The sequence below is a fragment of the Lagopus muta genome, chromosome 6 (genome assembly GCF_023343835.1).
Source record: "Lagopus muta isolate bLagMut1 chromosome 6, bLagMut1 primary, whole genome shotgun sequence".
Lineage (NCBI taxonomy): Eukaryota > Metazoa > Chordata > Aves > Galliformes > Phasianidae > Lagopus > Lagopus muta.
In genome coordinates this window covers 14,043,968-14,112,259 of record NC_064438.1, presented here as the reverse complement: position 1 = coordinate 14,112,259, position 68,292 = coordinate 14,043,968, and the positions used below count along the sequence as shown (strand labels likewise).

The window sequence follows — 68,292 nt, the reverse complement described above, 5'->3', positions numbered from 1 at the left end:
TCACCGCTGCCCGCTCTCTTTGTATCGCGCTGCGCTCCCCATCTCCATCCCCGCGCAGAGCCGGGGCCGGGCTGCCCCCCGCCGCCCCCTCCGTCCGCATCGCGAGGCAAGGAGCCGGCCGCCTGACAAACCTCGCATGTCCCTGCTCTCCTTCATCCTCCGCACCCTTATTTTCAGCTTCATCTGCCCCTCATGCACGTCTGTCCAGAACTGGTCCTCGGAGGGAGCGAGCATCACGTCCACAGGCATCCAGGCAGCCGAGCTGCTGCTCGCGGGGGCACCTCTCTCCCTAACAAAACAACAGCTGGCGGGCCGAAAAAACCCTACGCCACCTCGCCGAATCAGCAGCCCTCAGAGCCTCCCCCTGCGCCAGCTTTCAGAAGAAGCTAAAAAGAGGAGAGATGGGCTGGGGGTGGTGATGGTGGTGGGGGGGGGGGGGGGCAGCTTTGCCCCTTCCCCTGCCTGCGCTGCGCTGGCTGCCTGCGCGTGCAGCTCCCGCTCCAGCCTGAATGAGCTCAGCACATGAGCAGCAGCCCCGCTGATCCATCCACCACGGCGGCTCATAGCTAACGGGTCAGGCATGCAACCGCATTCCTTACTCAGCACACAGACACGCAGGACAACTCAGGGGCTGCGCGCCTGACATATGCTTTGCTCGCTGCTTAAAGGCGCAACAGCTCTTTTCCCTCCCGCCCTCCTCGCAGGATGCGGCCACGCTCCCCCCCTGCAGCTGCTGCGGGAGGACACGAGCAGCCCGCTGGGTTTAGTCCTGCTGGGTTAATTCGGGGACAGGGGGTTGGAGAGAGGAAGCACCGGGAAGGAAATGGGTTTGCGCTAACGGCTGTGCCCCTGCCCTCATCCCTGCACCCTGTCAGTGGGTACCTCATGGCTATGCCCCTTCCATATGCCCCAGGAACAATGTACATCTACGGGATGGGTAGCTCGGAACCCAAACATGGGGAAGGGGATTACCACCACTTCCATTCCACGGGGAAAATGAGGCAGAAAGGTACAATTATCTTCTGGTGTATAACAGGCAACTGCTGCATGGCAGAGTCCGGGACCCTGTTGCCAGCTCTTCTTCCTCCCTCATCCTCAGCCCCTGCCCTTAAGTCCATTGGCCACAAGGAATGCCCATCCCAGAGTGGTCTCAAACAACAGGAGGGGAAAGGCATCTGTGATGGACTACTGCTCATGGCTCACCCCAGAGCTATCTGCATCAGTCTGGAGGAGCAAAGTCATGAGTTGGAGAAGATGCTTCCAAAAGTACAGCGAGAGGTGGCATTAATGAGTAGTCCTCCCCAATCCCACTGGGCTCTTTCTCTGCATGAGGACTTCTGAGGCAGGTTGGGACTGGTACATATTCTGCTTTTCTTTCGTCCTGGGGGAGAGAATTACTTACATCCCCTCTTTCCCACCTGTGAGACTCCTTAATATGTCTCCACGCTGCTTGTTGCAAGTTTATTGGTCTGAGCCCAGGCCTCCAGAAAATCATTCAGGATTATAGTAAGCGGAGGAGGCGGAGGGGGGGGGAAGGGAGGAGGGGGAAGGGGCATGCATTGTGTCTTTGAAAATCTGGAGCTTTATAGGCTGAAAAACCCCAGGCTGAGCCATATGCGAGTGACTTCAGTGTTTTTCCTTTGAATGACATCACATGAGATGAGGTCATCGGCATTAACTAAGTGCTCTCCCCTCCCCCCTTCCCATCCGAGCGGAGCCTGCCTCCTAATGAGCCTTGTTGTTGTAACAAATATGGCTTGATGATTATCAGATGTGGGGCAGAGGTTGGAGAAAATTCAAAGCATGCTCCAGCGAGGCTAGAAGAGCGAGAAGCCACATTCTCCCAAAAGCAACAGTCGGTGAGCAGCTCCTGCAGCAACTCCCCGTGATGCCCAAGGTGCCAACCCTCACAGAGGTGGCCCTGCATTTGGTATCCCCACCTTTGCAGCGGAGGGTGCAGACTAGAATAGAATGCGATCATTAAGGTTGGGAAAGACCACTAAGATCATTTAAGTCCAACCATCAACCCATCCACATCCTGCCTCAGACCACATGGCACTGAGACACATCTCCATGTTTCTTGAACACCTCCAGGAATTGGTTACTCCACCAATTCCCAGGGAAAAGGGACACACGCTGGTGGGCAGCATGAACAACTGCTGGCAATGGAGATGCCTCCACCAGTGCTGTAGCACTGTCAGCTGCACCACCGATTCCATTGGCATCTCCCTGCTGGTGAGCAGTTCTGTTTGCCTGACACCCAGTGCATTTCATAGAATCACAGAATCATGGAATCATTAAGGCTGGAAAAGACCACTATGATCACCTCTAATCCAACCATCACTTGTCACCACCATGCCCATTGAACCACATCCCTCAATGCCACATCTGTACATTTCTTGAACTCTTCCAGGGACATTTGGAACTTCTCTGGGGTGAAAATCATCACCAGGCCATGCAGAGGGGCAACAGTAGGCAGGTGGTGAAGTTGGAAGTGCCATCATCAACCTGCCCCCCCAAACAGAACACAAGCATGCACTCGCCTTCCCTTGCCCTCTTCTGGTTGCCAGTTGGTTTGGACTCACTCAGGCTTGCAAGGGCCCTAGGCACAAGTTATTTCAAGATGCATTTAGACCCAGTTTTCTACTCAGGGATGTTGACCCACGTACCTCCTGCTCTCATATAAATGCAGCCTTCTTTCTCCACCAGGCAGCAGACCTGCGGGCACCTTTCCCCAGGCACAGCCCTACTCCCAGCTCCCTCCTGCCTGTGGTCCCCTGGGCTGCAGCCAGCATTTCCTCTCCCCACCCAGCACCAGGACCTGGTAAGAACCGCAATCGCAGACCTTTGCATGTGGGAGGCCAAGGCCTCAGGAAAAGGGGAGGCAGGTTTCTCAGAAGGAAGGAAATCATAACCGGGCACGGGTTCCTGCCCATTGCAATCTCCTCCTGGGGAAGTTTCTTTCCTCCCTGCAGCTTTCCAGAAATGAGAAATGAAATTACATGATGATTTCTGAAGTCTCAGCAACCGGTGGGCTGCTCCTCTGTAGCCCCGTCTCCTCCCCTGCCCCGTTTTGCTCGCCTTTTCTGGGTCCAAATGTTGAAAACGCAGCCTGGAGGGGGAAGGGAAGATCCATGGGGTAATTATAGAATCGGAAAAACAAGTTGTCTGACGACAGCGCTGCTAAACAGGGAGGTTTAGAGCATAGGTCTGGAATACAATCAGCTCACACATACATGACCTGGCTTAACCCCTCCCAGGGATGTGGTTGATGGTCCCAAGGGAGCCCAAACCCTTGCAGACATCTCCTGGCTCTGCTAGTGGTGTGAGAAGGGGCCACCTCAACCCTCTGGATTGGGTGACTGGGCCTGAAGAAGCATCCCAAATGCAGTCAGCACTGCAGCATCCTACCCTGCGGTCCCACATAACCAGTGCTCTGCATCCAGCTCCCTGAACATCTGGCATTTAAAGGCAGGCAAAAGAAGAGAGTCACTGCTGGTACCCCCCTATGCACCACACTGAGCTCCTGAGGAAAGCAGGGTGTGATTACTTCTGGGACACTTGGTGCACTTGTCAATGTACCCCCTTTTGTTTCTTCACGGGAGTAGATTTTAGATGAGCTTTAGAGGAAAACACGTGTGGATCTATCTGCTGGATTCACTCTGCAAGCCCACAGATGCTCTCAGACATCACAATCAAAGGGTTCCTGAGCCAGCCCTCACACTTGGCCTCCACGAGCATCCTCAGACCCACATGCCTGGCAGAGGCTCTGTGGGAACCAAACCCACCCGCAAGCACGGAATAAAGAGAGCTGCCTTTGCCACCTTCCATCTTCTGAGCTAAACTCAAAAATATGTGTGCTTGGGGTATTTTCTGCCTCTGGTTTCAGATGATATTTTTCAAGCTCATTTTAGGACTGTCCCAATGCAGCAAAAACACAAAACAAAACCCTAACACCACACCTCTGAAAAAGTGCTTTTTCTTTTCTTTTACATCACCTTTCCCCAGGCCCTTGTTTCAGCCAGGGCTGAGCCCAGTTGGTGCTGGGTAGCTCAGATCAGTTTTTGCAATGTAAATTCCCTTTTTTTTTTCTTTTTTTCACTGTATGCTTTGTCTGCTCTTAAGTCACCTGGCTTTGGTAGATTTATACAAAATTCCTTCGTTCTCAAACCTCCTCAATAATTGCTCTGAGCTTGTGAATGAGATCAGCCCCCTCCAGATCAAGACCACTGTTCAGTTACAACTCTGCAACCATCATTACACTTTAGTGATGATGATGAGAGCGAGCCTTTCCTTCTCTCTGCTTCTCAGCTCCTTGGGGAGGGCAACACTCACCCCTTAGGAAGTGGAGTGACCTCACCAAGAAGATGAAACTTCCAATACAAACCTCATCTCACAGAATCAGAATGAATCATAGAATGGTCTGGTTTGAAAAGGACCACGATGATCATCTGGTTTCAAACTCCCTGCTATGTGCAGGGTCACCAACCATCAGATCAGGCTGCCCAGAGCCACATCCAGCCTGGCCTTGAATGTTGATGGGGCATCCATGACCTCCTTGGGCAACCAGTGTGTCATCACCCTCTGTGTGAATAACTTCCACCTAATATCTAACCTGAACTTCTCCCGTCTCAGTTTAAAACCATTCCCCCTGCTCACCATACAGTGAAAACAGAACACACCCAAGCTTTGCACTCCACTGGAGAGGTTGCCCAAGAAAACCCAACACCTTCAATGGGGAAGACCAAGAGTTGAAACCAAATGCCATCACTGTCCCTGTCCATGGCACTGCCAGGATGGAGAAGACCTGGGCCAGGACCAGTAGCGCAGAGAAGGCTGGTTGGTGGAGGATGGAGAGGCCTGGGAGGGATTTCTCACTGATGATACTGTTACATTCTTTCCAAATCCTGGGAGTAAACAGACGCTCCAAATTTAGAAAGAACAGGACTGGAAAATTTAAACATTCCTTGAAGAATTGGTACAAACGGAGAGGGGGCAGGGGGCCGAAGATGATCTCACATGTGCTCTCGAGCCAGATGAAAAGCTCATGACCAGAGCTCAGCAAGCGAGGGGCCAGTTTCAGGTCGGTGCGATACTGCAAAGATAAAGCTGAGGACTCTCCACCAGCATCCTACTCGCTCCATACTGGTCCCAGTGAAAAACTGGAACATCCCTAAGGAAGTCGAACGCCATCGCCTTTGAGGAACCGGAGCTCTGCTTTGTGTAATCATCATCTGGAGGAGCATCCCAAGCCCTCACCCACCGCTTTGCTGAGCTGTGGAGGAGGTCGGGGAGATCGGGCTTTGTTTGCTTTCATTCAGAGGAGCGTTGATGCTCAGCACCCAGACGTTCAGCACCACAGTGCTGGCTGGGCTCCAGCATGAGGGCTGCCATTGCCGGAGCCATCAGCAACCGATGGAGCCAGACTGCTGCCGCTTCATAAACAGATAATGGCTGCTAATAAAAACAAAGCGGGGGTTTGCAAAGGGGAAAAAAAAAAAAAAAAAAAAAAAAGAAAAAAGAAAAAGCAAAGAAAAAAAGCAAGGGTTTGTGCTGAAATAAACAAAGGTTAAAGAACAGTCAGGCTCCTGCAGGAATAGCAAAGCTGGGCTGAAGGGAGGGAGGGGGCATTACGTAATGCAGGAAAAATGTTGGCTCCATTCAGTTTTCCACCACTTCATGTGATGTCAGGAAAACCATATAAATCAACAGGCTTTCTGCTCCCACGGATGGAGGGCAGCAAGCAGCACTATTTATACTTACACAATTAAAAAAAAAAAGGGGGGGGGAGGTGGAGAAAGAAGAGATGATGATGATTTCCAAGACTGGGAATAATTGACTCAGATTCCTCCTTCTGAGCCCTGCTGGAATTGCTGCTCTGGGGCTGTTAACCCTTGAGAAGTCCCTGCCCTCACTCCTGCCACCTCAGTTCCTGGGGCCTCCACCAGCTGCTCTGAGGTAGATTGATTCAAACAGGATTGATGAACAACAAGGACCAAGTGAGATGTTTTGGGACACTGAAACAAATGAAAACTGACGAGCCTAAAGCCACCCACTTGGGACTCCTGTGTCCTGTCCCTGCTGTGGACAACGCAAGTTGGGGATCCCAAATGGCTTTGGGGCTGCTTAGGGCGGGCACACTGGTTTGGGGATGCCTAGGACCCAGTTGCTTGCACCTTTTAGCAAGTCTCTGGGTTTCTCCAAATTTCAGTGTGTGCCCACTGCCACAGATGGGATGGGGAGAAAGGGTAGCAGCAGGATGGCTTTGAGCAGGATGAAGTGCCTGGGCTGGGCTAAAGTCTCTTTATGCTCCCCCATTTCCTCAGACCAAGGAGTAGGGATGCCACATGGATGTGGGCAAGATCAGGATGGAACCCGATGCTTTAGTAGGATGCATACCTGACTACAAGGCAGGAGGGGCCCTACCTTGAGCCTGGCAAGGGGTCAGGCTCTGGCCTCACATACATCCCCTTCAGACCTCCCAGGCACTGCAGACCTGGGTCAAAAATATCCCGGCTGCTGCCCACATTACAGCAAGGAGGAAACTGTGTGTGTCAGAAAGCATGCCCAGCCTCCCTCTGGATGCTTTCAGCAGTGTTTTTGAGTCATGATTTCCATATAAAACTCAGCAGCCATGACCCAGTGTGCTACATTTCAGTTCCTTTTTTTTCTTTTTTTTCTTCTTTTCCATGCATTAACAGCCTGCATTCCCCATTAGCAGGCTCCAGGCCGTGCTGCTTGCCATCCTGAGGCACAGGGAGCAGCAGAGGCTTTGCCAAAACCTCAGCAATTACCAGTCGGGAATGCAGTTCTTTGAGGACTTCAGCAGGGGGAAGGCAGGGCGGAAGGGTAGGTCTGGGAAGCCTGTAAACGGGTTTTAATTGGGGGTCTTAAACTCCATCTCACACACCTAGTGCAGGCAGACACAAACCTGCATGGGGGTCTTTGGCGCCACATCCAGGGAGAACAGAGACAGCTGTCAAAACCAGGGGTGCTCACTTGCTTGCATGGGCTGGGTGTCAGTGAGTGACATCATCCTTACAAGGGACCAGAGCATGGCATTTTCTTAGGTCTGCAACAAAGGATCCTTCCTGACTTATCCCAGAGACAAGGCAGACTTCCTCCAGGACATGACCAAATCCGCATTCTCCATTTTGGCATTATGCACCAAGCTGTGCCCTGGGTAAACCATGAAAACCTTGGACATTGGCCTCAATATAGCTCCATGCTAACCATCTTTAGCATGATTCCGTAGCCTTTGCTTGCCTTTGAAATCCTCAAACTGTCAGACCTGGGTGTTTTATTCCTATTATTCCTCTGCTCTCCCCACCATAACTCTGGTTTAATGGCATTTACCCCAAGTATACAATCATAGAATGATTTGGGCTGGAAGTAGCCAGCCAGGCAGTTCCCCAGCCACTGGAATTAGAGGCAGCTTCAACTTTCCCTTCAGTATAACACTCTCATCACAGAGCATATGGCCACAACACCATAAATCCACAATAACCACATAAGCATCAAGTGAAATGGTAACACAGAGCCACACCAAGAGGACCATAATCCTACAGTGCAACAGCACCACCATCACCCATCATCATCATCACTTCTGCTGCCCTTGAGAGGTTCCGCTCCTACCTGTGAGGATGGAGACACTGTGGAAACAGCTGTCCAGCTTGCCCAGGAGAATGGAGAGGAAGCTGTCAGCAGCCAAGCCGGTCACATCCCGTGTGCTCTGGTCATAGACCACCACGTCCTGGTGCTCCTCTGCCTCCACCTGTGAGGAATAGCAAAAAACTGGCATTGGAGAAACTCAGGACTCAATTCTGCACATGGTGTTCTGTGGGGGGAGCACAACCACTATGGTTTGGGTACTGCACATCTGTGTCTGCCCCACAGAGGTAAATGAGTACTCCAACATCAACACCAGCCTGTCACTCCCCCCCATGCACAGGAAGCCTTTCTGGTGTGATGTCCCTCTGCACTCCCAGTGAAATGAGAGAACTGGAGCTGCTGCATCCCATTCAGGTGATCAGCAAAACCCTCCCCGTGCATATCTCTTCAGTAAGGATCAGAACCTTATTATGAGACTCCTTGAACTGGGCTGCACTCATAAACATTCCTCTCCTTTTGCTCTATCATTCGCTTGCCCTATCTCATTACCTTTGAGTTGCTATAGATAGTAACACAACCACAAACATTATGTTCAAAATATATTCCCCCAATCCCTAGGGCAAGTTTTCTGCAACACCCTGAGGTGTGCAGACATCTTCCCAAAGCAGATTCAGACCTCAAGCTGTAACGAAGCAGCAGCTGGGCAGCTTTGACATCCTATGCAGTTTCTCCTCTGCCCTGAAATGGGAGTTGCATCCCAATAAAACTGCAGTGCACATGGATTTTACAGAGTGTATCACTCATTGCAGGGCTGAGAACAGCCATTGGAAATCAGTGGGGCACCGGGAAGCCAATTTGGCCACGTGGGTCAGCAGGATGAAGGGAGGAAAGAAAAGGAAGTGGCAGGAGGAGAGAGAAGAGGAAAGGATGGAGAATTTTAAAATAAGACATTGAAAACTGTGCAAGGTGAGTAGAATCAGTGGCCACTTCTGGATGTGCCACTGACATTCTTCATGGCTTTCTTTGCCCTCCGCCACAGTATGCTGTCCTGAAAACCCAGCCTGAAGCACCACAAATGCATCTCCCCAAAAGTGAGGCAAGGAGGGGATTGGGCAGAGGCTCGCACCCCATCCAGGATGGCCACGGGGGGGCATCACGGGAGATAACAGCTCTGGCTGAGCAGAATTATCCCACAATAGGATTTAGTGTTCCCTCTGCACGGGGAGGCTTTGTTTTGGCCATTACTGCAGGGTTGCTGAGCAACGGCAGATATGTGTGACACGGTTTACATCTTATTAAAGTTATAAGGTTTCACTCGATGTAAATGCCAAACAAGCACTGGCCTTGCATGGCCTGCTGCAGAAACAAATATCCAGCATGGTGGGCAAGGGCTGTGGAAATGGGAAGGGGAGAAAGCCTGACTTGAAGAAAAACATGCATTGCGAAATGAAGGATTCATGACGCATCACACATGGAAGTGCTGGCATTTCCAGTCCCATGGCTCAGATAGAACAGGTATTTCACACAACCCTAGAATCATCTAGGTTGGAAAAGGCCTTCTAAATTATCGAGTCCAACCCTCACCAAGTCCAACTATCATTCAGCCAAACCATCATTGAGTTCAACTGTCATCACTGAGTCCAACCACCAACCATTTCCTACCACAGGTGCTATGGTCCCACCAAGTCACTCAGGTCTCTGTCCCCAAGCCTTGAAGGAGCATCACCTTTGGAGAACCCACTGGGCATTCCTGGGGAGCCCATTCCTCCCCCAGAGGTATCTCTCACGTGTATCTCCTTACTTTGTTCTGGGCACTGAATAGGTTCATACCTCCAAATGGCACTTATCTGCCATGCAGGACAGTCTGAGCCCTCCAGGTGATCTGGGCTAAGATAAGAGTGAGGCATTCTTATTATCCCAATTACTCCAGACATTTCAGTCACATACTGTTTCAAAACAGAGTGAATCACTCCACTGAAATAACACCACTTCCATAAACATAAAAAGCAGCCGGGCACAGGGTTCAGAAATAAGCCCTGGCTTTCCCTAGAGCAAAGCAGCTGCTTCCAGAGCTGGGCTCCTCCAGTAAATAAATACACATCCCCACAGCCCTCGTAGACTGCTGTCATGCCTCGAACCACTGCTACAGCCATTCCCAGAAACAGCTACGTTCTGGAAAGAGAGAACAGGTCAAGATGTGGGAAGACTTAAGATCAAGGAGATCTTAAAGGAGTGAACTTCTCAGCATTTCCCTTCAGAACTCAAAATGAACCCCAGACAACAAATTTCCCACACCCTCTTCCCCTGAAATGGCTCTGAGGAGCTGAATGGTTCCAGTTGGCATTGGGTTTGAAAACAAAACCAATGCAGGTAGAGCGTTTTTGTGCCAAGGAAGACTATTGTTGTAAAAATTAGAATTCCTTAGAATAAAATAAAAATATAAAAGTAATTCACTGGGAAATGGATAAGTGCTGCAGTTTCTTAGCCCAGACCGTGGGCCACAGGTCTGCTCCAGTCATGCAGTTCCTGGGGAAAATATGTGTGTACAATGGGAACACAGCACACGTCACGGCTCAGGGAGGGTTGGCTCAGATGCAACCCCGCTTCCAGGGCAGGTGATAGGCATATTGCAATGAAAGAACAAAGGAATATTGATTTTCCCCTTTTCTTCTTTCCCACCAAGCAGTTTTCCCAAGATTTGTGTTTGCTGTTACCCTCCAGACCAGAGCATCCCAAAGAGCTGTGAGCAGCACCCTCTGCCATACTGGATGGAAAACTGTGCTTCTCAACCGAGAGATGGGCAAACAGTGACTGATGCCCATCAGGGCTGAGATTTTTGGGGTTGCACAAGCAAGGAAGGAGCGTGTTGAGCTGGGCTTTCAGCAGCACCCCATCCTTTTGGGTACATGGCGGTGCTCCCAGCTGCCTTTGTCTTGGCAGCCCTGGCCGAGAACAGGAAACAGGAGGAGGGCGGGAGGCCCGTCAGGAGGAATAATGGGACCGGACAATTGCACCACTGATGTCACCCTTCCTGCCATCTGCTCCCAATGCTAGCCATGCCCCTATCCCTCGCTGTCCCCACCCGGATAGGGTTAGGTACCACATCCCCATGAAAGGATGGACAGCTGCATAAAGATGCAGGAGTGGGGAGGAGGTAGTTTTGCTCCTTCCATAGGGACACTGGCAACCCCAGGATGGCTGTGAAGATTGGGGACAATCCTTAGCAGAACAGAACCAGGACATGAGCCACTCGTATTGGTGCAGGAGCATCCTTTGGGAGACACTGCTGCCTGCTGCGGCATCTCTGCAGCTGCTGAACTGCAGCCTTGCAGGCAGAATGGCATCAGCTGATGTTAACTCTTCGTGCACCCCCTCCCCATCCTCCTCTAGCTCCCCCTCTACAAAGTTGCAGTGCTTTTGCTGCTGCCACTCCATGTGACAGCAGCCACTGCAGAGGTGACCCTCACCAGGAGGAGGGCAGCTGCATCACGCTGGCTCCCAGCTCATGAAAACTGATTATTCCTGCTTTATTCCCCCGGGGATTTGCAAACGGCTCAAGCCGTTCAGGAATCATTCTCTGCAATCCCCTCCAAAGCACCCAGCCCACAGCATCACTGAAGCAACTTGGAGCAAGGCTGCCCGCCCCCCCCCCCCCAAAGCCCCCCTTCCGACTCCTTGATCCTGGCAGGGTGATGTCACCAGCAGCCAATACGGACGGCGGTGGCTTTGCGGGGTGGCGAGGGGGGGGGACACGCCGCAGATGGCTCCAGCTGGGCCCAGCATTTGATTAATCGCCTGAATTACCCTCGCTTTGCCATAAAATTACAAGCAGGGAGGAGCTGGGGAATGTGAAAAGCAGGAGTACAGTGGTAGAGTAGTGGGCTGGCATGGGACAGCATCATTCCAAAATGAGGGGTGGGGATCCCCATGCCAAAGCTGCACTGCAGTGGGGATGTGCCAATTCAGGGATGCTGGGTGGAGGAGGTGAAGGGACTCTGAGGCACTGGGGTGTAAAGGAGACAAGGCGCCCTCCACTGTCTCGCTGATGGCAGCATCTCAGGGTGGGCAGGACCCTGCCTGGGCCACCACGGGGTCACCCAGCGCTATTTCGGCTGGCAGCCATGGCTCAGAGCCACCTCTATTATTTAACGGCTAGAGATAGAGAGAGGAGCCTGGGAGAGATAATATGCCATGACACCGGATAAGAGCTCCTGGCGTCACAAGGGAGGAGGATTACATGTCCCTGAATGGAGTTAGAGATGACAGAGGGGAGGGGAAGAGTTTTTAGCAAGGGATTAAGCTTACAGCTCCAGGAAGGATTTGGGGCTTGTTTGCCAGTACAGGGCAATTCCTGAGGCTGATGTACCTGTTAGACTGGCCTGGAGAGGGCATGTCACTGGAGTGGGGGCTATAAACAAGTCCTCCAGGAGAGCCCCGTGGCCATTGGTCTTCCAGCTCTCAGAAGGAAGGTAGTGTCAAAAAAGAGAGGGCAGTCAACAGGGTGCAGGATAGGGTGCAGGTTGCACAACATTGCCCCTGCAGGAAATGGCTTTGCAAGCATACATATCCCCAGCGGGGCAAAGAGGCATTCCCTATCCCCATATCCCCATACCTTCATCTTGGAGGTGGGCTGGATGAGCTCTGTGATAGAGACCTTGTCCTGCTGGAGCCTCCTCTTGACCAGTTTAGAGCAGCAGATGTTGACAGAGCTGAGGACATGCCAGGAGTTGTACTCCACAAAGGAGCGGCTATCGATGACCAGGGTGCCCTCCGCTCCGTTCCGCAGGAGGCTGGCCAGCTTCTTTGGATCCATCACTTTGCGTGGGAGTCTGTCTCCAGCCATAACGGGCCCGTCCGCTCTAGGGTGAGCGGGGCGGAAGGGCAGGGTGGGCTGCCAGCACCTTTCTCCCCACGGGGACGAGCAGTGAGGCGAGGTGTGAGCGGAGCAGCACTGTGCTGGGCTCCTCACACTGCTAGCGCCCAGGCTGCCTACTCATGGTGCTGAACCTGGGGAGAGAGGAGAGTAGAGACACACCGGTCAGGTGGCAGGACAGCATAGATGAGAATGACAGAATCATAGAATCATTAAGATTGGAAGAGAGCTCTGTGGTCACCGAGACCAACCACTGACCCATCCCCACCACGCTCACTGAATTACATCCCTCAGTGCCACATCCCCATGGTTCTGGAACACCTCCAGGGGCGGTGAACCCACCATCACCACTGGCATCCTAGTCCAGTGCCTCAACACTGAGAATTTTTTCCTAACATCCAACCTGAGCCTTCCCTGGCTTAACTTAAGGGTCATTCTCTCTCATCTCAAGAGTGCTTACTCTGGGCCTAGAGCTTGGCCTTCAAAAGAGTGGGACAGGGAGATAGCCACACTTTCTAGGAAAGCTTTTTTTTGTGGCTTTTTGGTACTTGACTTGTGCAGGCTTTAAAAGTGGCTTCACGCACAATGGGAGTTAGGAGGCTCCATCTTAGCAGCCGAGGAGGGCTGAACTTGCTCCAAGAGCAGCTCATGGGTCAACAAGTACGATCCGTTCAGGGAGTCTTCTTAGGTTTTAATGGCACACGTCATTGCAGGTCTGTTTTAATGGCATTAAGTTTTAATGCTGCCACAGCCATTCAGAAAATAAACAGGGCTATTACCAGGCTCTTCTTGTTTCTTCCAGAAAGCATTTTAGACAGAACCCACAAGCCCTTGCATGGAGGCTTTAATGCATCTGAATTAAGAAGACTACGACTACCGCACCTGAAAAGGCCAGTGTAAAGATTTTCATTGACTTCTGCAGGGACAGGATTTAGTCTATGGACTACAGGAGTCACCCTACTCAGAGCAAGCAACAGTTCTCAGGAGCTCCCCACATCACAATCCCTTGTGATGCAAGAGCACCCAGGAAAAGTTGCTCAGGCAGGACACAGAACAGATTGCCCACAGAGGTGGTGGATGCCTCAGCTGAAGACACATTCAGGCAGGACAGGGCTCTGAGCACTTGATCTAGTGTAGGTGTCTCTGTTCATTGCAGGGGAAATGGACCAGATGGCCTTTAGTGGTTCCTTCCAACTCTGAACTAGGAACCTCTGCTACCTATCACCAAACCTTGAAGATGCAGCCAGCTTGCAGGAAAAGGATGTACAGCTGCAGAACGTGAGGATATTTCAGCATCTACAGCTCTCCAACCTCAGCATTAGCAGCCCTCCTATTTCCCCAGGCTGTCAGACCTGCTATTCAAAGCAGGGGGTAGATATCCCTGCACACATACATGCTGCTAACACGTTTGTTCAACTTAGAGAGAAAAAAGAAAAATCCCCTAAAAGCTGCAATAGTGGTGGCCCCTTCTGGCACAAAGCATTTTGCAGCCCCTTGGCATTATGGCATCGCTGTCCCTGGCCCCACAGCAGGCGGCTCACAGTTCCCCCTCCCCACAGCACTCCTCCAGGGGGGCTTAAAAATTGAAACAGTTCTAATTAGGGGGTGTGAGAGGGAGCGAGGCTGGCCCCTGCTGGGATATGACACACCTCATTACGTTGCTGCCGCCTTGCCAGAAGACCCCCTGCTGTACCTTGGCTATAGAGCCAGGGCACTCAGAAAGGATGCAAATTAGCCAGCTTTTCCCCCCCCACCCCCCCTCACCCTTTGTCTTTCTTTCACACCCCACTCCCCAAATTGCTTTCTGCTTCCCTTCCCCATCAGGACAGCAGGCTGCGAATTCTTGGCTCCTCCAATTACATCCAAGAAATAAAAGGGAGCAGAGGAAGGTGACAGACAAAAAAGGATGGGGATAATGCTGAGGCAGAGGGATAAGAAAAAAGGTTGAAGAGAAAGGATTGATCCAATGGACTGGACATGTTGTACTGTATCTCTAGGGATAACAGAGTATCCACTCCTCAGATAACGAACAAGGGTGAACTATGGGGGGTCTGGGAAGAACAGAAGATTCCTGATCTCCTTTGCTCAGAGAGAGGCTTCCCATGTAGGAAGTGTTGACAGATGACCAAGAGCTTGGGTGGATGAAATCAGAAGACACAAGGGGAGTTTTCCCTCTGCACTAACAGCCATCCTCCTGCAGAACAACCAAACACACATCTGTCTGCACCAGCACTGCCAGTCGGACCCGGTGGCAGATAGAGGTGACACAAGTGAGCCAGGTCCTGTGCCCAGTTCCACATGGGAGAGGTGGAAAGAGGCAGTGCAAGGTAGTCCCATTCCGTTCTTCTCCCCTGAAGCCTTGCCCAGGGAGGGAAATACAAACTGAGCATGGTCTTAAGCATGCATAACCTCACTGGTAGACTGAACGCTCAGGAGGAGCTGGGTCCCTCTGAACTTGCATAGTGCCTTTCTCTTGGACAACCGAAGTGCAAATGCCAAGGAAAAGCGAAGGAACACAGACATGGAGGAGCACTGCTGAAGTAAGAGACCTGCTCCTTCACCACACTGACTAGAGACCAGCCTCCAACACAAGAGGTAAAGGTTAACCTGAGGCCTAAGTTAGGGTTTCAGAAACCCTAGCTGCATCCCTCTCTTATCAGTTTATTAAAGCCATCTTAATCTTCTCGAGTGTTCCTGAAGAATATTACCATAATCCTTTAATCCCACCTCTCCCTGGAGTGCCTGTAATGAGGAGATGGACACACGGTTTAGCTGAAGAGGGATGGCAAAGCAGGAGGGGCCATGCTGCAGCTGAGGGATGGAAAGCTGAGCAGAGGACTTAATGCATAGGCATTAAGACACCTGCTTGCTGGGAGTCTTCCTGCCTGTGACCTTCTTCTGGTCAGCCAGAAGAAAACCCCAAACACACCCTGACCCAAGTCTGCCCCTGTGGCAGGAAGGACCATGGGAATGCACTCCTGTACTGGCTCAACAGTTGCCAAGGTGGGAGCCACTTCCTCAATTTCTCATCTTGCACAAGGCCCCAGCAGAAATACGTGGCTACAGGAAGGGCACAGCTCTAGTTTCTCTTGGAGATGTTAACAGGAAGGCCAGCATGTCCTTGCAGCAATCATAAACTTCACTAACTAGCATATCCACCTGTGGCTGTGTTCTGAAGATCCCTACCTTCCCTCCACCCACGACCCAGATCAGCAGTTGCTCCCCTTGCTGCCTTGGGCAGGCCAGCTTCTTATTCCTCTGAGCTTTCTTTTTCTCCAGCTCCTGTTCCAATTCTTTCTACCATTGTTTCCCATTTCCACTCAAAATAAATTCAAACAGAAGAGATTAATATGCAGAGGAAAAGGAGGAATACTACCAGTAAAAAAAAAAGCCTCCAAGTCTGCAAAGAGCACAGAACAAAGGACCTCAGGTGCACTGCTACTCATCAGCTGCAAAAGATTTCTGGAGATCTGTGCTGAACTTCCAAAATCTGCTTCTAGCAAAGGCAGTGAATTCACGAAATGAAGCTGAAGACCAGAAACAGGGTATGACTGGCTGCTGGCAAAGAGCATGGAGGTGCCATGAACTGCCTCATGAGGTAGGCTGCACACAGATGATGCTGAAAGAAGGGTCAAACCTGGCCACAGATGTGCTGGAAGAAGCACCCAGACGTGCCTGAGCACAGAGCTAAGGAAAAAATTATATCCCAGGGACTGGCAGCTCTGATCCCGTCAGAGAAGCTGTAGGTTTAAGGCCAGGTTGGATGGAGTTTTGGGCAACCTGGTCTAGTGGGAGATGTCCCAGCCCACAGCAGGGGGTTGTAACTAAATGATCTTCTGGATTACTTCCAATCCAAACCCTTCTCAAAAGCATTTCTATCACATAAGTGAGCTTGGGGATCCATGAGCATGCCCACAGGGCTGCCACCACAGAGAAATGCCTGCTCACCAACCCAGAGTAACCCCTGAGAGCAGCCGTTCCTGAAGAACTTCCACCAGTCCCAGGCTTACCACCCAGGACACTGGCAGAACCCTGCTGATTTCCAGTCTCCAGACACAGATCAAGATGTAAAAGGTGGCAGTTTTGCTAAGCTCTCCGCCCTTCCTCCTTCCACATACCTTCTTTTCTTTCAAGTGCTTTGGCACTTAGCAAACTCCCCTCGGCAGGCTCCTGCTGTTTGAGGGATTCCTAAAACACGGCCCTATTACTAATTATTATTATTTTGCGGCAGCAATCGGGGACGTGGGGCTCATTAACAAGTTAGCACCTCTGGTTTCCCTGGAAACTCGCAGCTGCCAGGCAACGGCTGCGTCTCTGGCCCGAGGCAATGCTACCGCAGTGCCTTCAGCTCACATCCTGCAGGATGCTCGAGTCGCTGCCTCCAGCCCAGCCACCGGCACGGGGCAAGATGGGCCATCATGAAGCTCCAGGATGTCTCTCCTTGCTCCATCCCATCTGCTTTGCAGCTCAGCCCATCCACTGATCCTCTCCTGCTTCTCCCAGCATTGTGAACGGCATTGCATCTCCTGGTGAGAGATGAAAGCCTTCATCTGCGGAGGGGAATTTGGAGCATGAATAATCCCCTGTGGTGGCTCTGGGACAAAGCCATAGGTGCCTGCAGTAGCCATACTGGAAGTGCTGCCAATCACTTAGCAGTTGCTCTATATCCCTTTAAAATAGAGCACAAAGGATTTCTCTGCTTAGATGGAAAGAAAAATACACATTTCTGTCTACCCCTCCTTAAAATGAGGTTAAAACCCATTACTAACCATACTCACTACTAAGCTATAAAGGCTACTTTTCTGCCTTTCCCTGATGAAGCTGAAGGATGAGAAGAGACATTTTGTGTTTCCCGAGAGGTGAAGATAAGGCAGCATCACTGTGCTGTCCCTCTGCAACCACCGCTCTGTTCTCACCCTCCAGGACTCACAGAGGCTTTCCCAAGACAGAGAAGCCTCACACAGCCCCATTGATGCTCACCTCACTTCCCCATTCACCACTTCCCACGAGTGGTAAGCGCCTTCTTTCCAAGGCAAGAGCCCTCTCCATGCAGACAGGGCTTTGGGAAGAGGCAGCCTCCATCACCAGAGGATGGTGGAGGGAGGCATCATCACTGGAGGATGATGCTGAGAAGAAGGAGCTTGCATTCCAGCTGTGCCCACCATGAGTGGTCCAGAACATGGCTTGTGCCAGCAATGCTTGGTGGGTTGTAGCTGCAAATGCAATCACCTCCCAGCCTGCCCACATCAGTGTATAATGGTCGTGATCTGGTTCCTTCCAAAATTATTTCTGGAGTACGGCAAGGCAGGGAAAGCCAACAGGGAAAAATAGCAGGCTATACTGCTGTAGTCTAGATGACAATGCCACTATCTCCTCTTCTTAGACTTGTACTTTTAAGATGATTTATATGGCTTTCCCCTGTAGTATAAACACAGGCTTTCCTTTAAAGCCTACAAAACACAAGACCAAAGGTTATCCATGACCAGTCAGCCATTTAATCTCTGCCTTTGCCCATGCTGCAGATGGAGCTCCCATGCATGCTGCTTTCTAATACCAAAGCTATTTCATTTCCATCCTTCTCCTGTCAAGCTGAGAGACAGCCAGGTTCAAGTCTTGGAGCTGAAAGCATCTTCTCCTTTGAGCAGCCTGGCACATACCACAATAAGGTGTAGAGGACATAGAATCATTGAAGTTGGAATGAGTGCTAAGATCATCCAGTTCAACCATCAGCCATGCCTGTGACCTCTCTAGACCATTTTCCTCAGTGTCACATCTATCTTTGCTTGAACACCTCTCAGGACAGTGACTCCACCACCTCCCTGAAAAGCCTAATCAATACCTCACTGCTCTTTCTGGGAAGAAGTTTTTCCAAATATCCAACCTGAATATTCTCTGGAGCAACTTGAAGCTATTAGCTCTTGTCCTACATGATGCGTAGAAGAAGCAGACCCAGTTCCAAGATGCTTCCCTGCTTCTCACTGTCTGATATCTCCACCTTTGCTGCATTTCCACTGGACAAGCCTAAAGACCATCCCATGGGCTCATCTTGGGATCTCCAACATTTCATCTGCCTTTTTGCTGTAAGCCCAGACAGGGGCAGACCAGAAAGGTATGCAGTTAGATACTTCAGCAGGGCTGGTCCTGATCTCTTGTCTTAAGACACCAAATACCATAAATACCTGCTGGGTGCAATTTTTGTCTCCTGGAAAAGGGTGTCCAGGACCTGCAGACTATTTTCCCATGATACCTACATGCTAAGGAAAAGAAAGCACTGGGCTGTGCTGTGGTACTTTGAGGTAGATAAAAGCACCCCCATTTCACTTCATAAGGACAGTGACAGATGAAATAAATCTGAGACAGCCATGGGTGAGGTAAAAGGTGGAAGCATAGAAGGTGAAGCAAGCACCCAGCAAACCTGCTGGCATCTGCCCTGTGCCACATGTCCCTGTACAGAAACGGCCACCAGGGCTTCCAGACTCACTGAAGACCAATAACAGGATTTTCTTTCTTCTGGCATCTTTTACACAGTTTCTGATCTCAACCAGTGTAAGCTGAGGTACAGATGTATGTTCTATCACAGTTTTCCAGCCTGTGTAGGCTAATGCCCAGTGATGCCACCCTAAGCTCATCAAAACTCAGGCTCTTCTTAGGAGACCCAGAATTCAACTCAAATGAAAGGGAGCTGATTTTCCATGGAAAGACATATTTGTCAAGGTTGTTTCTTGCACTTTTCAAGGCTTTTTGAACCTGGTTCAAGGCTTGTTAACCTTCCTTCATGCACACAATAGCTAAATTGCACACAGACTTGGGATGAATGTCAGCCAGGGCTCTACCTCTTTTCTCAGCTACAATAAGAAAGCACCAACAATGAGTTTCAAAGGATTTTCTTTATCTAGGAAAAGCACATAAGACAGGCAAAGCCCACACTAGCATATTTACCCTACTCTCTCCTTCTCTCCTCCCTAATATGATTCATTGCCAGGTGGATTCATCAGGTCAGTCTTGAGGTGACTTGAGGGGGGGAGGATCAAAGCATTTGCCAGCTCTTCCTCTATCCATACAATGAATCATAGACTCACTCAGGCTGGAAAAGACAACTAAGATCATCTAGTCCAACCACCAGCCCATCCCCACCATGCCCATTGATCTGTCCCTCAGTGCCACATCTATCCTTTTCTTGAACACTTCCAAGTATGGTGACTCCACCGCCTCCCTGGGCAGCCTGTTCCAAATGTGAGTGATATACCATGACATACACAGAGCTTCGACATCCTCTAGCCAGCTTCCACAACAAGAGGTCTAACTCATCACTGGTGTTGACCATTAAGCATCCACAAACGCACCAAGCCGTGCTCCTTTAGTGTTGCAGGCCAAGCAGCTAAATGGCATCAGATCAGGTCTCCTCACCTTTCTTCCAGCCCTGGGAGACTACACGAGAGCTCACACTTATCTCTGGATCTGTTACTGCTGAATGAACCCTGCTCAGGTGCCAGACAAAGAGGCAGCCAAGCTCAAAGCAGAGGAGATTGCGAGGATGACAAAGAATTACAGGCATCAGCATTCAGCAGGCAAGCAGAGAATTCACCGATCTATTTTTAATGGTAAAAAGCAATTGCTTTACATGAGGATGTGTCTAGGGAGGCTTTGCCCAGTCAGAGATTTGCGATTCCCCCCCACACACACACCCCCTCCCAGCAGTCAGCTCCATCCAGTATGCAAAGGCAGTTAGTCCCCCTGACACCCCACAGAACAATTCCAAGCATCACATCTTGTCCCACAGGATCATCTTCCCAGCACTCCTCCAGGGACAGCAGCAGGAGCTGTCAGCACCAAAGCCCTCTCCATTTTTACAACAGCCAGGGAAAATCATAATGGCAGGCAGGTATGGAAGAGTCACAGTGTAATATAGGTTGGAAGGAAAGGGACCTCAGCAACTCACCTGGCCAACCACTCCCCCAACACAGGGCCAGCTCCAACAACAGATCAGGTTGCCTTGTCCTGGTCGCCAAAAGACCCATTCCCAGTTGTCAGCAGGCTCAGAAATGGGGCTTCCCAGAACTCACCCCTCTGTCAACTGCAAGAGTGCATCCCAAGACCCTCAAGAGAAAAGCCTGAACACAAGGTCTCTGCCCCAAGAAACCTGAAGGTTTGATTGAAAATAAATAAATAAATAAGGTACAACAAAGGCAGACAAGTCATGCACACGCTTCGGGTTGGACTTTCCATGCACAACAAACAAGGAAATAGGCGTAAGAAGAATGGGAAGAAAAGATGGAATCAAGGAAAGGTCTCTAACCCCAGATCAAATCGCATTGCTTATTTCACCTTTGTACAGTGCAGACTGGAATCTCCTCCAATCCCAATTGCACCTATCTTCAGGAGCATCAGACACCACACTTCACTTTTGAAAACTGGACGTCCTGAGCAGCACTATAACACACAGAAGCTGTACGCAAAGCAAAGGACCACCTGCTGCACACCTGTCCAGGCTCCCTGGTCTAGTAGGCTCTCAGAGGATGAATCAAATAGCACACCTATGGAGCAGGGCCCCAGTACAGCTCTGCTTTACCCTACAATAGGGGCTTCTCCTCTTTCTGTTCAAAACAGAAAGGTTTGAGAACAAAAGGAGCCTCACTGATGGCACTGACCCAAGGGTTGGGGTAGGAAGCCTACGATCGGTTCTTGGAAGAGATAAGAGCTCGTTTGCTTTTCCATGACTTCATTGATAAAGAGGAGATGGAGTCACCGAGGTGCTCACGTGTGACCAGAGCTCAATTCATAGAACCATAAAATCATTAAGGTTATTAAAAAAAAAAAAAAAAATCTGAGATCATCAAATCCAGCCACTGAGCCATCACCACCATGCCCACTGAGCCACATCCCTAAGTGCCACATCTCCCTCAGCAGGGCACTGAGCATCATTCCCAAGGGACGTGACACAGCCGCATGCTACATTCTGCCCCACCGCCATCAGAAGGGAAGGCAAAGCCAGCAGCTCACAGCCAGGCACAGCACACATGCTACCATCACACCATGAGCTCTGCCCGACTTTAAGGACAGCCTGTGACACCATTTTTGCAGCCTTTGCACTCCCTCGCTGTGCTCTAACCTTGCTTGCAACGCATGCGCAGGTTTCTGCAAGCAAGCTTGAGAAAATTGCAAGCACTCATTTAGCTCCTTATCTGATGAGTGATCCCAGGCCACTCGCCTCCCTTCCCCACGCCTGTATGTAATCTCATCAGGTGCCTCCTTTCCCACCCTGCACTAGGCAGGACAGGTGTACCTGCAGAGGAGAAATTGAAAGCTTGAAAAACAGGTTTTAAAACCCAGAGGGCATCGAGATGCAGAGGAGCACTCGCAAGTGTTCCCCGTGGGATGACGGCATCGCAGGGCTGCGGAGCACCTCTGCAGAGCAGTGTGGAGAAGAGTGGGGTGAGAGCAGGAACCCCTCCGCTCTGAGGGTTCTACAGGCAGTTCTCCTAAACTCTGCCACAGAACCCAGAGCGGAGGGCAGAACCACCTACATGTCCCAGCTCAGCTTTCCTGCTGTCCTCCCAGGAGCCAGCACCTGCATGCTGCTTTCTTTATCACCATGCTCCCCAGCAGATTTGCTTTGCTGGGTTGTTTCAGGATGACGGCAGTGTCCTACAAACTCAGATCATAAATCAAGGCTGCCAAATATGGAACACCTCCTTTTCCTGCTCCCATCCCAGATACCGTGAATGCGCTCTGCACCTGAGTGCAGCCAAGGCTGCAGATCACAGCTCTAATCACACTGCATAGCAAGGACCAACCTCTGATCCCACGAGCAGGCACACCTAAGGGCAGCAGAGCCACACAGAAGGGGAAGGCACCTTTAACACATCTCATTTTGATTATGTAGATTAATGCAGCCAGAGCAGGGAAAGGGGTAGGGATAAAGTAGGTGCTGCAAGAAGCCATTTTCAGAACCCCACTGAGCCGCAGCCTCCTTCAGGATGGTTCTTTGGGAGGTGTTTGCAGGGCCAAACCACTGCAGGATGCATGCTCTGAGGAGCTGTACCCAGTGCTCTGGGGGGGTTCTGACAATAATAATTGTACTGTCTTGGATTTTAGGCAGCAACCTCTCCAAACACAGCACCTCGGTGGCTTCCTTGGCAAGGTGCCCAGCCCCAGCAAAACCACCCAGCACACAAACATGGTATCTACCATATCTCCATGCAGTCAGCACTCCTACAGGGCTCGGCCACCTTGCAATGCTAGTACCAGGTCCCCCCAGTCCCTTATCTGCATTAAGGAAAGGGCAACAACCCATGGGGGTTCAAAGCCTGTTGGGGCAAAGCACGGCTGCACGCATCAGAACTGGCAAGAATACATCTGCAGGGACCTTGGAGGTATCTTAGCAAGAAGCCCTAAATGCAGCCAGCTATAGGTATGAGAGTTTTCTTGGCACAGAGCTCATTTTGCTTTGGGAATCATCACAAGCAAACACAAAGGCAATCCGGGAACCGGCCCCGAACCCAACCAACCTCTTCTGCAGAGCCCTGCGCAGCGCCGCCGAGCCCAAACCCACGAGCACTGCACACCCGGACCTTCCAACACAAAGCTGCAACCGTGCCCGAGCCCTGCGCAGCACAGCTCGGGTGTAGACAATGCGGTGAGCATCGCGCAGGGCTCCTGGAGCTGCCCACAAGGTTACCTCGGCCCCGGGCTGCGGGCAAAGCGCTCAGCATCTCCCTGAGGTTGCCAATGGCTGCTAGAAGGAGTCCATGCCTTTATGCTCCAAATCACGGCGGGTCACTCGTGCCCGGGGCAGGGCTGGGCTCCCCGCCTAGGAACCACGGGTGGCACCGCAATACGGTGCCTAGAAAACCCAAACGTCCGCAAGGAACCCGCACCGCGGCGCGTCCTCCCCGTAACAACCCACACCTCACCGACCTGCGCGGAGCTTCCCGATGTGAGCCGAGGCACTGACATCAGCTTTTGCTGTTGCTCAGGAATTTAATTTTGGGGGAGGAGAAAGGGGTGTGCGTGTGCGGGGTGGGGGGGCAGAGCAGGAAGGAGAAGGAACTTATTTATCAATAAGGGAAATCATCGCCGCGCTCGGGAAAACCGACCGGCGTTCCGCACGCAGAGGCTCGTCCGAGAACGGGGGAGACGACGGCAGGTCGGCGCGTACAGGGGGGGACGGAGGGGACAAACTGAGCGGGGCGCACAACGCGCTCACCGCCCGCAGCGCCTCCGGAGCTCGCGGCAGCGCAGCGCCGTACGGACCGCGCAGCCCAACGCGGCTCCTCTCGCAGCCGGGTGCGCAACGACGGCATCGGAAAACCACAGCGCTGTCACCACGGCTCCCGTACCCCCCTTGGCCCCGCACCGCGCAACCCCGAGGTACCTCCCCGCACCGCGGCAGGGGATGCTCCGCTCCCACCTGCGCCCACCCACCCTCCCGCAAGTGTTTTTTTATTAACGCTTGCTTCGAAACGATCCCACCCGCACTTTAAACCCCAAAGCCCTACGGATAATAAAGCAAGGTGCGGGTATTTCCAACAGGACAGAGCCTCCCCAAGCCCTTCCGCGGCTCCATTCCGCACACGCGGCCGCACCGCGCCCCCTCTCCCTGCAAGGCAATCCCCTCCCGGCCCGTTCCGGCTCGGCTCACACTGACCCGGTGCGGCGGGCGCGGACGGCCGCGCCTCTCCGCAGGGCCCGCATGCCGCGCAGCGGCCGAGCTCCGCGCTGCTCCGCGCTGCTCCGCGAGCCGGGAATGCGCCGGCGATGAGGTCATACCTCGGGGGGGGGGGAAGAGGAAGGGGGGGGAAGGAGAAGAAGGAGGGGGGGGGGGGAGAGGGATTTAAAAAAAAAAAAAAAAAAAAAAAAAAAGACAGCGTTGACGTCACCCGCAGCCAATCAGCGCGGGAGGCGCAGAGCAGGGTGACGTCACCCCGCGGGCGCGGAGCGGCGCGGAGCCGCGGCTCGGGCAGAGGGCGCTGCTGCCCGCGGGGCTCGGCGAGTCACGTGACCCACCTGGCCCACCTGGCGCGCCCCGCTGCGCGGTTCTGTCCTTGCGGCGGCTCCGGCTTTAGCGGCCGATTAGGGCTTAGGAGCTTTAGGCTTTTGTTGGCGCTTATGAAATCGAGGGAGCCGACCTCTCCGCCGCCCGTGCGGATGCCGAATGTTCGGAATTAGCTCTCTTCTCTCCGGGTGCGCGGGGTCTCGGAGATCACCGAGGCTGGTTTGTTAGCCCTGAGCCTCGGTTCTCCTGCTGCAAGAATCAGTGCGAAGCGGATGGGTGCGGAAACCCCTGCACACCGGGGTCGCTCCGCCGTGCTAGAAGGGAAGGCATTTCGGCAGCTTCTCTCCAAACCCGGCTCTGGCACACCGCCGTCCCGGCCCGGGGTCAGATCCGACCCGCAAAGCATCTCCATGGCGGCAAACGGGAGGAGAGGAGGGGAGGTGGACAGAAAGGCTCAGTGTCCCGTACGGCCCCAGGGGCCCGGCAGCACCCGATGTTAGCGGGGGAGGCGATGGGGGAAGGCCGGGATGGTGCCGCGGTGGCAGAACAAAGCAGCGCCGCGCTGCCGGGCACCAGATGTGCGGCCGTTGTCATTGCCGGGACCGGGTCCCCCCCACTGTGTGCCGAGCAGCGATGCTGTGGCCGCTTGCTCCTTGCTGGAGGAAGGTGCTCTGCTTTGGATAAAAACCTCTTGAGGGACAATTTGCCCCATTTGCCTCATTTTGGTTTGGATGGTTGTTTTTGTTTTTTTTTTTTCTTTTTTTCCCCCTCTTTTTCTCATATTCCAGCACACCTGAAGATTGGTTGCATCCTAGCAATATGTTTTGAATGCAAAGTATGCTTGCACACATCATAATTTTTGCTCAAACGTTTTCCAAGACCCATAATTGCCATCTCAAGCCAAGCGCAAAACTCAAACTAAGCAGATTTCTGCCAAAGCAATGAGTCCAACAAGAGGCTTTTCCTCCGACCCACTGTTGTTCTAAACACCCAAAGAACTGCTTTCAGCATCAACCTGTGCTCAGCTGCTGGAGGCAGACTGTGCTGTGGGGAGTGTGAGGCTGGAGATATGCACAGTGCCATTTATTGGCTGCGTGCTGCAGCCATAGCTCTGCAGCTCTGCCTGAGGAATAAAGGGGAAAAAGCAGCAAAACGCATGCTGAATAAAATCCCTCTGCACGGAGCATGAGTCAAAGTCAGGGGATGGGAGGAGCAGGACCTTTGTACTGGGCACGGAGCAATCATGCTGCAGGATGCTGGAGGCTCTGTGAGGACAGCTCTGCACGGGGCTGAGGGCTCTCAGCACTGGACTCTTTCTTCCTACCCCGTGCAGAGTTTTGTTCAGCTGCTCATCAGTTGCTAGGGTTTTTTTTTGTTTTGTTTTCTATGCTGCTGAAATCGGTTTCAGTGATGAGAGCATCTGCTGCCATCTGTGCCTCCCACCCTTCCCGCATGGTGAGCTGGGCACTGTGGGGCCCGCTGTGCAGCATCCATCCTGCCTGGAGCAGCAGGCAGACCCACCAGCACCCCGCTGCTCCCCTGCATCTGCAGGACTCCAGCTGCACCCTAACCCTGAACTGAGACCTGATGGCACTGAGCAAAGGGGCAGCTCCAGCTCACAAAGCCCAGTGGAGCAGCACTGGAGGGAACACACAGGGATTTTGGGTGTTGGGGCTCCAGCACTGCCTCGTGCAAAATAGGGGCTGCTCGCTCACCCTGTGGGAAGCTGAGAATGCTGGAGCCGGGCTGAATGTCATTACCCAAACTGGGTGCCAGCTCTGCTCTCCCTTCTGCCCTATTTCTTGCAGTCAACTCATTGACGTAGAAGAGCCACGGGGTCACGGTTGCTGCTGGGAGGAAATCCAAACCAGTTCAACCCAGCTGGGATTTGCCTGCAAACTGGCTTGGCAGCCTCTATGCGGAGGTGGCAGCGCTGAGCCTCGGGCTTGCATAAGTGTGTGGCATATGCTTACACACGAGGGCACCCTTCTTCCTGTGAGGTCCCATAGAGAGACTTCAGGAGACTGCCCAGAGCCACCTCTTGGTCTCCTGATGTGCTGCTGGGGAGTGCAGTGAAATCATCACGTGACGATGTAACCATCCTTCCTTCCTGAATTCAAAAGGCTTCTCAGGCATCTGACGGTTCCTCTCTCCCACCCCTCTGTTCAGTTGTTGCTTTTGCTGCTGAATGCAACAGAGGCTGCATCTTCACAGCCAAGAAAAGGTGTGAGCTGGAGTGAGCCCAGCAGAGCTGCGAGCGGCAGAAGTGAAAAGGCAGAGCAGCAGCACCAAATCTTTCCTTCTGCCGTGCTGATGGCAGCCTTGGCAAGCTCTCCCTCTCCAGAATGTTCCCACACCACTGAAAAAAGAAATCACAGTGATATTTGGCTGCTGCTTTTCATTCCTGTGTTCCCTCCGAGCTGAAACAAAGAAGGGGTGATCAATCCCTCTGCAGGTTTTGGTGCACCTCGGCCCTGCTGCAGCGTTTACACGGAGATGCCTCACCAAACGTGGGTGTTCTTGGCAGCAAATAATAAGCACAGTGGTGCTAATAATAGCCCAGCCTGGCAGGTGATGCATGAAAAATGCTGCAGTGTCAGTGCAATATTCCCCTGGTTCATTACAGCAGCAACCGCCCTCCCTTGACTGGGGCAGCCTGTGGAGGAAGAGATGGTGGCGCTCATTTGTCACACTTGTTAGAGGCAGGAGGGATGGCTCTGGGTTGCATCCAGCTTTGTTTCAGCTCTGCCTTTATCTGAGCAACCTTGCTCCTGCATGCCAAGCCAGGGCTCTCCACATAGAAAACCACCTGTGAGGTGATCACCAGGGCAAAGCTCAAGGACTCTGCCCTTCTCCTTGTTGGACTTTAAGAGGTCAAGACAAAGGCCCATCACTTTGCCCATAGATGAAGCGCAGAGGAGCTCCGGGCAGCACTGGTGTCCCTGAGGGCACTGTCCTGCTGCTGACATGCTTCATCACCTCGTCCCACATTTCTCCTCTGGAGTGTATGCCTCCTCCTGGTGCAACAAGGCTGGAAAAGCCTCAATGAAGGGAAGAGAAACAGAGCAGGCATTGCTGTGTGCTGAGGAGCTCATTTTACACCTGAAGATGAGGCAGCTGCAGCATATGCAATTAGAAAAGAGGTCAGGGAGCTGTATTTTATCCCAGGCCTGACCATTTGTTCATGCTATGACCTGGGGCTGATGGCACAGAGCTGACGTTTCGTGCAGCCTGGAGAGCCAAAGGTTCAGTCTACAGCTCTTCATTCTTGTACCACCGGTGGGGGGAGCCTGCCTCCCGGCTGCCTTGGCTCTGCCCGACGCCGATTGAGCATTGCAGGGGTCAGCGCAGTCCTGGCTCTCCAACCTGGCACACGTCCTCCTGCATCCCTCATCCCTGCCTGACACTCCCTTAAGCAGCCGCCGGGGACACAGGCATTGTCTCTTGCCAGTGAGCTGCGATTCTCTGCTTCTTTGCCCTATCTCTTCAGCCATCCCCGGAGACTGGCATATCCCAAAGGCTCAGGGATATGTAGCTTCCCCTCAGCTCTCTCATCTTAAAAACTCAAGAAATACAAGGTGTTTTTTTAAGCAGCACATCGAATGTGGATGTTTCATCCTCTCCCTTCCCTAGCATGCAGCGTTGTCCATCCTTTCTGTCTTTGTGCAAAAAGAGGGGAGACCAACCAGAGAAACAGGGGTCACCATCCTTAGGGGTGTTCAAGAACAGTGGAGATGTGGCACTGAGGAACATGGCCAGTGGGCATGGTGGGGATGGGTTGTGAGTGGACCTTGGTGATCTTAGAGGTCTTTTCCATCCTTTAATGATTCGATGATGCTACGATAATTGACCCAGCAGCAGCAGATATCAGAGGTATCTTTATTGACCGTGTTACGGAAATACAGTAGCACTTGGTTCACAGAGCACATGGAGTTCTCCGGAGATGACTTTGTCCTCAACACTGCTGGGTGATCCCAAGGAGAAATTTGCCCCTTAATGCGCTGGGGTTGAGCTGGAGGCATTGGGGCTCTCTGACACCAATACCCTAACACTCAGCCCTCCGGGATGGTTATCTCAACACATGAATTAAATTCAGTAGAACTGCATCACGGAAGGAAAACAACAGAACGTTGTGGGGCAGTGGGCAGTTTGAAAGCATCTGATATGCTCTGAGCCTTGGCCATCCCACTCACCTTGGGCATGCCGCCTTCCTCCCAGCCCTGTCTTGTAGCGCAAAGGCCTCTATGGCCATGCATCTGGCCACACATTTAGCTCTCAGCTTTGCACACTCACATTATACAGCTCCATTTGCCATGAAGTAAGATCTTCTTGGTGTCTTTTCCTTCCTACACAATTGCAAAAGTGAAACCCTTTCCTACAGCAGTCCACATACTGTTTACGAGCAGGAAGAGTACGCTTGCCCGGGCTGATAAACTCATTTATTTTTTATTTTTGTATTTACTTTTTTTATTTTTTTTTTAATTATTCTTATTATTCTTTTTTTATTTTTTATTTTTTTATTTTTATTTTTATTTTTTTGCCATCACGATGGGGTTGTTTTACTCTCGTGTCCTTGCTACAGGAAACAACTGCAGACACTTCTGGCATAGAGGCATCTTGGCGGCAGTGCTGCTGTTGGCCTCCTGCTAGTAATCAGTGAGGGGGTACCGCAGGAAGATGAAGATGAGGATGATACAGAAGGTGGCAAGGGCTGAGCTGGTGATGTTAAAAAGCCGGGCTGTCTTGGCATCTTCCACTGCACCATTTAAGTCATTGAGGAGTTTCTTATCCCGGACCTGAGGCAGAAAAACAAAAATAACTGGGAGATGTGCTGTGATACTATGTAATAAAATGATGTAATAAAAGTAATAAGGCATCTCCAGAGAGATCTGGGTGCTGATGGACTCTCCCGTCATGCCATGACATCCTGGCAGCTCTGGGGTTTGCACCAGCTGGAGCAAGGTACCATAGGGCACTTCCCAGCTTGGAATAGGTTGCCCAAGAGGTGCAATGCCCCATCCTTAGAATCATTCAAGGTCAGGCTGGACAGGGCTCTGAGCTCCTGACTGAGTTGTAGGTTTCCCTGTTCACTGCAGGGGAGTTGGACCAGATGGCTTTTAAGGGTCCCTTCCAACTCAAACCATTCTATGAACCTTACAGCACGGGTGCTGTCCTTGTTATCCTACAGGCTAGGACAACCATAGACTTCCCGCGTCCACGTCACCTGCTCGTCCCCACCTCCTCCAGGCTGCCAGGAGTAGCGATGACATGAGCAGGCAGCAGGTGGCACTGCCAGGCAGCGGATGGCATCGCTAGATGATAGATGGCCTCGCCAAGCCCTGGATGGCATCGCCAGACAACAGGTGGCATCACCAGGCAGGGATGGCGATGCTCACCCCTGGAATGCACTCTATTCCTTTCCAGCACGGCCACATCCCCGTCGCCAGACCTCTCGCAGATGGCACTCAGCACCCGGAGCACAGAGGACGTGGCACCAGAGAATTTTGCCCAATTTCCCACATCGTGTTGGCAGCACCCTTGGGATGGTGCAGCGTGTGCGGTGCTGCTCGCTCAGTGCCAGAGGGCTCCGGAGCTGCGCTCCCGCTCACCCCCCCGTGCTTGCTATCATGAGCAAGGTGCTGCTGGCTGAACGCTAGGTGTCGGTGGCAGGCTGTGAAATCCTGCAGCAGCCTCAGAGTCCTCCTAGAAACATAAAAAACCTCTTATCGACCAGGAGCTTTCTGCAAACATCCTGTGCCGCATTCAGCCCACGTCTCAGCCACTTTTTTTTTTCTCTCTTCCTCCTGCAGTGCTCTCCTGGAAGCTTGATGCCACTTGCCCAGCACAGGGACAGGCTGCTGGACCCCTCCGTCCTTCTGGGCCATGCAGTTTCACACCAATGTGCTGCCCTTCCTGCAGGGCTCTGAGCACAGCCAGCAGCAGTGGGGCCAGCCGAGTGCACAAGGACCTGTACAGCAGTCAGGCATTGGCAGAAGCCTTTTCTCTATGTCTTGGCACTGAGTGGATGCCAGGGGAGTCCCAGCTCAATACCATGCTGTGGCCATCACACATTATGCTTGGCTTGGTAGCCTGCCTGGATGGGATGTGACCTCAGGGAAGGTGGCAATCCTGCTGCCCTTTGTGGCAGCTCTGTGCCCAGGATGGGTGACCTCAGGAACTGTTCTGTGGGTTTTGCATCCTCCCAAAAGCCTGGAGAGATGCGAAGCTCCAGTTTGCTGGAGTGGGCACCTTAAAGTGAAGGGCAGCCCCAAGGCATCCTCCTCTTCATACAGTCACAGAATCATTCAGGTTGGAAAAGATCACCAAGTCCAACCCTCAACCCATCCCCACCATGCCCACTGAGCCACATCCCTCAGTGCTACATCCACACAGCTCTTGAACACCTCCAGGAATGGTGACTTCATCATGGTGAGGATCCTGACCCATGCAGACCAGTGGGGCTGGTGCTCTGGGCTCTACGCTCTTCTGCTTGCTGTGCCCTTGCGGGACCTGGTATTCCTGCTCTGAGATCTCCCTGCCTCCTCACCTTCTGCTCCTCCCTTCCCTGGAACTCTCTCCTAGCTCGCTCCTAGTGCTCCCACCTTTCATTCTTTCCTATGCTACACACCATCTCTCAACATCTTACCTTCTCCCTGGCCCCTCCATCTCCCTTTCCCTTCCCTTCCTGGCAATGCCCCTGATTTAACCTTGCTTTAGGCTCCTTCCCCCTCCTGGTGGGCCCCTGGTTTCTTCTTTTCCCATCCACCTGCTCCTGCAGACCCCTTGATGCTCTCCCCATGTTCTCTATCACCTGCAGCCCACATCTTTTCTCTTGCCCTTAGCTTTGTCCCCAGCTTCCTTGGTTGCATGCATCTCTTATTCTCACCAAGCCCTTTAGCATAGTCCTTTCCTCTCCTCCCTTATTATTTTCCCACACACCTTATGACTTCAGCTGTCATCCTTATGCAAATATCCCATATTGGCCACTATCATTTACATTGCCTGTGAGTTCCAGGTGAATGACGGAGTCCCTGCGGCACACAAGTGTAATGAAAAGGTGTTTCCTGCTCCAGACTGCTTGCGGTTTGAGCCTGGAAGCTGTCTCCTTCCTTCCCAAAGTGAGGACAGGTCCCCAGGTCCATATAAACACCCTGACCCCGGATCAGGTGCTGTCTCAGTCTCAGACACTTTTCTTATCATCTTCACTTTGATCCTCCCCACCTTGCCTGAAGTTACCCTGGGATCCTGGTCCTTCTTCCCATGGAGATAGCTGATAGGTGAGGGTGGTTATCCCACATCTACTGACTGGGGAGTTTCCCCAAAGCACTTCGAGGGCTGTGCTGGAGATCCACCCCATTCAAGGCTACTCCCTTCCCCTCCTTCAGCCCCATCACACATTCACCTCCCTCCATTCCTCTTCCACCAATGCTACATGCTGTCTCCTCGTTCCATCCCCACCCTTCCCATTCCTTTCCCACTTCCCATCTCAGCTTTCAGGCGCAGCTCTCACTCAGGAGCAGGCGCTTGCGGGTGGGTACCAGTGCTGTGTCAGCTTTCCCAAGGAGACAAATGGTTTGCTGATAACGACTCTAATGAGGCCATGCTGAAGGCAGCCTGCGCTCAGTATTCAGCTTGCAGCTGGTGGAGGCACACTTTGGGAAGAGGCTGGTTTGGCTGTAAACCCATTTCCCACACAGCGCTCTGCTTCCCTGCGCGTAAGGAGCTTTTTGCTCTGGAGCGAATCCTGTGGTTTATTTGCTCCGCAGATCAGCTGGGAGCAAATCCAGCCATCGTATCACCGTGTGCCTCACGCCTTGCTGGCAGCAAAGCTCTGAGAGCAGCCACACGGGTTGCTGGAGGGTTCCAAATGCCACTGGAGAGCCTTGCTGCCTTGATGTCAGTGCAGTCCAACCACGGCTCCTGCAGTGGAGTTTATCCCAGCTCCTGCCTCATTGCCTAATTGGTGCTCAGAGAGCTGTTGGTTTCCCCTGGTGCTCTCTAGAGATAGAGCTCCAGAGCAGGAGCTCCTGACACCGTGCTCCAATGCATCATTCATTACTGCTGGGAGTTAGGAAGAGGGGCAGCCCGTGGAGCCACAATGCGGGAGAGCTGCAGCAGTGCATTCAGATCAAAGGGAAGGAACCCAGAGTGCTGGAGTGGCCCTAAGCCTGCAGGGAGGTGACCAAAGGGCTTCATCTCCCTTCGTGCTGCCATTCATCTCCTCTGCCCCAGCCCAGTGCACACAGCTCTGAGTTGGCACAGCACTCCTGCTCCACCGCACTGACCTTGAGGTGCAGAAACATCCCTGAGGGATATAATCTGAGAGCCACGGCTGCCAAGCACCTGTCCCACTATAGGGGAAACAGAGAGGCGTGCAGCATGGTATCACCCAGAGCTCCTTATGGGTCACATGGAGAGCCTGGCTGGGATAGCATTGCATTCGTTCTACCCGACTTCATATATCTCTTTGTGTAAGAGCTTAAATACCTTGGTGAGCTGCTTTGGCATCTTTTTGAAGGACCACAGGCAGGTCCCAGGTAGCAGCACAGGCACCCAGAGGCCCCACACCAGCTCAGTACTGAGTTGTGCACCCACTGTCAGAGCATGCTGAAGCTGCTGAAAGTGCTACCATATGCTGGGGTGCCTGCAGAGACACCTGTGGGCTCAGGGCACAAAATGTCCCAATGCTCCTCTCAGTCTAGACCTAATGCTGCCACTGTTGCAGTGACCCCGTTCTGTCCCTCTTTCTGTCTCAGCACCCAGCCCAGTCTTGGGCAGCACCCACCAGCCTATCTGCCCCATGCTAATTTGTTTCCAAGGGCTGTGTGTTCCCCTCAGACAAGGAGCCACGGCTACCACAGACCTCCAGGGAATGTCTCCTACCCCCTGGTTCACAGGATGGCTCAGGCAGGTCCCGACCCCACTGCTGCCTGCAGCACAGGGACCACAGGGAGACCTGGTGTAGCTTCGTGGTGCCCTGAAGATGAAAAACCTTAACTCTCTATTCTTCCTGCATGGGGACAACCCCAACCTCAGAGAAGGGAAACTGAGGCAGGGGACTGGTGCAGGCTGAGCCCAGGGCTGCCCAGCACTCCCTGCCCAGTGCTGCCTGGGGTTCATTGATCTGTTTCTATGACGAAGCTGGGCTGCATGCTGGCCTCCCACTAAATGCTGCTGCCAATGCACGTCAGCTGGCTGCCTGTCCCCAGAGCGTGACCCACACAGGGCTGCCCCACAGCCGTGGGCTCTCTGTGGGTGTGTATGGCTCATCTCTAGGAAGGGAAGGGCAGCCCAGGGCCCTTTCCTGTGGCAGCTCCTGAGATGCTCCTGGGTGCTCCGGTGCTGAATCTCACATCCCAGCCGGACTGCTCCCCTCACAGCTTTCATCTTTGGGGATTTTAGAGGGAGATAAGACAAGAAGCAAAGAGGCAGCATTACCCTGTGCTGGCAACCTCTCCTACTACGACTTGACCAACAGTGCTTCCTGATGGCACCTACGGCTCCTGCCCCACAGTGCAGTGCTGCTGCATCTCATCCTACCAGGTCCCTGCCTGCCCCAAAAAAGTGATCGAGTGCCAGAGTGCAGGATGCCCATGTGGTATGTGCCACTGGGAAGGCGCACTTGGTCCAATTGCCCTTTTTCCACCAAACAACGCCTTCAGCTTCAAACCACGTCGCCACCTCCCTGTCTCCATCCCCATCCCCACAGCCGGTGGTGCAACCTCCTGCTTCGATGGCACAGATGTGAGTTACCCCCAGCCCCAACACGCTCCCCCTGGCGCTCAGCACTCACTTTCAGAGAATAGGCCAAAGCGATGAAGCCGAGGCAGCAGAAGTTGAGGTATACGAAGTTGAAGATGGACCAGAGATAGTAGTCATTCACCTCGCTGGTGTCGGGGTAGATCTCGATGACGGTGGTGGGGTTGGTCATGGTCTTCTTCTCCACCGAGTGCTTGCACGGGCCCGCCGGCCGCAGGCTGTCCCCTTTGCAGCCCTTGCTCTCCATCAGCTGAGCGGCAGAGGAGGGCGAGAGGACGGGCGAGGAGTGCCGGAGGGCCGGGGGCTTGGCGATGCATGCGAAGCAGCCTTGCTGGGGGCCCGGGGGGGGTCGGGGGGCCCAGGCCGCCCCGTCAAAAGGGCACGGGGGGCCCAAGGGAGGGTCCTGCGTCCTCTCCGTGGTGGCGGCGGCGGCGGCGTCACCGCGCTCTGCCCTGGCGAAGTGAGAAATGGGGATGGAGGGGGGGGAGATAAGAAAGGGGGGGAAAAAGAAAGGGGAGAGGTGGGGGGGAGGCAGGAGAGAGACTGAGGGAGCGGGAGGCGGAGGAGAGAGCGGGGAGAGGAGCGGGGGAGAGGGCAGCGGAGGGAAGGAGGGGGGGATCGGAGGAAAGGGAGGGCAGCGCAGGGGGGCACGGGGCCGCATCTCGGGTGGGGATAGCGGGGCGAGGGGGAGGATCACGGGGCGACGCGAGGAGAAAGCAACACATCAAAGCGCAAAAAGCACTTGGGAAGAGCGGGGCGGGGTGGAGGGGGAGCGCTGCGGGGAGAGTTGCCAGACCGCCGCGCTGCCCCCGCCCGCAGTCCTCCGTCCGTCCGTCCCTCCGGCTGTCCCTCTGGCTGTCGGTCTGTCCGGGCCTTGTGCCGTCCGTCCCATCCCGGGATGGGGAGCGCGGGGGCCGCGGTCGGGCTGTGCCGAGCAGTGCGGGAGGCGGCTCAGTGCGGCACAGCGCCGCGTCCTCCCCGCTCCCCCCCTCTCGCTCCCGGCGTGGTTTTGTTATCATTGTTGTCATTATCGTTATTATTGTTATTATTTCGCCGAGCCCTCCCCTCTGCGGGATTCCTGCCGGGGCTGCATTCCCCCATCCCTTCCACCTGCCAGCAGCTCCCCCTTCCCTTTTGGTGAATATCGTGGCTGGAGAGGAGGAGGAAGAGGAGGAGGAGGAGGAAGGGGATGAGGACAGGGGATATGGAAGGGGGTGGGAAGAGGCTGCCTCCCCCTCCCTCGCCCCCCTCCGTAGCCGTGCCATTAGGAAAGCGGTGCACCTCTCGCTGCCCGTCCGTCCGTCCATCCGTCTCCTCGGAAGGCATCGGGAGGAGCGGCGGGGACACTACAGGGAGGGCTGCGGGAGCCGCAGCATATCCGGCTCAGCACTGCCTCTTCCTCGCCGCTGGAGCTGGGGATTGGGGGGGGCAGCGTCGGTGGGGGGGGGGGGGGATACTTCGGGGGTGGGCAGCACCCCGAGTGTGCTTCTTGAGGGAGGGCTCAGCCCCACTGCTCTTCTCGTGCCTCCTGGAATGAGGAGCAGCCCGGCAGGAGCAGCCAGCTGGTTCCCCCAGCCCCAGCGTCACCCACAGGGACCATGGTACTTTATTCCCACGGATGTGGCAGGAAATCATGGGGTGAGGTGGGGCAAACAGTGCCATTTGTGCCCTTGGGTGGATGGAAAAGTGATAGTGATAGTAGCAGAGCTCATGGTATGGGTACAAGGTGTGTGGCTGCTCTAGGGTGGGCAGTAGGGATGCCACGAAGGACAGATGAGGCCAGGAGGACCTGGCCATGGTCACTGGCACAGGATTACAAAAAGGGCCTCCAAGTGCCACAAGGGCTGTGTGGGAACCCAAATGTGAGTGCTGCGATGGCAGAGAGCAGCAGGGACAGGCAGGTCACTCAGGAGGACACACCATGTCACCCTGCAGGCCAGCCCGGCGCAGGTGGCTTTGTGATGGCAGCTGCAGAAGGGCAGCAGAGAAAGCTCAGAGAAATCCTGCAGATGAGCCACTAAGGCTTGTGAAGAGTTGGGTAAAATAAAAGCTTATGCAGGCATTACCTGCAGGGGAAGGGAAATCCTCACTAAGTGCTTTAAGCCTGCCCGCAACATGCTGAGTTAAGGAACAACGACTGACTCGTGCAGCTTTTTGCAGCCTGCAACCTTGCAGAGCATTCCTCCTCCAGGAGCAGCAATGCAACCTTTTGTAGGCAGGTTGCTGCCCATCCTAGGATATGCCACTGCCCTGTAGCTTGGTGGGCTGGGGAGGTCCTAAATTCCACAGTGCTACTGTGTGTGTTGGAACCAACTGGAAAGCCAACACAACAGGCAGTCCTGGCTTTGATCCTGGATGTAGGCCCTGTAAACAAGCAGGGTAGCATGAAATTTCTGATTGTGCCATTAATTCTCAAATTACAAGGTCCTGGGGCATTGGCTAAACATTCAGAGCCCCGGATTGAAAACTCAAATCTTCTGCACAGCGAAAAATGATCATCAGGGAACCACACGGTCCCATAGAAGAACAATGTCTTTAATAGTCAATGGGAAATAAGGCAAAAATTGAAGGGGAAATACAAGGGGCCAACAGGTTTATTTGGTGCAATTAAGCCTGCAGGGGACATCAAAGATCAAACCAGGTGGCTAAGAGACACAACAGCATCGGCATGGGTAACTACCAGTGTCTACCAGAGGGATGAGACAAAAGGCTTCCTGAATCCCAAATTCCCTTCATGGCTTTCCTCTGAGGCATCTCATGGTGCTGGGGACAGGTACCAGCCTGGATGGGGCACAGCCCCACCTGTGTCTCATGTTCTTCCACGTCATTGGCTCCTCCACTCGCAAACAGCAGGTTTACATCAGCCCAGGATGAGCCTGTTGTTTGTTTATCTTGCAGAAGTTGTGTACTGCTCTCTTCCGAACGTCAGCAAAGGAGAGAGGATGAGTAGCAAGAAGGAAATCGGAGAGGATGTGGAGGAGGCAGCAGGGTGGTGCTGGAAGCATAGCCCCAACAGGGGAGGGCACATGCTGACATGAAGAGGGGTTTAAAGACTGGGTTGGATGAGGCCCCAGGTAACCTGATCCAGTGAGAGGCAACACTGTTCCCAGGGGGAGGGGGGTGGAACTGGAATTGTGCTTTGAGGTCCCTCTCAACCTAATCCCAGTTCTATGATAAGAATAATAAAAACAATAAAAAATTATGCATTATTTGTATACTCCTATTTTATGTGGGTTTTTAAAAGTCATGAGCATGTGAGAGAGAGCGCCCTCTAATTCGAGGACTACACAACAGGAAGGTATCTCCTACCCCAGAACAATTTCGTACCCACGCTGGAGATGCATATGCTACAGCACAATGGAGTACTGTAAGACATACTGTCAGAACTGAGACTTCCACCTCAAATCCTGCTCCAGCCTCCTGGAAGGCCATCAGCAGGACTCAACCCTCCTTCTCTCAACAGAGAAAGACCACAGGCACCTCAGTGCTCACTGCTGTTCTACCCTGGAAAGTCTTCAACGGATTGCCAAGCCTCACAAGCACTGAGGTGGGCAGCAGCTTGGAAAGGTGGATCCCATCGTCCCACTTTCCCTGGGTTTCTCTCTCCTGTCTTCTGGCTTTCAGTCTCTACTCCTCTTCCCCTCCCAGTGGAGCCTAAAAATAAATAGATCAAAGAAAGAGCGGAAAAAGGAGTCACCAGTCCCAAACAACGTGCTTAGTCATTCGTGGTTATTAAAATAGTTTCTGTACGCAACAAATTGCTGCGCCAGCCAGAGCAGCGTGCTGCCTCCATAAACACAGGTCTGACTCCCCTCCCTGTGGGCTGGGGGAGAAGCAGTCTTTTGGCAACCCCAGAGGTAGCAGAGGAAGGATCAGACCAGGCACCCTGCTGCAGAGAAGAGGTGGAAGGAAAATATTTATCCTTTTTGAATTAGTGGAGACACTTTAATAAGCAGTAAGCCATCAAATTGTCACGCAGGTGGAGTTCTGCAGAGGTGGTGCAGTAAACGAGAACTGATGCAAACCAGAGCATTTGCAGGTAATATAACCCAGGGCTGAGTCCAGGCTGCTCACAGGTTGGGTGCCTTCTGCTCCCTATGGCAAAGCATGGGAGGACAGCCTGGCTGAGGACAGCCTGGCTCTTGGCTTCCCCATTTCTTGGCCAAGATCAAGGCTGAGACTGTTCCTGCTGAGGCACCGTGTCTAACACGGCGTGATTAACGGCCCAGGCACGATCCCCACTGCAACAACACCACCCTCATATTTTATCAATGACATCTCCCCTTGGGCTGAACAGTTGGTTTTCATGACCCAGCCAATCCTTTTGGGTTATAGCCATCCCTTTAACATAGGAAAGGGGTTGATTGGGCTACTAGAGCATCTCAGGGGAATAGAGGCTCTGGACATGCCAGTAGGGGAATCATTTAAGCTTTTTGCATGCTTAGATCTGCATTCAGAAAGCGGGATGGGACTTGGCTGCATCTGCCTTACTTATGTAGATGTTTTTTTCCAAAGCAGGGATTAGCTCTTATCTTGCACCTGGCACATGGGGCCTTCATTCTGCATCATCATCTTCAGTTTCCATACAGCAGTGAAAGGACTAAAAGCCACTCAGCCAGGTAAGAGAAAGGGATTTCTGCTACATTCCAAAAAAAGAAAACACCCCATGGTCTTCATCACCAGATTCTTGGAATGCAAACCCCATGTCTTAATGGGTTTTACATTGGAATTAGTCTTGTCTTAGTCACTACAGGACCACATTTTGTTCAAAGCCCAGCAAAAGCTTGTTCTAGCTGGCCCAGCAGCAAGCAGGTAGAACTGTCACGTCACTCTGCAGATGCTGTTTCTAATGCACAGAAACCGAGAAACCTAACAGCCTGCCAGTGTATTTCCTTAACCAAGAGAACCTGCTCAAACATGTACGAGTCCACACAAGTGAGCTACCAGCGATACTGAGCCCTCAGGTCTGGGAGACACCAGGCCTCCAACACCTCAAACTGCTTAAGGAAAGACCAGACTGTCAGTTAAGGGGGGGAAAATACTGTATTTTCTTTTCAATTTTCTAGGATGAGACAGTAATTCTGACAGCAAATGAGATTAAAAAAAAAAAAAAAAGTCACACAGTTAGAGTTTGGTTTAAAAAGAGATAAAAGAAACAAGGGGAGGAGAACCATTTCAGTGAAGACTATGATTTGTATTGCAAATGCAGTCACACCCAACTGCTCCTCCAGCCTATCCCACGATATGTTTGTTAGGGCACAGCTCTGGGCTGTGCACTGGGTGACCACAGAGGCTATAAGGCATTGCATATCCACCAGAACTGCTGCCTGATGGCCAGTTCTGCACAGCTAAAATCTGACACAGAACATTCAAAACCCACTGTCCTCCTGCATGTTCCCCATATCAGCTCTGAAAGAAAACAAAAAACAAATGGGTACTCAAGATGCCATCTCACTGTGCTGGGTGAATCCTGTAGCTTGCAGATGGTCTAGCAGGACTTCAAGGTGTTCCAGGTACATAATCAAGAAGTGGGCTCTCTGGAAATGTGCTGTTGATTTTGGAGCAGTTTTTTTTCAGTAACACTCATTACTCAGTGTTCTGTTCTTAATCAAGCATAAGTCCAAAGGAACCCAGATCCAGGGATGCAGGTCTGTGAGCAGGAAAAAGCAAGTTCTGGGAGCAGCAGATACATCACATCCAGAGTTACATGGGACAATATACACATTAGAAATGTCTCTGCTGCCCACAAAAGACATCTCCATAGCATGAGTTATGTTTACAAAGCCAACTGGACCATTGCAGCAGGTGGAGACAAGCAACATCTGCAGGCTAGGTGCTCACTGTCCGCAGCTGCCCTCTCACAGTTCACCTGTAGACTTCTTCCTCACTCGTGTCCCAAAGCTCATGGTAGATTTACTGTTGGGATGATGTAGCTCATATGTGTACATACCTCACCTTGACTAATCACGTATTCACACACCTGCTGGTGGTTGTCTTGTCACCCTCAGCTCTGTCCCTTACCTCTTTAACCATGAAACAAACACATCCAAATGCTCAGATCTGGGATCTCCAGTACAAAGATGTGGAACTACAGACAGTTTCAGCTACCACCTCTCCAAAAGACGAAAATGCTTTGTTTGGTGCTTTGCAGCACAGGAGGTAAATGGACAGAGATCTCACTGATGTTAGTAACATGGGAACAACATGCCAGGCAGGGAGGATGTTAAACCCTGTGCTTTAGGATTTGGTAGGGGAAAAAGGAGTGCAAATGCAAGCCCACAGCCTCTGTGGAACCCACCTGCCTGGAAGACTTGCTGCCTCTGCCAACTGTCTCTTAAGTTAAGGGACATTCAAAACACTACGTGTAATGTTTCCTAAAGGTCTTGTGATTTAAGCTTGTAGATCATTTAATTGCTTTGGGAAACATTACCTTCAACTTCACTGGCACTGGAAGAAGCTAGCAAGGAAAACCTCAACAAACCCAAGAAAACTTGAGCCTAGTGGCTTTGCTCAGCCTTCAGCACAAAGCTGGGCCTTCATGGACGTGAAATCAAGTGACTTGTATTAAAACCTATTGTGACCCCCCCCCCCCCCCCTTTGTATTCTTACTTCCTGAGAAGTCCCACTGACTGGAACCCTCCTGTAAGTCCCTGCCCTACTAGGTCTGAGAAGGCTCAGGCCAGGCGTGCTGACATCACACCCCCTGCTCTCACTAGTGCCTTCACAACACAAGACACACAAACAGAGCTCCTCAATACCAAAACTCAAATCCTGTGCATGCTACACAATCCCCTACTGCTTCAGCCCAGGACATGCTCTCTGAGGATCAAACCAGCACCAACTCATGGAGAAACGGTCTAGTAATTGCTTCCTCACCCATCAGAGTGATGGACTTGATTCCCCACTTCAGTGACAAACCAGAACTACCACCTGACTTCTCCATCCTTCTCCCCCAGTGAAGAAGCACCAGCACAGCTCCTCTGCAGGAGCAGAGCCAGCCAGCTGCCTCCCCAGGGTCTCTGGGGGCTGGTTCAGCTTTGAAAGTAGATCTTAAAAACAAATACTCAAAGATCTAGCAGTAAGCAAGGGGCTACTCCAGCTGGTGTTACCAACTAGAACTATCCCAGAACCACTTACTCAGAAGAGGAAAAGTAGCTAGCAGGACAGTAGCAATGACTATTTTCCTTGTAATCTTAAGACTACTTGAATTCTTTTTTGGTATTTTTTTTTCCCCACTGAGTGGGTTTCTAATCCTGATAATCTTTCTCTACAGCTTCTCTACAGCTCCTGTGTGTGTATGCAAGTGTTTGTGTGTAGCAGAGACAGTGAGGGGGGAGGGGGGTCAGGCGCTTAGACACATTTGGCAAAACCAACAGAGTCATTATCACGGTCAAAGACAGTGTAGTAGGGGCCAATGAAGACATCTCCCAGGATCCAGAGCGGGCCCCCAGGTGGTGGGACATCCAGGCCGGAAAACCCACTCAGGCAGATGGTCTCTCCTTGTGCAGAAACCTGGAGAAGAGCAAGAACTTCAGTCAGAGGTCCCCCCATCTCCTCAACCTTACAGACTTGCAAATAGTACCTGCCAACCCCAGCTGCACTTCAGCCTCTCTCACATCCTGGGATCCGCAGCTTGCAAGAGCTGCTAATAGTAAAAGCCACTGCTGAAACTCCTGAAAATCTGCACAACGTGACCTTTGTAAGCTGTCAGACAACAGTTAGCCTCCAGTCTTGCATGGAAGGTTTCTTTAAAAGGAGGCCAGCATAATACTACCACAAGTCAACAGAAAAGGCAAAAACATCTGTAGAAAGCACTCAACTGCCTATCCTTTCCTTCTCTCCCCTCCATGAACAGGGAGCATCATGCAGGAGGGCTTGCTCCTGCAGGACATGGAATTTTCCTGGACCCATCAGCCACTGCCACCACCACAACCTTTCAGGCTTCCCTTCACCATCAAGTGCCAGGTCCAGGCTTGCTTTTATTGTTCTGGGATTTTTGCACTTCATTGCTTGGATCCAAGCAAGAAACAAAGAAATCAGGTATTGTGAGAGAAACTGGGCTGTCAGAAGCTGCCCCGGACGTACCTTGAAGACATATTGCTCCCCAGTGAGCTTGTAGGGCTTCCCACCTAGCATGAGCGTGACAACAGGCAGAGATGAGATCTTATCGCAGGGGATCACGTACTGAAAGAGAAGCAGCCAAGCCATCAGATGGCAGCTCGCAAGCCCTCAGGAAAGAACAGTCACCCACCTGGAATAGTCATGTCTTCCCCATCCTCCCAAAACATTGCTCACCTCAGGGAGCCAAAGCAGCCTGAGCTAGGGTAAGTGTGCTGCTAAAACCCAGGGCACTGAGCAGTGGGGCCAGAGGATATTAAGGATTGTTTAGGTCTGCAAGGATGGAGCCAGAGGATGGCAGGTTCAGGTCCAACTCTGCTGAGCCCCTACAATCCCCATCCCTCCAGGATTTCAGGGAGGAAGACGACCTTGGGAGATTAAGTATGACGGTTAAACACTTGGCAGGGATGGGCTGTCATTTGCATTAAATGTATTTGTAATTAAAGTGCCTCTGGACTCTCATTAATGTGAATCCTTGGCCTCAGCTGCAACTCACATCCCTCTCCTCCACCTCCCTGAGATGAGTGGCAGAAGTGACCAAAGCACCAAGTCCTTCTACTGCTCCCATCTCCATTCCAAGGACAGAAGGGTGCTTTCTGTGCTGAGGGCTTTTCCTGGAGCACAGATTGGGATCAGAAAACAGGAGACCAGCATCTCTTAAAGGATTTGGGTGCAATTACATTCAAAGTGGCTTCACCTGGCCTTTGATGAGTGGTTTTGCACCAATGGCTGTTTGCAGCTCCTTCACTTCCTTGGTGGGTCCAGTGATGAGAGAAGTGCCCGTGTCCACAATGGCTTCACAGCCCCCTTTGCAAAGAGTCAGCCCATTGGCAACATCCACCCTGGGGAGAGATGTCCAGAGAGTAGACAATCCTTAGAGATGCCCCAGCAACAGCTACAAAGAACTGAAGTGGGGATGACTGAGCCTGGGCATTATACAGACATGCAGGGAGGACTACAAGAGATAGCCACGGAAGACCTGAGAGAAGGATGCATGCTCAAATCCTGATGTAGCGTTGTTTCTCTGCCACACATAGACCCTGATTCCACACAGTCCCTGCATGTCTGAAATTAAACAGGTGCCTTGGTGCATGACTGCATCTCTGCAGATATCCTAGATTGCTACATGTACTGGTAGGGGTTTGATTTTTACAGTAGTGTGGGCACAAAGCGTTAGCCAAGTGCTAAGACAGCTTTAGGGACTGTAAGCAAGAGAAAGATTCACATACATTAAGAAGGCAGGGGAGGAGTTGTTTGGCTTCCTCACCCACATCAAGTTTCACAGTGGTGCATACAGATAAAACCTTCTAGCCTTGATCTCTGCAGGCTTTGCCAATGCAGCATGGCTTAGGGAAGGTGAGAACTAAAACCCTGCACCAGGGAGGGCAGCAGCCCTCAGTAAAGAAGCACACACTGATCACAGCCTGCTCCTTAGCTCCTATCACGTGGGGGAGCTCAGAATAGACAGCAGGGCTGGCCAGCAGCTCCCCTTCCCCCTGCCTCCAACAATGCGCACTGATTGCCGCACCGTGCCCTTCAGGCAAGGGCTGCCTTCCTGGGGCTGCATCCTGCTCATCCACAGCTGCCAACCAACAACTCAGAGTTTAACACACAGGAGGCTCTCAGCACTGTCTCAGGAGTGACAGATGCAGGGCTGTCTGCACAGGGGTGCAGTGGGACTTACGAGTCCATGTGGACCTGCCAGTAGGCTTTGCGCGTGACATTCACCCAGCTGAAGTCGCCACTGTAGTATTTAGGGTCAGTCCCCCCCAGCAGCAGCTCACCACCTGGCTGAGCTGTGGGATCTCTGCAAAGAAAGACAAATCACCATCATCAGGGGGTAAGGTGAGGAAAACCCCTCCATGCATCCCCAAAACAAACTGGGGACTTTGGAGGTGAAGCACAGCATTAGTAACATCAGAGGTAAACAACTTATACTGCCCTATCATATATCAGTATAAAGATAGATTAGGGAAAGGGAAAACTGGAATATTTTCCAAATCATCCTGCAGAGTATCTGTGCCCAAATCCACTGCAACCAATGGCCTCAGAGCTGGATCCTCAAGGTTACTGTCAGATAAAGGATTGCTGCTGAGCAGATGGGAAGAAATACGGCGATAGGGGAGGAACAGTGCTGGAACTGCCAGTAGTAGCCCTCTCTGCTCTCCCCTCTCCAGACATACTCCTTTTTGAGCTGAAGTGGGTGCTTGGGGTACCTTAGGATTGGCAGCAACTGGCCAAGACAGTAGATGGTTTTCCCAGAGCAGGAGGAAGGATAAGCCCCATCATCAGTGCTCGTCTACAGGGTGACACAGGCACATGGTTTGTGGATATCAGCTGCAGACTGGGGCTGTGTTTACCCCACTAACAAGGGCTCCCCTAGTTGCATGTGATTTTATGACTGCAATCCTTTTATTTTATTTTTACTTCTTTCCTCCAGAAAGACCCTCTCTCTTCTTCAGAAGTCAGGTAGCAGATCTACTCAGCATTTTTAAGATTAGAAATGCAGCCATTTTACTATTTCACTTCTCCTTACTCCACACTAAAGAAAAGCAAAGTGTTCAGCCCTCCTTGCTCCAGCAAGACAACCCTGTCGAGACCTCCTCAGCAATGCTAGTGCTTATCCTGACAGTGAGATATGGTGCCACCAAACCCAGCAGTACCTGTTAAGGTAGAAGGAGAAGATGTTTTTCTCAATCAGCTTCTGCTGCATGACGTTATCAAAGAAAGGTGTGACCTTGTCCACGGAGATTCTTGGGAATGCCATGCCCAAGATGCCATCAAACTTGGCAGCAATGAAGGTGATGCCTGGCTGCTTCACAGCCTCCCCAAAGATCTGGTTCTTGATTTTCAAGTTACCAAGCTGTAGGCAGAGGGGACAGATGGAAAGAGTTTATGAAAAGAGATGACCCACAGAACTAGGGTGAAAAATGGGCCCTCACTAAACAGAGGCTGTCCCTCAGCACACCACCATGCTTTTGTCCTTGTATTTGTACATAACTGAAAACAGATGATGTGGTGTCACCCTCCTTGGTGGGACAGCCCATTCTGGCTATCCAGTAGCACCTCAAGTACCTGAAACTCTGTGTCCCCATGTGCAGGAGCTTCCCTTCACTCACTGCCCACCTCACTCAGCCCTCTTAGACTATTGCTGGGTTCTAGCATTGGTCATACCATTCTGTAACTCCTCCTTGTTGCGCAGGGCTCGTCCTCTCACTCTATAGTCCTTCCCTTATTGCCTACTTTATCCATACAGTTTGAGCAGATCTTACACTAAACTACTCTTCACTCCAGACATCCAAAACACACTCATCCCTTCTCCTGGCTGCTGCATCCATACCCAGTTGGGACCACCAATTTGTCCTACCTCTGCCAAAGAACCCTGCAATTACCCCCCTACAAGAAATATTCCCAGGATCTTGCTTCACATCCAGAAGAGAGACCAGCTCACATAGACCTCTTGTGGCAGGAGAAGAGCCAGTAAGGAAAGTGGTGTTGGCACAGAAACAGTAATCAGAGTAAGGCAAATACAAAGGTCATTAGAAGGACCAGTATTCTGCACTGGAAAGCTGAAACTCCTTTCCACATTGGACACGACACAAGGGTCGATTCCCAGGAAGAAATGCAGAAGCTGGGCAGCTTCTGGCTCAACACAGGCAGTTTTGGTGTCTGTATTAGAGCTCTAGCAAGCGGCCCTGCAGTAAACAAGGCTGGACTGCACAGCTCTGCCTCGCCCACCTGATGGTGGACAGCAATGGCAGATAATGATCCCCGTAAATGACAAACATCCCCTCAGGGTTAGACAGACTGGGCAGGCGGTGCTGGCTTTAATGGTATCTACAGATCGGAAAGGGCAAGTCAGCATTGCAAAAGCTAAAAGCCACATAGCAGGATGTGGGCCAGAACAGCTCACAGCAACACATCCGTTTGCAAGTCCTATAGCTTTCAAAAGCTGTTTCAAACAGCAATTGCTCTACCTCTTGAAGAGAAAATGCACAGCAGGGCCACCCTGCACGAAGGGCAGCTATCCAAAACTGGTCCTGCAGCAGCTCAAAAATCAATAAGGCTTCCATTGAAGGAAAACAAAGATAAGACTGAGTTGGTCTGAATTCCTCTACCAGCTTAAGAGGCTAATGACAACGTTGTGGTGGGATCTCAGAAGGCTCATGGAGACCCTGCCCATCTGTGCTTGATTCTCAGCAGGACTGAGACCCAAATGCATCTTCAGCTACATGGCAAACAGGGAGCATGGCAACATGAAGCACTGCTCCTTCACAGCAAGACTGAAGCTCAACACCTTCAGAGAGCAGAGGGACTCTGGGCCACTCACCAACTAGTGCCCTTCAGTAGTATGTCAGTGCTCACATGCTTCTAGGGCTGCTTCCACTCATTTGGATGGCTGGAGCTGAGACAGCAATTCTGGAAGCTGTTTCAGAGAGTCTGTACTCCAAAACCACAGACTGCAAGCTTGCCTATGGGAAGTGCCCAGTGGGATTATCATGGTGTTCATGGTGTTCAACCTGAAGGTCTCTGATCTCCCCTTGTTCTGTTGCACTGGAAGCACAATGCTGCCTAGGAGCCATGCAAGAGGTTCCTCTTGCTCCCACCCACACAGAAACTAAGTACTACCAGCTGTGCTGGTTGCCAACAGCCATCCTCATTCCCCTCAAACAAGCTCAGGCACCAAATTTCTTCCTCTGCACTGCTGGGAAGCAGAGAGCTAATTAGCAAGCAGGCATTAGGGTGATAATTAGAGAAAAAAAGTTGCAATTTTCCTTCTGACTCACTTCAGCCCTGCATTAAGCCGGAAAGTGCCTAAACCAGCCCACACTTTCACAGGACAATAAAGTTCACTGTTTGCCTTGCTCCATGCCTGCAGGAGCTCCTTCCAGATCTGCCCATAACTGCACTGCTGCCATACAACCCAGCTCTGCAACCAGAAGGGCCCAGGCAGGCTGCTCTGCCTGCTCAGTAAACCAAGCATGCGAAGGCTTGGGTAGGTGGCTGTTTTCTCACAGTTTTTCTAAGCCCACTGAAGAACACAGTGAACATGTCATGAAACTGATGTGGTCCCACAGCCAGGTGGCAGAGTATGTAAGTATGTAAGTACGAAGAATGAATGGCAGCTCTCCCCACTCCCATCCACTTTCCAAGTTGCCTACTCTAAGGCAAGAGCCATAGAATGTTTACTACTTGCTTGCACAAAACTCCAGGCTCCTCTTTAGCTTGGATACTTTTCTTCTAATTCTGATGAAATTAGTAGCCTAACACTTTCCAGCTCAAACTAACACAGAAAGCTGAGAAGCTCTGGATTTGTGATTATTCACAATGCTTAGTTTCCCTCCCCTAAGCAAACACATGCTCTTACTCCAGCAAGGACAGCCAGTAACTTGAAAGCATGTGTGCCACAGACTCCCAGCAGCTGGTACACTCAAGTGCATTTGTCCCAAGGAGGACCTGAAGTTCCAGAGTACACACCCTTTATAAGGTAAAGTGTTCAGCCTTTACTTGCTGGAAGGAAATTGAGACAAGAAGCAACGAGCAGCTCAGTGACCTCCAGCCAGCCCATCAATGACTGATGGGAAACCCTTAAGACATTTGAAGGGGTAGGCACCACTCCACATAGGACAGCATGAGGCTGGCTCCGCAGTGGCAATAGAGCCTATTTGTGTTCTGTGTGCCATCAGCTGCCTACAGGAACACTTCCTGCCATCAGAATGTCAGCCAAGAGCAAGTTGGACAACAACAGCAGCCTGAAGGTTGGTGCTGGTGCATATAGTTAGGATATGAGTTTTCCAGGGTCAAAAAAAAAAAAGAGGATGGCCAGAGCACATCTGCAGCGTGGCTCCTGCTCAGCTCTGCTTTCACTGACCCCCTGGTTAATCCCTTCCTTTGCCCTGCCCACCTCAGGTGTAGTTACCTTCTCACTTCAAAACACTTAGGAAGACGGTACCGAAGCATGCTTGATACAAGAGGAACACTCCAGAAGTGAGACCCATTGAAATCAAGCTGTTTCAAGTACTTTTCCCAAAAGGTAGCATGGGGAAACTTGGCCACTACTTACTGTGACTGTGTCCTGGCTCAGGAATCCAGAGAGGCTCCCAGTCCCATAGTGGATGGCAAACTCAGTGCCGTTCTCCACATAGGTGCTGGATTTGGATGCATCGTACTTGTGGTGCAGCACTGCAAGCAGGGAGGGGAAAAGATAGACATGAGAATGAATGTTCCTCTGCACCTCAAACAGGCTTCAGTCACAAGAAAAACACACTCAGTAAGGCACCAGGAACATCTGCTTTTTGCCTCCCCGGCGTTAACCACAAAATAACTCAATACCCAGCTACACAGCATGCCTGGGGCACACAGACACTTGGTGCTGCAAGGGCCAGCTTGAATGTAATGAGAAGGTCTGGGAATCAGGCAGGGAGATCCAATTTGGCACTTCAATAGGATTTGGCCACAGTGCATTAAGAGCCTGGACTACACACGGCTGGCATGTCAGAGCACATTAGACAACAGGGAGAAAGATGTCCCTATGGCTGCCTGTCATGCCATGGAGAGCTGGGTGGCTTTGAATATACTCTGCTCTGGACACAAACACTTGGACATAATGATCTAATCAAGGCAGGTTGGAAATTTGTATGTCCATTTTTGCTTACACAGATATGGAAAACAGTACTGTTTCCCCACAACCTATGCTGTTTGCATTATAGGGCTGTACAAGACAGGGCACAAGTTCAGATCCCCTCTCTGCCCTTGACAGCCATTGGAGGTCAACCCTCACACTTGCTTTTGTTGGCCCCATGGAGTTCCCCTTGCCACTTAAGCGGCACAGATGGTGGTTTCTTTATGGCATTTCACCATAGCTGGGTGTGAAACCTGCATTCGTGGAGGTTTATTTCATAGTAACATCACAGAGAAGAGGAAAAAAAGAAAAGAACGTAATTCCTTAGATGTTCTCATCACAGAGAAGAGTGACTACCTGGTTCACGTTAATTATAAAACCCATAAACATGCAGTCACATGCTCCATGCAGCAATAAAACAGAAACTAGGACAGTTTATATCAGATCTGGCAAGAAGCTGCCCTTCTCCCCTCCCCTCACCCCTTCCATTGCGCAATGAAACAAGTCTATAATTTGGGGAGAAACCCAGCAACCTGGGGAAGCATTCATTGGTTCCCAGCCAATGAAGGAGCAAGGCTGCTCAGGAAGGCTGGGTTCATGCGTGGGCAACAAGGAGCAGCTTTAGGAGAGAGGGTGTGAACCAGAGGGGCAGGGAAGGCTTGGCACCAGCCCAGACCTCTCCTCCCTCCCTCCAGGAGAATCAGCAGTCTATCAGCTGCTTTGCTATAGCCAAGCTGTCCTTTCAGCAGGAGAACACGATGATGATGCAAGCTAGGGGCTTCCAGTTCATGGCAGGGGCAGGTTCATTATGTTAGCTCTTGCATTGGCACTGCACAGGGAAGGACAAGCTGTGACACTTACAACAAGCGATGTCCAGCAGGTGACAGTGCACTGATGGCACCCAGAGGTTGGAGGAGCCTGTGTCAAAGACCACAGTGAACTTCTGTGGGGGGGTTCCAATGCCAATCTCACCGTAATACTGTGCCTGCAGAAGAGAAAGGAGCTCTGTGAGCAGAGGTGCCCAGTGATAATGGAGTTCATCCCACAAAGCCACCCTGAGTTGGAGAGATAACTGCTGCAGTAGCATGGGATGGGCACAAGGAACCCTTGTCTGGTACCCACACCCATGGGTGGAGGGCGGGGAGAGTGGGGGGGGAGGTGAAAAGGTGTCTTGGTAATATAAACACTCCCAAGCAAATGCAACAGCATGTAATAGCAAAGAAAATAATGATGACATCTTCCTCAAGGCTTTTTTTGGGGAAAAAAAAGGGACTGGCTTCTTATGCAGACACTGCTTTTGTCCCACTCATGAGAGCGATGGGCTCTACAAGTGCTCAAACATAACTACAGCAGGTAGGTAAAGTATAAATGGGGAGGAGAAGCAGGATGGGCACTTGCAGTGAGGACTGAAAGCATGCATCGGAAGGTGTGCAGGCAGAAGCACAGCTCACAAAAATGGAAGAAGCAGCTCTGAAGAAGGGAGGGCAAGCACCTGCATTGACAAAAAGCCAGAACAGCACGAGTTGGCTGGGGAGCTGCTGTGCTGGCAGGTCTGGGGAGGAACTGCAAGTCACATGGAGCTATACGCACTGCTGCCATGGGGGTTTCAGTATTGCTGGTGAGTCCCGGTGTGCAGGAGCAGAACCAATACTCGAGTTGGGTGTGATCAGTCTGGGGGGGAAGCCTCAGAACAGGATTAAAGGATTATCAGAGGTGCCTGCTCCAAGAGCACCTCCTGAACACTTGGTTTCTCACTGAGTAATTAATAACTCATTTCCACTAACTGCAGTGGGGAGCCAGCGCTCACTTCACTACTTCTGGGGTCAGCCCACCTAAAAATAACTGACTATAAGCTTCCACTCTGTCACCAAGGTCAAATCCCCTCTGAATGACAGAACATTTAAACTCACCCATGCACAGGTTATTACGAACAAGAGCCATATCAGCTGCCCTGCAAGGCTGTAGCATGGTTGCTCCATAAATCCCACACACAGACCAATGAAAGTGACCTGTGGGGAACCTCATGATGTGGCTGTTTCCTGCTGCTCTTCCAGCAAGAAGAACTCTTCTCAGGTTCTCCTGGGTTCAGAGTGCACCAGCAGACACTTACCCAATATCACAGATTTGGTTGGTCCTGTGAGATGCCCCACTTGAGGCAGGCACTTCCCCTTTCTTCCTGAAACCAAGACTGCACTCCAACTGCGGCTATGTATGTTCTGGAGCAATACCTGAATCCTTGCCAAGGTTCTTTAGCTTGGCAGTGTTTCAGCACACTGAAGTACATGGCAAATACCTGAGTCCTGGCAGCACAGCACTCCAGGCCCATGCCACACTGGGGCTGGTTTCAACACCACTGCTTGAACAGTCACAACCCTTCCTTATGGGATGGGGCTCAATAAGGGTCTGGGGAGTAGTACCAGTACCTTCCCTGTCCTCAGGTGAGGGCTATGTGTGGGATAGACGCATTTGTGATAAGATCTCATCTGCACTATCTGGATCTTCTTCCAATGCTAGTTCTACTATCTGGGTGTGGAAACATCTCTGCATCCACCAGAGGACTGCTCCAAGGCCACTCAGAAGAAGAATGCAGGGACAGGTTTGGCACTTATGCATGACAAAGCGCAGAACAGCAATGCTAGGAGCACCACCAAGCCTGCAGGTCCATATATACAGCTACCATACACAGCAATTAGTGGAAAAGAAGGAAGGAAATAGGTCACAGAGCAGCAAATCCAGCAGCTCAGTGGCACCATGCTTATTATTTTTAACTTCTTAATGATGTTAAGCAACTGAAAGGTTTGGCAATGGTCCTCTGAGCTGCAGCAGGTGGCACAGCTCTGCCAGGAGCACTGGGGCCAGCCAGGACAGCAGGGCTGGGTACTCACATCCATGTAGTTCTTGAGGATTTCTGGAGTGGGCTCAGCTAGGTCAGCAAAACCCAGCTTGAACTTGAGGAACTGGGTGATGGCATTCATGTCAGGGATCTCGCTGCCCACCTCAGTCAGCATGCGGCGTGTGGAGGTGAATTTGGTGAGGGGGATCCTGTGGGGCATGGGAAAACACCTGGTTACAGGGGCTCTAACTGCTGAGTACCCACCACATTTCCTACTCCCTAAAGAAGGTGGCCTAGCCCCAGCAAGACACAGATAGTGCCAACAACTCCCGACCCCAAAGCACCACATGGGGCACACAACCCAGAAAGATAGGTAGAGCCCAAGCACTGGCAGCCCTCAGGAAGGGCCACGCAGAGCCCCAGCACAACCCAACCCCGCAGCACCATGAATCAGCAGCGCCAGCCCTCCCCACAGCCGCCCCCCAACCCCTCACCTGATGAGGGCCGCGGAGGGCCCCACCAGCGCGAGCAGCAGCAGGACGAGCAGGCCGCGGGGCGCCATGGCGGCGGAACGCTTACAACGCGCTGCTCCCCCTAAAGCAGAAGCGCGGAAACCGCCCCGCCCGCGCCCCGCTTTTGTAGCGGCAGCCCCAGGCCCGGCGCGGAGCGTCAGCTGACGGGGCGGCCCCGCGTCACGTGCGGCGGGAGAGGCGGGGCGGCACAGCGCAGCACGGCTCGGGGGGCCGGCGGCAGGAGCAGCAGCGGGCCGCCGCCTGACCCTGCGGCCGTGACTCAGCCTCGAGGAGGAGGGGGGGAGCAGTCACGAGCTGGTGCTGCTGGTTTTTGTTTTTATTTTTTTATTTTAATTTTTAAATTATTGTTATTAGATACACTTCCCGCCCCCCTTTTTAACTTTATAGTTTTTTTAACTTTTTTTTTTTTTTTTCTTTCTTCCCTTAACTTGCACTGCTTCCAGTACATCCAGTATTTCTCTTCTCCTGCCCTCCTGGAACCTTACAGAGCAGCACTATTCCCACCCCAAGAACACATGGGGCTCTCAGCCCTCGCTACTGAGAAGCTGCAGTCTGTCACCGGCTCCCCCAGCTCCATTGGGGCTCCAGTGGGTCTCTGTGCATCAGGTGCACCACGCTGCCCCTCCTGCCCCTCTCCCATGCCTTCATTCCACCGTGTCCTCTGATGGAGGAGTGTGTTTTTAGGCAGCCCGGTGCCTCCTGCTAGGGGCTGGCACCTGTGGCTGTGCAGTTCTCCATGTAGTGGTCCCTCAAGCCCATTTTGTGAGCTGCCCTAATGCTTCTGCTAGGGGAGTAGCAGGTTGGGTATTAAGAATAAGTTCTCCAAAAAAGCAGTGGTGCAGTGGCACAGGCTGCCCAGGGAGGTGGTGGAGTCAGCATCCCTGGAGGTGCTCAGGGACCGTGGAGATGTAGCACTGAGGGATGTGGTCAGTGGGCATGGTGGGGGAGGTTGGACTGGACAACCTTAGTGGTCCCTCCAACCTTAACAATACTATGATCTGTTTATTTCTAATGTCCACTAAAGCCCAGCGCCCAGCTGCCCCATCCTCCAGCAGGATAAATCCCACCAGCAATCAATGCTTGAGCCCCCCCAAATCCATAAGCTTCTTTTGGAGAAAACAAAGCAGGGCCAGGGCGGCGTCTTAGGGCAGAGAGAAAAATGTGCTGCACTGCAAATTCTGCCCCACTCCCGGCCACGAGGCCCGTTAGTCCGGCAGCCCTGGGTGCCAGCCAGCCCTGCTTCCTCCTGCCCTGCGGGCACGTGGCCGGGAGCACTGCTAGCCATGAGTACTGCTAGCCATGAGTCAGCAGAACCCAGCACCGTGTGACTCAGCAAACGCTGCTGGGCCGCTATGGGGAAAGTCGGAGGGCTCTCGGTGCCCTCTTCACTGCAGGTGCTGGTGCATCACAAGGTGTTCCCAGCTACCACGTGTGGTGTCCCCTCGTGTCCCACCTGGGCAAAACTGCCCTGCCCGTGGGCTCACAGACAGCGGGGATGGGCCTGCCACCGCCTGCAGCCCCTCGAGGCTCTCCCAGCAGCTGGTGGTGCAGTGGGAGAGGCACAAACCCTCCTTTGAAGTGGGAAGGAACAGGCGCTGGAACCCTACCCAACGTTTGGCCCTTAGGCTGCATACAGGACAGCTCCTCGACACCCATTTCCAGTCCGACCAGTCTACCCTAGCATCCCAAATGGGCGTACAGCCTCATGCTGGTGCAGATGGGGCTGTGCACTCAGAGCACAGATGTGGTCCCATCACATTTTTGAGGTATCTCCAGAGCATTTAACCCAGCTTCAGCCCTTGGCACTGAGGCTTTCAGAGCTGCCACTGATGCACTCATGTGCTGGGCTGTGGTGGCCCTACCAAGCACTGGTCGCCAGGTGTCACTTCAGTGCTCCCTCATTATTTCCATGGGGTGTTTGTCCTGATACAAACACAGAAAGTTTTGCTTGCTTTGAGACACTCCTATTGTCGACTCCATCCAGAGGCAAGCACTGTGCTGGATCAGCTGGTGGATGTGGGCGGCAAGTGACGCACCCTGGCTTGGGGCCACCATTTCACAACCTCCTGTGAATTCTCCAGGTGTGTGTGGGGGGAGATGATTCAACCCTGCAGGATGGAGGAGCACCCTGTCTCCGACACACCAGGATAGGGGTCCTCTCTGCAGGAGACACCAGCAGGACCAGGCAGATCCTGCAGATTGTACCAGGAAAAGTTCTCCTCCAAAAAAATGGTGATGCAGTGGCACAGGCTGCACAGGGAGATGATGGAGTCACCATCCCTGGAGGTGTTCAAGAAAGATGGAGATGTGGCACTGAGGACATGTCTAGTAAGCTTGGTGGGTTGGGTTGGTACTTGGAATGGATGATCTTAGAGTGTTTTTTTCCAACCTTAATAATTCTATGATTTTGGGCATGCACAGGGCAAAATGGTTGAAGCTGTGGTGACTGTGCAGCAGCCGTGCAGATGCTGATGGCTGCTGCTAATTAGCAGCACCTATTTCACCAGTCCCAAGCCCAGAGAGCAGCCGTGGAAACTTTTTCCTGGTGCTATGCCAGGACCTCACCCATTCCCAATGCCATTTCCTAAACACTTGGAAAATTCACACGAGGGCACATTTTCAACACAAGGATAAGAGGGAAGAGATGCCTGTGATGGAGCAGGTGGAGTATCTGCCCCTCCCCATGCCCTCATGCTATCAGTCAGCTGCTTGGGGCTGCTTTGGGTGCAGAGCTGACTGGGATCCTACGCAAGCATTCTTCCGCTGCCACAATGCAATCACCTAGGAAAGATGCTAAGTCTCTATGGTTCTATGTTTCTATTCTGTGATAAGTGTGGGTGCTACAGGGCTTGACTGGGTGGTAGTTGTTCTTCGGTGTCTCTCACACCAAATCCCAATCCTAGTGGCAGGCAAGGGTAGCTCACCAGTGGCCAAGGCTGGGAGAGAACCTCTCATCTACCTTTTGCATGCTTTCCCTTAGTTATGTTCCACAAGAAAAGATTTTACTCAGCAAAATGCTTAGGGACATGCCTTCAAGCCCACAGACTGCCCTAGTGCCTCTCCCATGCTGGACTGCAGCCAAACCTCACATCTTCCATCCCTGTGTCCTCTGTATCCTTTGGGCCCCTCTCTGCTATGGGGGCTCGCACATCCTTCCCCACTCTGTCCTTTTGCCCCCACAGCTGCCAGCTCCGGGTTCTTACCTGGCACCTACCACAGGGACCATCCCTGGGGCAGGGAGCTCCTGGTGTTTGCCTCACTCCAGGTTTTTTGGCAGGGATTGGTGTGTATGTGTTTTTGTGTCTGCATGTGTGTATACAAGCACAGGGAGCAGTAACTGACGGGATGGATGGCAGTGTTGATAATGGCATCGATTCATTACCTCCCACGCCAGGATGTGATGGGTAGTACTGGAACAGATGCACCCATATCACATCCCTTGAGCAATGCCCCTGGGGGCACCAGGGAGATAAATGCCAAGGAATGGAGCAGAGCAGGGTGTGGTCATCATGGAGACCACTTGAACTCCATGGGGGAGATGTATTTCCAAGTATGCATAGTGAGGGCCATCTCTCTTCTTTTTCCCACCAGCACTATTTTTAATGATCTCCTCTAATTTCCAGATGGATCTGCCCTTTGGCTTAGGGTTAGGGTGCTGGGGGTGTCCCATGAGTGCTGGGACTATACCTGGGGGGGGCCCAGCATTTAGCAGCTTTGGCTGGGGCAATGTGAGATGCCAAAACATACTGAGAAGCAATGGCCAAAACCAAGTGCAAGAGCCCTCTGTGCACCTTTGGAAGTGCCTGGGACAGTCAAGACTTTAGGATTATCCCAGGCAACGATGACAGCATTGTTGTCCCAACCCTTAATGAGTTTATTGCAGGTATCTGTAAGATGGAAGCAAGATGTTTCCCCACGCAGCAGATGGCTAATGAAGCAGTGCTTGCTGGAGGCTGTTCTCGATGCTCCACCTTTGGAACAGTGGGGGGAAAGCTACAGGCAATGGCCCAAAGCAGTAGCAGTTGCCCCTATATGATGCAATCCCCCAAACTTTGTGCTTCCTTTTCTTTTTTCCCCATTTTGGACACATTTTGCATTGTCATCCTTCCTCCTGACAGTGCTGGAGGAAGGCACGTGGTGTGTTCCCCTTGCCTCAGCACCTTGCACTCTGCCACTGCTCATGTGCTCTCATCCCCAGAGCCTTGACTCAGCTAATCCCCCTTACCCAAGGCCAGTATTAAATTCAGCTTCACCCAGGGGTAAGGGATTGCCTCATCTTCCAAAACCACATCAGCATCGGAAAAGGCCAGAGCAGCATGGGGGGCAAAGTGCCTACCATGAGATGCCACCAAGCCCTGCATGATGAGCGAAGTCAAACACCAATACTGGGCCACCTTGCCTGACAATATCTGACCTCCATAAAAGTGTGACGAACATCTTCCTCTGCTTGTTTGGAACGCGCCATAATTAATGTTTGCTCACTGATTGAGGCTGACAGGTATTTAGCATTATTAGCAAATGATTAGGAGCTGATGTTATTGATGTGGCTACTTTTAGACATGTGATTTCAGCATCTTGACTTGGAAAAAAGTTGTTGTGGAGGTGAGTTCATCCAGCAGCTCTTCTTGCAGAGCAAAACGTGCCCCAAAACCAGAGCAGCAGAGACACAGATGGGAACACGAGTGGCCACCCCATGGCCTGTGGTGGGGGCAGCTGCCTCAGCCACAGCTCTGTGGTCCAGGAGGTAAAAGTCGCTTGGGTGGGAATGTGTGGGAGCTAACATTGAGGTATGATAGTACACAGGATGGGACTCACTGGTGATACATTAAAAAAATTGGCATTTTCTGAGGTCTGGATGAGGGTTTTGATGGCCTTTGCTCTGCAGGGAGCTAATCCAGAGCCTACTGAAGGCTTCTTGTGATCAGCCTTGCTTGATGGGCCCCCTGTGTGCATATCTGAGGTAAGAACAGGACAAAAAACCCTGATGTCTGCAAAGCAGCTCTGAGATATTACACTAAGCATGCTCAACTAGAGACACCAGCAAATCACATGACAGTTATTTACTATTTACTGAGTGAAAAAGCATTAGTGAGGGTGACAAATCCTTCAAAAACAACAAGAAGAAACCAAAACTAATTTCTCTGTAGTCTGCCCTGAAATCTGTATTTCAGTTTATTATTCTTTTGTTTTCCTTTTTGAAAAAATGGCTGGAAAATTAATACAGTGGAGAGAATTTCCAGTTTCAAGATTGAGTGGGGGTAAATGGCTGTTTTTTGATGGTGGTTTTTGAGGACCCACCGTGTTTCCCAGTAGCATAGGTGACAGCAAGGCAGTGCAGCAGCCTCTAGTGGCAGCCCCTACTATCCAGCCCTAGAGAGAAAAGGGGAAGCTTTCATTGCAGGGGAAGCTTTGGGGGGGCGCTTTTCATCTGGAAACATTAGAAGCAGAGTCAAAACGGACAAAGAAAAGTCATCCCTACACAGGGTCATCAGGGTAGGGCACTCAGAACCCATTTACCCTAATCAGGCACACCTAGGACCCCCCCACCTATGTCCACCACCCACGTCCCTATTTAAGCACAGGCTTTGGCTTATGCTGCTGTTTGGAGGTGTGGAGTAATAGCCTGAAGCTCTGCTCCCTATCTAGTTGCTGGTGTAGGTGGCTGTCTCCAGTGCCCTCTCCTGGAGGGACCTGTATTGCAACCTTGTCCGTGGTCTTTATGCTGCTGCTCCAGGGGCTGTGTGAGTCTCCTAATAGGGTGTTTGGTTTTCCTGCAGTGGTTGCAACCCTTGGCTTTTGAGGCCTGGAGGATCTTGTATCAGGAGCAGGACTGAACATCAGTTCTTCCCTGGTAGCTTGTCTTCCTGTGCAATGCTTTCACCCCCTGGGGTTCTTGTTGCAGGCTGGGAAATTCTTTCCCTCCCACCAGGTCTGCCTTCAGCTGGCTCAGTCCTATCTGCTGGAGAGGGAAAAGGAAGGCTGCAGGTTCTTAGTCTGTCAGCAGCACGAGGGGACCCATGCAGAGGGCACACCCACATCTTGAGCCCCCTGGATGTTATGAAGGCCATCATCGAAGAAAATATGTGGCTGGATTTGAGCAAGAATGGGGCCCTTGGGAGCCCCATCCATGAAGAAGGCTTCATCGATGGCCAGACCCCATTCCCGGAGTGTCTTGATGGCTCGGATGCCCATGTCCCGGCCACTGCGGGCTGTCACCAGGTAGGTGCGAATGGGGGACTCCTCCTGACTGAACTTCTTGCGCATATTCCCCAGGTGCATGGCAAAGGCTTTTATGGGACCCTGCAAACACACCAAGACACCTGAGATTGCATAGGAAACATGGAGACATCTGCCCAGCCTGTTCAGTCTGCTTTTTCCTCTTTTTGGTAGGACACCAAGTCAGGCAGCCTAGGGACTGAGGACTGGTAAATGCAGAGGGAAACCATAAGGATCTGTGCTTTTCTTTGGCTGCCTGTGGCAATACCCTAACAGAGGACATGCTCACTATGGCTGCCTTGCTCACCTCTCCTATAGGCACAGCCTCCATCGCCCGCTCGTATTGCATGGCTCCCTCCAGGCCCTGCTCCCGGAAGACCTGGTCTGTCTCATCGGAGAAAAGCACAGCATCTCCATCAAAGGCCACACGCAGTGGGGTGCTGGGGGCCTGCACCTCCTGCTGGAAGACGAGTGCTGCCGAGACCCCTGTGAGATAAAGCAAGATGGGTTTGTGGAGGACATAAGAGATACCACATCGTGAGGCATCTTGTATGCGAGCAACTCCTCTCTGTGGTCTTATCTCACACTACAAATGTCCTACGGAGAGACACTGGTGTGGTTGGGCTCTCATCAAGGATGCTTTCCATGAGGGTCATCCTGGCCTTTCCAAGACTGAATTATTTGGGGAGCACAAAGAAGAGCTGCTGATTTGACTGGATAGATGCTGATGGCTGCTGGGATAACTGCTGGGGTGTTAATGCATGTGAAGCCCTCCTCCTGGTGTTCAGTCCCTCTGCCAATCCTGGTGCTAATGCCCAGATTTAGCACTCCGTGCTGTGAGTAATAGGGACTGGCACCTCCAGTTGATTGGGGTAATTGGCTTAATTACAGGTCTCTTCTTACAAGCTGCTCCCTGCCTGCTCTCATCCGTGGGCTGAGGCCCCAGATGAGACACTTGTTAGAGCAATCATCATGAGGCTTCAAGATTCATAGCTAAGGGAAGTCTGGGCTCTGGTTGGCTTGCTCCTGACCCGAAAGACCCTGGCCAGCCGATGCACTCATACCCAAGCAAATTAATAAGGGGATTAACCCCATTAGAGCTGTCAGGAACTGCACATACTCAGATCTAGGTCAAGCATGTTCTTTCTTCTTTCTTTATGTGCCAAAAAAAGAAATTGGTATGGCATCCTCACAAAGCCCTGGGAGTCATTGGAAGGTTTAAATAGCAGGCATGGAATGACCAGCCCATGGCGGATCTGCAGTCAGAATTATACATGGAACATTCAGTTAATTTAGTTAATTGTGAAGGCTTCTGACAAGCCCTAGCGTTTGTAGGCTACAGATGGAAAACTGAAGAAAAATGGAACCATTAAAGAATACGTTGGTGACCAAGATGCCATTTGTTCTCTCTCCCACATAACAGGATGAGCTCTGGCTTTGCTTCTTGGTGCAGGCCACTTGCAAGCATATGGTGGGTTTGAAGGAGGTGAGATGGAGAGAAAGACACACCTCTTCGGAGGGCATTGCAGACATCTGTCCTGTCAGCTGAGAGGAACAGTTTCACCCTGTGGGACTTCAGGTACTGCGTGGAGTCCTCATCACTGACAAAGCAGAACTTGGAAATCTCCAGGCCTTGGGACAGGGAATATGAGCAAAGTCTGTTATGGGGCTGTATCCTCCTTGCAGCACCCCTTCACCTCCCCAGGTCTCTGCATGCTTTCCCCTGGCTCTGTATTCCCCATGGATGCAGTGCTGGGGAGAGAGCACTGAGGGGGCATACCCCCAGGGATGAGCAACCTTACCGTAATGCTTGGCACTGTTGATGATGCGCACGCCACTCTCTGGGCTGTTGTTGGAGAGCACCAGGATATCAAAGAGGCCCTTCTCTGCTGGGTTACTCTCCAGGATCTTCTTATTCACATACTGTGCTGCCTGTGGGAACAGACCATTTTGTAATGGGCATCACTGATGGCTTTTCAGGGCTGTTTGGAAATCTTGTGGTCATTGGATGGGGTGGGTGGGTGGGAGCCAGTTGGGGTGAGACCTGGGGACAGAAAGGCTGTTTTCACCCTGCACTGTGAGTGATGTTTGCCCTGGAGCTCACCTGGATGAAGGCAAAGGCTGTGCCTGGGGGAAGGAGGTTGTCCTGGTTGGCCTGTTGGTGCCTCACGTATTCCTCCTTTCCTTTTTCCAAGTAGAGCTGGTGCTCCTCTTCCAAGTTGAAGATGGCTCTGGTGGTCACTGCAATGACCAGTGCCTCGCTGGGATCTTTCTGCAAGGTGAGAGCAGAGATGGGTTGAGGGAATGCAATGGAAGAGCCTTGGGATTGTGGTGTGAGGTGGTGGGTCTACGTGTTGGAAGCATCACTCGTGTGTCATGGTTCCTGCCTCCACCGCCAGAGAGACTTTGATGAAGAGGTACCAAGCCTGATCTTCATCTGCAGGTCACTGAGGTTGGAGCAGGCAGTTGTGAAATGCCAACCTGTCTGATAAGTGCAGTGTGCTCTGAGGACAGCTCACGTGGAAGAAGATTGCTTCATAATTTGTGCATCTATGGGCACAGCACAGCTGTAGTCAGCGTAGTCATCTGCTCATACTGAGCTGGGCATTTCTGGCATTCCCTGCATGTCCTGGTGCTTTGATTCTTATTTTATCTCCACTCTGGAGAGACTGATGAAAGCTCTCTTTGTACTACTGTTTTCTCTTTGGTCATTCCAAAATTAAACTTGAGCAAATGTTTTGCTTGTGCAACCCAAGGCACAAACAACTTCGGCCACCAAAGTTTCAGGTTATGTCATCTCCTGTAGTGGCATTTCAAAATGTGCTTTGGAAATTAGGGATCTGCATTTGTAATGAGCAACTCTTACCTGTTTCACATCAGTATTGATGACTGTGCTTTCAGGCTCTGCCATCTTCCAATTTCAGCCTCAAATGAGAGAAAACACCATTGAACTGAGCATGTAATAAAAGACCTGAAATATCCAGCTAAGCTTCTAGCTTGCTTCCTTACTGTGATTCCTGGTAGTTTTTGTCTGAAAGATGATTTTCTATCTACATATAAACAAGATCGCGGTGTTGAAGACCTATGCATATGCAGGATCCCCTACACCACAGCTATCTGTGCAGGCTGGGCTTACCCATGTCTGGCAGAATGCATTCTTGGGGTGCTGCGCACTGCTATTTTTGCACACCAGGTTCTGTGGCTTCTGTAACCATCTCACCATATGCTTCATTTCTCTGCACTAGTTGGTGCTATAAGTGGACTTGAGGGATTCAGCCTGTGGACTGGGAATGGCTCCCATTCCCACAGCTCCTACAAATATGCTGTGGGGTTTCTCTGAGGAGCAGAGGAGGCAATAACGGCTCTGCACAGATGTGCTGGGATTGGCAAGGGAGTTAAAACCTCATTTCCCATTTAATGTGCTACTTGATCAATGAAATGGGAGGCTGTGCATGCCTAGACCAGAAGGAAAGTGCATGGCGTAGACTTCACCCTCCTTGTTGTCCTGCTGTGCTTGCTGCTGGAGGACTTCAGATTTCCTCTACCTCACCTTATTTTTTCAGGCTTTTTATTAAGACTGACATGCCTACTTCATTGAGCTGTCACTGCATGTCTGGAATTTGCCTCTTGGCTGCATTTCTGCCCTTGGCCTGCTCATGCAGCTGAGCTGAGTAACCACTGTTAGACTCAGCACGAACTGACACCCCATCCACTGATCCCTTTGGAGGTATGTAGGAAAAGAGATATGTTACAGGATATATATATATATGTGTGTGTGTATATAATATATCACAGATTTTATATATCACAGATTCTCTATGTAATGTATATAGGTGCATGATCTGCAAGGAGCTTGATGCTTCTATATCCCTGCGTTGCAAAGCATCACCCTACTTCCTCCACCCACATCCTGTGTGGGGAAGGTTCTCCTCCCACAGAGCCGTGGGGTAACAGCCACCAGCCCATATCTCAGCAGGGACAAATGTCCCCTGTAGAGATTCCATCCAAGTGGCAGCTCTTAACACATGCTGTGTTTCTGGGACTCCTCTTCCCTTTTCTTAAAGTGAAAGTGAAAGGAGAGGAGGTGGAGCCGAGCTGCTCTTCGCGGAAGGAGAGCAAGCCTATTAATTTTTGCTCCATCCCTTGAAATTGGGAAGACCATGCCTGATTTCTCATTCCTCTTTATCTGCCTATAGTATTTACAGACAGCATTTATACAGATATGTCTATAATATCTATACACATAGCTACACATGCACACAGCACCGTGTGTGTGTGTGTATATATATGTATATATATACACACACACGGAAAAGCATCCATGGTGGATGCTTGCAGCTCCCTGCAGCATAGCAAAGAGCAAACACAGTGTGCCTCCAGCTGGGAAAGAAGCAGCTGAGGCTTGCTAGAACAAAGGTCCAAACTCACCACCAGCGCTGTCTCCTCATCTAACGCAGCATCCACTCCTCTGTCCCACTCCACCCAGGTGCTGCTGCTTATATCTCTCTGGGGCCAGCAGGAAGCAGGCAGCTGCGTGTGAGGCACAGCCCTTCCCCTGGCGTGATGGGATTTGTAGTCAGCCCTGCGGGCTGGCTGCATGCCTGGCTGCATTTCTACATCGGCCTCCTGACCAGCTTTTATTTTATTTCTGCTTGCTGCCCACAAGCACTGCAATTAGGTTTATTTTTGTAGGTACATCTCTCATTTCCTAGCCCTTGTGTGCATAGCTGTCGTGTTTTTGACCAAAAAGCACAGGAGTTCCTATTCAGGAGGGACAAAGTGCAAAATCTGTAATTTTGCTGTGCCATTTTTAGGACTTTGCAGAAAACTGGGGCTATTGCCACATATTACTAAATCACCTCTCATGGGCTGCAACAGGGGTCTTGCTGCCATGCAATACTGCTTCACCAAGATGCTTCGCTTCTGCAGACAGCACCACTGACGTACTCAGCATGCACAGCTTTTTCCCTGAGTGCTTTTATTGGATATGTTCCCTTTAACCCAAATTTCTCCTATATATTTCTTCTGTGCACCCTCTAACTCTTCCTAATACAGAGCAAAAAGTATTGTAGAATCACAGAGTGGCTTGGATCGGAAGGGATCTTACAGCCCACCCAGTTCCCTGCCTTGTGCAGGGCTGCCCCCCACCAGCTCAGGCTGCCCAGGGCCCCATCCAGCCTGGCTTTGAGCCCCTCCAGGGATGGAACATCCACAGTTTCTCTGGGCAGCCTGTGCCAGTGCCTCTTGCCCTCTAAGTGCTGAATTTTTGGTGTCTAAATATCCCCACACCACCTCTTTTTCCTCCATGCAGCAGGAACACAAGGGAAGAAATGTGTAAGAATAAATATGAGATGGGGATGCTGCTGAAATCACTCTGTGTACTTACCCCTTGCGCTAAGTTCACAGAGCCACGTGCTGTGCATATCCTAGCACTTATACTGGGATATCTTGGAGAACTGAATTTTTCCAGGGCAGTTTTCTTCAGCCAGGAGCACAGGTTTTTCTTCCTGCTTAGGCTGGGAGTTCCCTGCTGACTTTTCGCCTGCGTGAGCACAGCTTGGGTCAGCAGGAAGGTGGGGCCCACAGGTTCCTGGGTTGGCAAAGCAGACTTTCCAGTTTGGGTTGCACTGTGCATGGGAAAGCCAATGTCTTTTTTGTGCCTATAGCTCTATTCCTGGCAGGGACCTCTCTTGTCCCCAGCATGTTCCTACCATGCACTGTGGCTGGAGCAGGAGACCAAGCAGAGAGGAAAGGAGACTGAGGTTGGAAACAACACACTGGTAAGTCTGGTTTTGGGTTTAGGGGAGAAGGGCAGGGCTCTCTAAGACCTTTTGCAGAAGCCAGGATACTCGATGTTCCCAGACCACGTCTCCATTGTCCCAAAACAGTAGCTTGGGTCACACCCCAGAGCTAGGATGAACTTCTCCTTTTAATGAGGGCTGATGGAAGGATAGTCCTTTAGGGTCTGGTGGAAAAAGCATGATGAAACATCTGAATTTGTGCTGTATGGGCACCTGCTTGCCGCTGCTATGTCCACCCGCTGTCACAATCTGAAGCTTGAGCCTGGAGCCTCCTAAATAGCACAGGTCTGTCACCAGGCTGCTGATTTCTGTGTGGAGGAACAGGAGGTTCTATCCATAAAAACCGTGTGGGAAGTCTGTGAGCTGAAATTGCATCCCTGATGGCACGGATATCCCATATAGATGACTCTGTGCAGGTAATATGTCCCACATCCCGCTGCCCCAGTGGAGATAGAGAGCAACTCTTTATCCCTGCAGTTACAGACAGCAAAGCCTCATTAAAAAATTAAAGATCATCTCTGTATGAGGAGCCTCACAGTGCTGGTGTGGCCAAGGTAAATACTTGCATACCTGCTGGCCCTCGTCACAGCACTGGAAGGAGTGCCCTGGGCTGAGGTTTGATAGAGGCTGGCCTCCAGGAGCCTATTGGGGGTGTTTTCTGGTCCCTTTGAATCTTCCTAGTGTGAGATATCCTCTGGCTGGCTTCAGCATCCAGTTGAACAAACTGAAGTTTCTGCTTGGTCCTCACCATGTGCACAAGTCAGACTGGCTCAGTTTGTGAACCAGTGTGGTGGCATTGCTGCCACGTGGCATGTGGGCAACAGCCTGGCTGGGGTGATAGAGCCAAGCCTGAGCCTGCAAGAGGGGAAGGAGAGAAGGAGAGGCTATATGACATCAGGAATTGGCTGCTGAGAGGGGATGGGGATTAAATGAAAAGACTGCTTGAGCAGAGCCCGCCTTGCCCAGGGAACTGCTCCACTCCGTTTCACACTTCATTTCCTATGCGGCAGAGCCCTAAATGCTTACTCTGGGCTTTATCTTAACATTTTAATTGTGTTTACTCTCATTAGAACTCTGTGCTACTTGCAGCATGTGAACTTCTGCATATGAAATCCCCACCCCTGCTCATTTTGTTTGTGCCCTCAGGTCACTTGCACTCTGCCATGGCCAAGTCACAGAGGAACGGCTGGGCTACGGCCTCCCCACCCCCTGCTAGTGCAGTGGTTACCACCACAGCTCCACCAGGCTTCCTTGATGGCTTTGTCAGCCACATCCCATGTGAGTCCAGCTGGGCTTGCCCCTTTTTCTTTGGAAAGTATTCAAGAAATGGGTAGATGTGGCACTGAGGGGCATAGTTCAGTGAGAATGATGGGGTTGGACTGCAGTTGGATTTGGTGATCCTAGTGATCTTCTCCAGGATTTTAAGCTCAAGCCCCAAGACACATCTTTGTAATGCCGAAACACGAGGAGGGCATTGTAAATGCACTTTGTGTGGTTTTGTTTGGTTTTAACTCTTCTGTTTACTTCATTGCACCAGTACCCAGATGGGCACTCATTGTTGTGGCAGTGGCAGTGGCTGTTCTCCTCCTCTTCCTCATCTGCATCATCAGGTGCTGCTGTGGCAAGAAGAAGCCCAAGAAAAAGGAGAAAGTTGGCTTGCTCACCTTCAATGGCTCCACCACAGCTAGCCTTGTGCGTTCTGCTTTCTCCTGTCCCCTGCAGCTCTCCTAGCAGGGAGGTTTGCTCTGTGATGCCCATCTCCCCACGACATGCCCAGAGTGGTGGGACTGCTTGTGGGTGTACAATTGGGTTGGGATTGTGGGGGAGACTCTTTTAAATGTGATTTTAGAGCAAATTGATCCATACGATGCATCATGCCAGGATGGAGAGCGGGAATGTGAACTTTGTCACCATGGGCTTTCAGACCTGGGTGTCCCATCCATGCCACTTAGTATGGGGAAACATAAAGCTCTGGAACCTTGTTCTGAGGGTTGTGTTGCTCTTTGACATAGGTGCAACCTGAGATGGAGGCCCTGGAGCAGGGCCCAGAGGAGACAGGAAGAGGAAGGCTTCAGTATTCTCTGGAGTACAATTTCCGTGCACAGGAGGTGAGGCTGCTGCAAGGCTGTGCTCTGGCAGAATCCTTTGGTGTCCAGCAGGACCCAGGCATCCATACCGGGTGCACCTCTGTACCCAGCTGGCATACTGACATGGTGGGATTGACATCCTCCTTGCTGCACTTGCTTGCTTGTCACCTGTCACTATCCTCCACACAATGACCTCACACATTGTTCCTTTTAAGCTGAAAGTTGGTGTGAAGCAGGCAGCTGATCTGAAGGCCATGGACAGTGGTGGCACATCTGATCCCTACGCTATTGTCTACCTGACATCAGATATGAGAAAGAAGTATGAGACCAAAGTTTACCGCAAGACTCTGAACCCTGTCTTCAACGAGAGCTTCTCTTTCCAGGTAGGAAGCAACAGCTGCTGATGATTACTATGAGGATTCCTTTGCTACCAGGGTGGGAAAGCAACAGAAAGACCTGCTGTTGTGTCTGTCCCACCATTGCATGTGACAGGGAGTGAGGTTGGGTTGCTGGTTTTTTTCCTGCAGGTGCCCCAGGCAGAGGTGTCCGAGGCCACGCTGGTGATGCAGATCTTCGACTTCAACCGCTTTGCCAAGCATGACATCATTGGCGAGGTCCGCCTGCCCCTGGCCAGTGTCAGCTTGCAGCACATCATTGAGCAGTGGAGTGACCTAGTGGTGGCCAGCAAAGTGGAGGTTGGTCCTAGCAGGTGGGACACATCATGGGGTGAGATGTGGTGCTGCTTTTCTTTCCACCACTCCACAGTGAGAGAAAACAGTGGGTATCCTTTGCTTTGAGAGTCCCCTGCTCACTGGCCCCTCTCTCTATCAGCAAGAGCGGCTGGGTGAGATCTGCTTCTCACTGCGCTATGTCCCCAGTGCTGGCAAGCTGACAGTGCTCATCCTTGAGGCCAAGAAGCTGAAGCGGATGGACTCTCATGGGCTCTCAGGTAAGCAGGGTCTGCTTGCACTCACATCTCTCTACCTGGTGCTATTGATAGCACCAAGACCTGTAAAACCTCAAGGACTCTTGGTGTGGAGCCATGTCCATTCTCTCCTCAGATCCTTTTGTCAAGGTGCATCTCATCTTGAACAAGAAGAAGTGGAAGAAGAAGAAGACGAATGTGAAGAAAAATACTTTGAGCCCTTATTTCAATGAGGCATTTGTCTTTGAGGTGCCTTTCAATCAGATTCAGGTGGGTTTCTCTTCAATGCCCAAGGCTGAGCAGGCCCCTGCTCTGATGAAAGTCCAACTGACAGCTTTTCCTGTGTCCCCACCAGAATGTGGATGTGGTCATCTCCGTCTGGGACTATGACAAAGTGACCAAGAATGAGCCCATCGGCAAACTCTTCCTGGGCTGTCGGGCCACTGGTAACCAGCTGCAGCACTGGTCTGACATGCTGTCCAACCCACGGCGTCCCCTCGCCCAGTGGCACAGCCTGCAGCCCCCTGATGTGGTGGACAAGGCCCTGGGGTTGAAATCCCACCTCAAGCTGCCTCTGACCACCAGATAGCGAGAGGCAGCTCTGGTACCCTTGCTCACTCATCACTGGGCAGGATGAAGGTTTTCAGAGGTGTCTGGATGCAGCTCTGCACCTGGGTGATGCTGGAGGGGGTGATGTGGATGCAGAGCTGGCTTGTGTCAGCCACTCGCAGCTGGGGGATGAATACAGAGAGCTTTAAGCTTATGGAAAAACATTGTGTCCTTTGATATTTTTTGAATAGAACATTATTATTATAGAATCACAGGTTGGAAAAGGCATTCAAGATCAACGATTCCAACCATCAGCTGGACCTAATAGGTCCCACCACCAAACCATGTCTCTTAGTTCATAAATCTCTTA

General features: G+C 51.7%; 5 protein-coding genes across 12 annotated transcripts in view; 1 reads left to right on the top strand and 4 right to left on the bottom strand.

The window, feature by feature from the left end:
- Window positions 1-24,241, bottom strand: part of DUSP8 (dual specificity phosphatase 8) — a 33,704-nt gene extending 9,463 nt beyond the window's left edge. Inside the window, exons 1-4 of one of the 6 annotated variants that reach the window (XM_048948875.1) lie at window positions 24,132-24,218; window positions 20,424-21,767; window positions 12,224-12,618; window positions 7,636-7,774 (exon numbers count right to left, since the gene is read on the bottom strand). In XM_048948875.1, the coding sequence (XP_048804832.1) occupies window positions 7,636-7,774; window positions 12,224-12,454 (370 nt within the window). In that variant the 5' untranslated portion in view covers window positions 12,455-12,618; window positions 20,424-21,767; window positions 24,132-24,218. Of the gene's footprint in view, window positions 1-131; window positions 1,325-7,635; window positions 7,775-12,223; window positions 12,619-20,423; window positions 21,768-23,162; window positions 23,377-23,401; window positions 23,469-24,131 lie in introns of those variants that run through there. The other 5 variants (XM_048948877.1, XM_048948876.1, XM_048948878.1 and 2 more) reach the window with 5 other exon arrangements.
- Window positions 24,242-27,780: 3,539 nt separating this feature from the next.
- Window positions 27,781-35,626, bottom strand: IFITM10 (interferon induced transmembrane protein 10). Of its 3 annotated transcripts, none has more exons than XM_048948894.1 (4): window positions 35,520-35,612; window positions 34,981-35,163; window positions 34,273-34,690; window positions 27,781-29,275 (listed from the first exon to the last, which is right to left on the bottom strand). In XM_048948894.1, the coding sequence occupies exons 1-4, from the start codon at window positions 35,543-35,545 to the stop codon at window positions 29,126-29,128; spliced, it is 777 nt and encodes a 258-aa protein (XP_048804851.1). In that variant the 5' UTR covers window positions 35,546-35,612; the 3' UTR covers window positions 27,781-29,125. The 3 variants fall into 3 exon arrangements, with proteins under 3 accessions (XP_048804851.1, XP_048804852.1, XP_048804853.1); XM_048948895.1 differs by having other exon boundaries at window positions 27,782-29,275; window positions 35,035-35,163; XM_048948896.1 differs by lacking the exon at window positions 34,981-35,163 and having other exon boundaries at window positions 27,784-29,275; window positions 35,520-35,626.
- A 3,597-nt stretch (window positions 35,627-39,223) lies between these two features.
- Window positions 39,224-52,510, bottom strand: CTSD (cathepsin D). The gene is made up of 9 exons (XM_048948882.1): window positions 52,306-52,510; window positions 51,864-52,020; window positions 49,840-49,963; window positions 48,421-48,539; window positions 45,020-45,219; window positions 44,041-44,163; window positions 43,054-43,198; window positions 42,324-42,422; window positions 39,224-41,750 (listed from the first exon to the last, which is right to left on the bottom strand). The coding sequence occupies exons 1-9, from the start codon at window positions 52,371-52,373 to the stop codon at window positions 41,589-41,591; spliced, it is 1,197 nt and encodes a 398-aa protein (XP_048804839.1). The 5' UTR covers window positions 52,374-52,510; the 3' UTR covers window positions 39,224-41,588.
- Window positions 52,511-56,380: 3,870 nt separating this feature from the next.
- LOC125694956 (cytosolic 5'-nucleotidase 1A-like) lies at window positions 56,381-63,082 on the bottom strand. Its single transcript, XM_048948888.1, has 7 exons — window positions 62,990-63,082; window positions 61,427-61,485; window positions 60,665-60,832; window positions 60,363-60,492; window positions 60,070-60,192; window positions 58,868-59,046; window positions 56,381-58,644 (listed from the first exon to the last, which is right to left on the bottom strand). The coding sequence occupies exons 2-7, from the start codon at window positions 61,469-61,471 to the stop codon at window positions 58,342-58,344; spliced, it is 948 nt and encodes a 315-aa protein (XP_048804845.1). The 5' UTR covers window positions 61,472-61,485; window positions 62,990-63,082; the 3' UTR covers window positions 56,381-58,341.
- Window positions 63,083-64,216: 1,134 nt separating this feature from the next.
- On the top strand, window positions 64,217-68,027 carry SYT8 (synaptotagmin 8). Its single transcript, XM_048948884.1, has 9 exons — window positions 64,217-64,340; window positions 65,508-65,639; window positions 65,899-66,053; window positions 66,374-66,469; window positions 66,664-66,831; window positions 66,976-67,143; window positions 67,280-67,397; window positions 67,510-67,643; window positions 67,729-68,027. The coding sequence occupies exons 2-9, from the start codon at window positions 65,525-65,527 to the stop codon at window positions 67,960-67,962; spliced, it is 1,188 nt and encodes a 395-aa protein (XP_048804841.1). The 5' UTR covers window positions 64,217-64,340; window positions 65,508-65,524; the 3' UTR covers window positions 67,963-68,027.
- The last annotated feature ends 265 nt before the right edge of the window (window positions 68,028-68,292 follow it).

Bases quoted from the DNA above. Each gene is read 5' to 3' on its own strand.
- IFITM10 (XM_048948894.1), bottom strand. From the start codon at position 35,545: ATGGACGGACGGACGGGCAGCGAGAG. The intron at 35,164-35,519 runs GTGCACCGCTTT...TGCTCGGCACAG, and splicing joins GGACGGACGGGCAGCGAGAG to CCCGACCGCGGCCCCCGCGC. The intron at 34,691-34,980 runs GTGCTTTTTGCG...TCACTTCGCCAG, and splicing joins CCCCGCCCCGCTCTTCCCAA to GGCAGAGCGCGGTGACGCCG.
- CTSD (XM_048948882.1), bottom strand. From the start codon at position 52,373: ATGGCGCCCCGCGGCCTGCTCGTCCTGCTGCTGCTCGCGCTGGTGGGG. The intron at 45,220-48,420 runs GTAAGTAGTGGC...CTCTGCCTACAG, and splicing joins TGAGCCAGGACACAGTCACA to CTTGGTAACTTGAAAATCAA. The intron at 44,164-45,019 runs GTACTGCTGGGT...CTTTCTTTGCAG, and splicing joins TTCTCCTTCTACCTTAACAG to AGATCCCACAGCTCAGCCAG.
- LOC125694956 (XM_048948888.1), bottom strand. From the start codon at position 61,471: ATGGCAGAGCCTGAAAGCACAGTCATCAATACTGATGTGAAACAG. The intron at 60,833-61,426 runs GTAAGAGTTGCT...CTCACCTTGCAG, and splicing joins TCAATACTGATGTGAAACAG to AAAGATCCCAGCGAGGCACT. The intron at 58,645-58,867 runs GTGAGCAAGGCA...GTGTGTTTGCAG, and splicing joins AGGCTGTGCCTATAGGAGAG to GGTCCCATAAAAGCCTTTGC.
- SYT8 (XM_048948884.1), top strand. From the start codon at position 65,525: ATGGCCAAGTCACAGAGGAACGGCTGGGCTACGGCCTCCCCACCCCCT. The intron at 66,054-66,373 runs GTGCGTTCTGCT...TCTTTGACATAG, and splicing joins GCTCCACCACAGCTAGCCTT to GTGCAACCTGAGATGGAGGC. The intron at 66,832-66,975 runs GTAGGAAGCAAC...TTTTTCCTGCAG, and splicing joins ACGAGAGCTTCTCTTTCCAG to GTGCCCCAGGCAGAGGTGTC.